This window comes from Tursiops truncatus, chromosome 2 (genome assembly GCF_011762595.2).
Source record: "Tursiops truncatus isolate mTurTru1 chromosome 2, mTurTru1.mat.Y, whole genome shotgun sequence".
Lineage (NCBI taxonomy): Eukaryota > Metazoa > Chordata > Mammalia > Artiodactyla > Delphinidae > Tursiops > Tursiops truncatus.
This window is the reverse complement of record NC_047035.1, coordinates 25,979,341-26,050,256: the sequence shown is the minus strand read 5'-3', so window position 1 is coordinate 26,050,256 and position 70,916 is coordinate 25,979,341. Positions and strand designations below refer to the sequence as shown.

Genomic DNA, 70,916 nt, shown 5'->3' with positions numbered 1-70,916 from the left:
ACAACGAAACTGCAACAGCCCAGGCCAGTTAAAGGGGCAGAGCTCAGCATCAGTCCCTGGCCCTCAAGGGTGAGTCGTTTATAGCAGAGTCACACCATGCTTTCCACTGACCCAGAGCTTCCCTGGCTGGCTCTCCTGCCCCCCTATCACGCTGACGGAAATCCCCCCAGAGTGACAGAGCTGTGCTGGCCATCACATTTAAGAAGGCCCCTTCTCAGAAAGAAAGTGGGGAGAAATGTGCCCCCACAGGGCGGCAGCACTTCCCTGGGGAGGACGGAACCATGGGATTTTTTTTTCCTCTCTTTAGCATCCTTTGACAGTGACTGGCACATAGCAGACCCTCACTAAGTGGAGTTAAATGCAATTTTAAAGGTTTCTACACTGACTCCATATTGTTTTGGGACTCATTGGGGGCCGAGATCCTCTCAATACTTGGAGGGCCATCCGCAATTCTGCCTCCCTGCCCCGGGCCCTCTCTCCCATGACCCTTCCCACCTCTCCCAGAACCTTGACCTCCCCCCCACACCCCCACCCCCGCCCCACCTCCACCCTGCCCCATGCTTATCATGTAAGTCAAGAGGAGGTAAGAGGCTCTTAGCCCAGTCAGAGCCCTGCTGTGGTGCAGAGTCAGATATATGGGGTGTTCGAGGTGGCCAGCGCCCACGGAGTCTTGACTTGTAAACAGGTACTGCGGTCGACATCTGGGGTCTCTCAAATCCTAGTCTCCTCTTTTTCTTCAGAACGTCAAAAACCTGACCTGAGTCGGATTAACTGCTCTCTGGCCTCTGAACAGGATGGTTGTGTGTGCAAATGTGTGGGTGACTGTGGGCGTGCTTGGCAGAGGGAGGGAGGATGTGGGACAATGTTCACGTGTGCGCATGCGCTGGCAGGGCCCGAACGCAAGGTTTCAGCTTCAGGTTATTCAGGGCCTGGATTCGGTTGCTGGAAGCAGGTATTGGGTTGGCCAAAAGGTTCGTCCAGTTTTTGGGTTTTTTTTTTTAGGTTTTATTTTTTGTCGTACGCGGGCCTCTCACCGCTGCGGCCTCTCCCGTTGTGGAGCACAGGCTCCAGACGAGCAGGCCCAATGGCCATGGCCCACGGGCCCAGCCGCTCTGCGGCATGTGGGATCTTCCCGGACCGGGGCACGAACCCGCGCCCCCTGCATCGGCGGACTCCCAACCACCGCGCCACCAGGGAAGCCCGGTTTGTCCAGTTTTTTCGGTAAGATGACTCTAGTGGCACTTAATTGTCTTTAACTTCATTCAAAACAGTTTCGTTAGTTTGTATGTGAGAGCTGTCATATCAGTCTGCATTTAAAAAAAGACTCATCAAAATTGGTGAATTTTTGTGTAGCCATTTTAATATGGAAGGAAAAAAAGCAACATTTTCGGCATATTATGCTTTATTGTTTCAAGAAAGGTAAAAACACAACCAAAATGCCAAAAAGATTTGTGCAGTGTATGGAGAGGTGCTGTGACTGATCGAACGTGTCAAAAGGGGTTTGCGAAGTTTCGTGCTGGACATTTCTCACTGGACGATGCTCCACAGTCGGGCAGACCAGTTGAAGTTGATAGCGATCAAATCGAGACATTAATTGAGAACAATCAACGTTACACCACGTGGGAGATACGCCGACATACTCAACATATCCAAATCAAGCATTGAAAATCATTTGCACCAGCTTGGATACGTCAATCGCTTTGATGTTTGGGTTCCACATAAGCGGAAAAAGCCTTCTTGACCGTATTTCCGCATGCGATTCTCTAATTAAACATAATGAAAACGTTCCGTTTTTAAAACAAATTGTTACGAGAGATGAAAAGTGGATACTGTACAATAATATGGAATGGAAGAGATGGTGGGGCAAGCGAAATGAACCACCACCAACCACACCAAAGCCCGGTCTTCATCCAAAGAAGGTGATGCTGTGTATATGGTGGGATTGGAAGGGAGTCCTCCATTATGAGCTCCTTCCAGAAAACCAAACGATTAATTCCAACAAGTACTGCTCCCAGTTAGACCAACTGAAAGCAGCACTCGACGAAAATCGTCCAGAATTAGTCAACAGAAAACGCATAATCTTCCATCAGGATACTGCAAGACCGCATATCTCTTTGATGACCAGGCAAAAGCTGTTACAGCTTGGCTGGGAAGTTCTGATTCATCCGCCGTATTCACCAGACATTGCACCTTCGGATTTCCATTTATTTCGGTCTTTACAAAATTCTCTTAATGGAAAAAATTTCAATTCCCTGGAAGACTGTAAAAGGCACCTGGAACAGCTCTTTGCTCAAAAAGAAAAGTTTTGGGAAGATGGAATTATGAAGTTGCCTGAAAAATGGCAGAAGATAGTGGAACAAAAGGCTGAATACGTTGTTCGATAAAGTTCTTGGTGAAAATGAAAAATGTGTCTTTTATTTTTACTTAAAAACCGAAGGTACTTTTTGGCCAACCCCATACCTCAGCTAGAGGCCTCTTTCATCCCAGCGGCGTGGGCCTGGGCATTTCCTTTTGCACTAGAAACGGGTGCTGCCATTAGTCATGCCAGTGGCTGGACAGTGGGGAGGCCGGGCTGGAGAGCCAAGGCTCCCTCCGAGCTGGGACAGGGCCACACAGTCAGACTTTCGTCAGGGACAGAAAAGAATGGCCCATGGCAGGCATACAAGGCTCCTGGACCATAGCCACTGGACAGGAGGGTCACATTGCTGGACGTCAAGGTTGACGCACACAGCCTGGCATGGGCCCCAGGACCTGAGTAGACCTTTACGATCACCTTGGAAGAGGTCGAGGGGCAGGGAAATTTGCATCATGGGAGTTCCCAAAGGCTCTGTCCTAAGAGATCTGATCTGAAATCCGGGGCTAGCCATGGAAGACCTTGGGCTGGTCATGAGTCCAGTCCCCACTGGGTGCTAGTTTCCAGTGCAGGGTCCATGACAAACTCTTGTTCCTGCAGCCAGGAACCAGAGACACTGAGAATGCCAGTTGCAGGAAGACCCTGGGACAATCCTTCAGGGTGGCCAAGATGAACTGGGAGTTCCAGAATAAGCAGCAGAAGGTACAGCAGAGAAAAGGATGAGGATTCACACTGAGAACACACTTTGGGGGACGTGTCCCAGGCACCTTGCCAAGTGCTGCGTCATATACCAGCTCGGGGATCTTCAAAGCAAAGCCCAAGGGCACTGGGGCACTAGACGATTCAATGGACAGATGAGCAAACCGAGGCTCAGAAAGAGGAGATGATTTTCCTGACATCACACAGCCATTAAGAGCAGAGCCAGCATTCAAGCAAGGTCAAGAATGAGGTACAGAATGTCCAGCCATCAATAGACTCGTTAAATAAATAATGGTTTATTTATGGAATACTAAGCAGCCATTGACATTTCTTGGTAGAAGAAATTTAATGACCCGGAAAGATGTTCAAGATATACAGTTGAGTGGAAAAAAAAAAACAGGTTACAAAACAGCATGTGCAAATGGGTTGTTAAAAAATAAAATACAGAGGTGCGATTTCCAAGAAAAAAAATCAAAATATTAGCAGAGACTATCTCTGGATAACAGGAGTAGGTGTGATTTCTATTCTATGTCTTCATCCATTGTTTCTTACAAGGATCATTTTGTAACAAGGACAAACCTGACAGAAGGAGCCCAGGTTGTGTTTGGGGGCGGGGTGGGGGGGGAAGGGAGGGGCTGGATTCCAGGGCTGAACGGACCGGAGGGTGTGGTAGGAAGCAACACCCTCCTCAGAACACTTGGACTTCTTCTGGATCGGGCAGCAGGCAGAGTTGGGTGCCTGCCTCTGCTAGGGGAAGCCCGGCCTGGCTCTGTGTGCACCCGTGATTGAGTTCCACCCCTTTGGGCCTGTACTCGCAGGGCAGGTGGGCGTGGGGAGAGGGCAGCGTTGGACTGGGTTTATCCTGAGTGTGCGTCGTGGGGAGAGCCGGGGAGAGTTGCTTAAATGCATGCCTTTTTGCCAAGTCTTCAGTTTAGGGGCGACAGGGGGCTCGCTCAAAAGTCACGAGTGGCCGTGTGAGCTCAGTCCTCTGGAACCGTGGCTCTCAAACTTCTGAGACCCAACAAGCAGCCTGAAAACATTTACAAATATTTTATAATACTTTAATAACCTGAAAGTAAATTTGTTGATAATATAACCTACCTACAGGCATAATAGATATTGTCAGTCAATCTGATGCCCTAACTGTATTAGAAAGGAAAGAAATCGTTTCTAATAAAACAACAAGTATTTCAATATGTAAATGCTCAGGCAAGACTATACAGTACTAGACAGCATCCCCTCACCTCCACCACCGCCACCAAAGGCACACACAGATTTCCAAAACTCTCCTTAGGGGAGATTCAAGCCAGAGGACCACTGGTTAGAGTAATCATCCCTGGTGTATAGTGAATGCTTTCTCAGAGCCAGGCTCGCTCTCTCTCTCTCTCTCTCTCTCTCTCTCTCTCTCTCTCTATATATATATATATATATATATATGTATATATATATATATATATATATATAGTCATCTAATCTTCACAACACTATGAGGTAGATGCTCTTATAAGCCCCATTTTACAGATGAGAAACAGAGGCCCAGAGAGGTTGAGTTACTTGCCTAAGGTTGCACAGCAAGTGAGCCGGGGAGCTGGGATTTGAACCCAGGCAAACTGGCTTTCCTGGGGGAGGAGGCTCAGCCTGAGGGAACTGGGTCAAATCTGAGGAGCATGGCCCCAGGCCCTCTGAGCTGCAGTGTTTCTCAACCTCAGCACAATTCATATTATGGGCTAGATAACTCTTTGTTGCGGGGGCTGTCCTGGGCAGAGTGAGAAGTTTAGCGGCATCCCTGGCTTCCACCTATCAGATGCCATTACACCCCCTGCATCGGCAACGACCAAAATGTCGCCAGACATAGTTAGAGAGCTACTGGCTTAGAGAATCAAGGTAGAATCTAGAGAAGGCACAACCTGAGCCAGGTCTGCAGATACGGGAGAATTTCTGGAGCTAGAGAAAAGCGGGGCAATGCCCTAGGGGAGGGATGGGAATGACATGGGTATGGCAGGAGTGGGTGGTTCTATGGAGGACATGGGAAAGGGGGTCTGGGTGGCCATGTGCACAGAGATAAAGAGAAAAATTGAGGGACTTCCCTGGTGGCGCAGCGGTTGGGAGTCCACCTGCAGATGCAGGGGATGCGGGTTCGTGCCCTGGTCCAGGAAGATCCCACATGCCGCAGAGCATCTGGGCCCGTGAGCCAGGGCCGCTGAGCTTGCGTCCGGAGCCTGTGCTCCGCGGCGGGAGGGGCCACAGCGGTGAGAGGCCCGCGTACCACAAAAAAAAAAAAATTTTTTTAAAAAGAGAAAAATTGAGATCATGTGGCCAGAAGGAGGGGCAGCTGCCTTCCTTCCTGGTTCCTCTCCTGACCTCACATCCTGCCCTGAGAGAGGACCCCTGATGAAGACAGCACCGGTTGGTTGAGATTTTGGTTGAGAATCCCACATTGATCAGAATTTACTTGGCTTTTCCAAGCCCACTGCACCCCCCTCTAAAGGTTTGCATGACTTTCCGACCCTCAGATGAATCACTCCCACACGTGGAGATCCATCTCCCTGTTTTGTAACCTCCCCTCATTCTTAGCCAGTATCCCAGCCACACCTTCTTGGGCCCTGAGAGCCATTTGCAGTCTCCTCGGCAGGCAGGCGGAGAAGGGGTGGGGGACTCCTGGCCTGTAACCCTGAGAAGGGCGAGGAGCAGGGGAGACAAATGCCCTGGGCTGATCAGTGAGGAGCCCCCTGCAAAACCTCCTTCACCTCTTGGCTCTCAGCTGAGTCCCTCTGCGGGGAGAAGCGATTCTCAGACAACCCTTTGGCCACTACACTTGGCTCTGGACTGGAATAATTAGACCTGGAGCCAGGAATGATGTCATGCCTCTGCGGGAGACTAGAGGACGACTTTGAGCAAGGCACTCACTGTGGCCTCAGCTCTCTTCTTTGTCTAGTGAACTAGGGTGGACTTGGTAATTTTTAACACTCTTGCACTGACATTCTGATTTGAAGATGAAAGCCTAGGCAAGTCCCCCTTGGAAGGGTGTGGCAGCCATGGCTTTGCATACCCAACTCACTTCCCCTCCTTCTTCCTCTAGTTTCCCTGAGAGCCTCTCTCCTTCCCCAGGTGGTACTGATGCGGCTGTCAATATGATGCCCTACCTTATTCCAAGAGTGTAAGGGTGGGCGAGCGTCCCAGGCAGAGGACACTCCCTATGTTGACTGGTTCATTAATGGACATGCTCCTGTGTGAGCCAGTTAAGACTCTTCCCTGCGATATGGAAGACAGAAATGACGTTTAAAGGGACTTATTAGGCTAGAAAGGTGTGAGTCTAAGGCTACCAGCTGTCATCTTCCTGACACAAGAAGAAAGCCAATCTATAGAATAAAGCCAGGATACAGAGCACAACAAAGCTGAGAGCCCAAGAGACAGATAAAGCCTTGATGATATTGTTTGAATCCCTGGATCAAACTGTGCCTGACAGTGATGCCCAGTTGTGAGTTCATTCTCTTTTTGCTTAAGCTGGTTTAATGTGGGTTTCTGTAACTTACAACTGAACCAGTCCTAACTAATACAGCCCTTCAGCAGTAGGGCTATGCGAGGGGGTATTGAGTATATGGAGAGGTAGAATCTGCCAGCTTATACCTCCAGCCCAAGGCAACAAACCTCAGAACCGCCCCACATTTATCTCTCCTGCCATGTGCTTTGACGGTCCCTTAGCCTCAGCCTTACGGAGGGGCACTCTTCTAACCTAACTTATGACCCAGTGCCATCGTGCATGTTTTTCAAGCCCAAAGCTTGGTAGCAGCTTTGAAAAAGGATGTCCTTGCCCCAAGTCACATAGCACCAGGAAGACAGGCAAGTGGAATCTGTAATGCACAGCTTTGCTATGGACTGAACTGTTTCCTCTCAAAATTCGTATGCTGAAGCCCTAACCCCCAATATGACTATATGTGGAGACAAGGCTTTTAGGAAGCAATTAAGATTAAATGAGATGATACGGGTGGGGTTCTGACCAATAGACTTGGTGTCCTTTTAAGAAGAGGAAAAGATGAATCTCTCTGCAAGCACGGGCTCCAAGGAAAGGCCACATGAGCACAAAGCTAGCAGGCAGCCGTCTGCTCACAAGGAAGAGGGCCCTCACCAGAACCTGACCGTGCTGGAGCCCTAATCTCAGACTTGCAGCCTCCAGAACAGTGAGAAGATAAATGTCTACTGTTTAAGCCACTCAGTCTATGGTATTTTGTTATGACAGCCAGAGCTGACTGAGGCACACTCCTCTCCACCCCCACCAGAAGGCCCCATGTGGTGGTGAAGACATAATTCTTAGCCAAGAGCTCTCAGCAGTTACCACATGCCAGGCTGTTCTAAGCGCTTTCCATACTTTAACTCACTGAGTCCTCATAACAATACTGTGACATAGGCAACATTACAGGTTTCCCCTGATATCTGAAAGCAGAGAGTTCCTATGAAAGCTTTTGTAAGCTGAAATGGCATAAGCAAAGGATTTACCTTAGGAGATGAAGCACAGATGCTCAGACACAGTTCAAAGCTATGGTAACTTGATGCTGAGATGCTGACTGTAATTCCTGGGAAGGAGCCTGGTGCGCCACCCTCACTGCTTGGGGCGCACGCTGCCTCTATAATGCTTGCTGCAAAACTAACGCTGAACTCTATCTTCACGTTACGTCTTTTTTTCATAAAAGCAAAAATCCTCTTTGGATTTCAGTTAGCAAAAACAGGTACTAATGTAGGTCTTTTGTAAAAGCGAGGTGGCGTAGAGCAAACTTTCAAAAAGTGGGAGATACCTGTATGACCATTATACAGATGAGGCAGCTGAGGCACAGAGAGGTTTGGGAAACAAGGTCACACGGTAATACTGTAAAACTGGCTTCTAACCCGGCAATCTAAATCCAGCACTCCTCAACCCTGAGAAACTAAGGAAGGAGAGAAAGGCAAGACTGCCCACGACCACCTGAGAGAATCAGCAGAAATGGAAGGCCCTGCATTCAGACACGGGACAGTGCTGTGTGGGAGAACAAACTTGGTTCCCAGCTCGGCATAGTCCACGGGACGTGCCCTGCCGCTGCGTGCCCTCCAGGAAGGCGCCATAAGGTCCATTCTCCATTCCGTAGCCCTGTGACCTAGCCTAAGTCATGTGAAAAATAGGAGGTAGACAACAGGATGCTCAAAGCCCTTCCCATTCATTCTGTGGCTCTAGAAGTACACAGGCACAGCCCCTCTGCATGGGGGCTGCTGCCAGAGAAACTGTATGGAATCAGATCACCCAGCATGTCCCCACTGGGGTCTGTTCATTCTGGCTCAGGGCCTGGCACGGATTCCAACTCACCCCTGAGGGGAGCAGAATCTGCTTTGCCCCCAAACATCCCCAAGCACTAGAGCTGAGGGCTTACCCCAGGCCCACTCCCTCTGAGACCTTTCTGGAAGCCTCATCCAACCCTAGTGGACAAGTGCCACGACATAATGACCTGGCCAGGCCCCCAAAAATCCTTGTGTGATGGGGCATTGAATACTTCCAAGAGTCATCTCCTTGTCTCCAGTGGTCCCCAGTGCCTGGGACCCTGGTCTGGTGTAAAATGGTGGGTTGCAACCCCTTGTAGGAATGGACTCAGACCCCACCCCCGTGTTCAGATGCCCTGTGGGATGCTGGAACCAGGGACTCGGCCCATAAAGGGCCTCTGGGGTCTCCTTGTAATGGCGCCCAAGACCCACCAGGTGTCACTGTGTAACCAGCGCGATGAAGGGTGATGGCGGGAGGATTTTCTCCACCACCGACCCTAGGGATTGGGGAAGCAAAGGCAGGAGGCCCGGGTGGAGCAGAGTGGTGGCCCTGTCCTCCGGCCTGCAGGCCAGCGGAAGCACCCCCTTCGAAGACACATGTCGTGATCCGTGAGCCTGGGGACAGCAGAGGTCTCCGTCCAAGGCCTGAAATGAGATAAGGCGGAGGTGGGAGAGCAATTTCTGATCTGTCTGCCAGGCCACGTTTCCCCATCCCAGCAAGCCCGCCCTGGGACTGGGTGCCCTCCCACCCGCTCCAGGAGCTCCCCTCAGCTTCCTGGGGCCCTGCCTGGGGCTAGTTCAGCCCCCACCCACAGGGGCCAGTGAGCCATGTAGACTGCGTGCACCTCTTCAGGGCCAGAGAGCAGAGCCCCTGATCTCACCCCCAAGCAAAGCTGGTTCAAAGTCAGGCAGGGCTGGGAAGACTCAGACTGGTCACTTCCAGCCTAACCAGAGCCCCAAAGGCTTGTCACCCAGAAGCCAGCAGGCCCCGACACTGGCTTCCGTCCCATCCTCCTCCGGCCATGGAGGGAGGCGGGAGGAAATATGTTTTCTTGTCCTCACCTATTCCAGCCTCTAAATCCTGAGGCTCCGCACACTGGAGGCCCTGGGTATTGCAGTGGAAGGACTTGGAGCATTTTAATTTCCTCAGGCTCCACCCACCTGAGGACAGCTGTGGGCTCACTCGGCAGCTCCCAGAGGTCGAGTTACACTTCTGGCACTTCTGGTTCTCCAGGTGGGCCTCAAGGGAGGGAATGTCAAAATGAAGAGGGGCGGGCGTCCCCCGCAGGCCTGGGGCTCAGCCCCTCCAGCTCCAAGCCCTTCTGTCTCTGACAGCCACGCAGAGACCACCACCTAGCTCTTCCCTGGAAAGGAAAATCAAAGCGGTTGAGGGGGGGAAGAGAGCAGTAGCTCTGTGAGTGACTCAAAGCCCCATGGGTGAGATGGAAAAGGAAGGCAGGGGATGGGAAGAGGCCCAGGAAAAGCAGGGGATGCAGGGGTGGAAGTGAGGAGCCGGCTGAGATAGGGGGTTGAGGGGTTTGGTCTGGGTAATGGCTACTGAAGGTATCACAGGTGTGGTGGGTGCATCGAACTAAAAAATTCTGTTAGCATAAATCACCCACTGTCCTTCCTTTATGCATCAAAGCACAAATACAAACTGATCACCCACTGGAGGCTGCACTGTGCCAGGCAATATAAGGGAGACACCAGATGCATCCTGCTCCCAAAGGCGTTACGGTCTAGGTCTAGGCAGGAAGACAAGACTTAAGAACGAGAACACTTGTGTGTGTGTGCATAGCACGCAACACTGGCTGAGCGAGCTTGTGATAACTGTACAGGTGTTGAGGCCCCAGCTATTAAATATTTGCTCACGGCTGCTCCCTGATCATTCCTAGCATAAAAAATACAACAAACATACAAGACTCCCAGAAGCCCTGCCTTATTTCCAGTGTCTGCTCAAGATTTTGCACCTATATGTGTCTGCGCGTGTGTGTGTATGTGTGTTTGCGTGTGTGAGACCAGGCATATCAGTAGCATCTGTAGCTTTGTGCTTGGGAGTCCTAGATGAAGGAGTTTCTAAGAGTTGTTGCATGTCAGAGCAGCAAAGGAACGCAGGGGTCCCATAGGCCTCTCGCTATACAGAAGGGGAGGAGAAAAGTCCAAGGGGCTAAATCATATGCCTCGGGCCACTCAGCAGTGAACAAGGTAATAAAATTGGCCATGAAGCTTATCTCATGTAAGGCTGACACGTGGGCTCACTGGAGGGCAGAGGTGGAAGCGGTGTTGGAAGTGGACTACGGGAACGCTTGTTTCCTCTACGGCCTATGACAACAGAGGGGAAGGTGGGGACACGTGGTGTCGCTGTGCCAACCTGGGACATGACAGTCACGGGGAGACGATGAAGGAAAGTGGTTAAGGGCCGGGCTCTGGAGACAAACTTCTGTGGCTGGAATCCTGGCCCTATTACTTACTAGATGCTTCTTAACATCTCTGCACCTCCATTTCCTTATCTGGAAAATAGCCCGCCCATGCCCCCGATTCCAGCCGTGGGACAAAGCCGGCACCCCTCAACCTGCCTTATTTTCACCAGGAGGAGGCTAGAGCTTCTATCTGTTTTGTCAGGTTTGGGAATTACAGGGTAAATCAATGAAAAAGGAAGCTCATGAGCTGGGAAGCCCAGAGGGTAAACTCTGGGTCCCAGCAGCGGTCTCCGGCCGAGGTGGGCTTGCTGGAATCCCGCTGGCCAGGAGCGTTAGGCAGCAGACTGATGCAGCTCCTTTTAACTTTTATCATTTGCTTTACTCTCTTCATTTCCACCCCTGCCCTGCATCGTCATATGTCAAAATCAGCAGGAACCATGGAGCCGGCCTTGTCTTCATTTTAGGACAGAGGACCCTGCGCTCAGACGAGAATATTTTTCCTGTGGCTGGTGGGAGCCTCGCCAAGCCTGCCGAATCCAGGCTGGCCACAGCTCAACCCTCTAGGCCGGTACCAGGCCTTCCTTAGCAACCGCCTCTGAATCACGGCAGACAGCACTCGCTCGTGGGATCTGGCCCCCAGGGTGGGTCCCTGTCAAGAAGCCACACTTGAGCCTGAGCCGGGCAGAGCTGGCGAGAGGAAGCGCGTGGGCTCCGCGCTGGCACGGGGCCGCCTGCCCCTCCACCCCTGCAAGAACCCGTGACAAACAACCTTGCCTAGTGCCCGAGCGCCTGCCAAGCCCTGTCGCAGTAAAACCCTGGCAGACTCCGCAAGGAGTCCAATTTCAGCCCAGCGGGTGGGGGGAACCGAGGCAGCAGGAGCCCAATGTGACCAAGCTCACACACGGTGCTGGCAACCAGAGGCGGGGCATCCAGGGCTTCAGGCTGACCCCCGAGCCATCGGGCCACTCCAGGCAAGGCTCTGGGCCTAGCACAGAGCAGGAAAGAACATCGCCTGGATTCCTGCCGGCAGCGGAGCCCAGAGAAAGACCCAGCGCGTTCCATCCAGGGGTCCTCACTGCGGTCCCCTCTCTCCTGGGGTAAAAGAGCCACTGGGGACCCCCAGGAGCTCCCTGGGGCATCAGGTCCAGGCCAGGAATCCAGCTCTAGAGCCTTCCAGCTCCCAGCTGAGTGCCTGGAACAGCAGACATCAAAACCCTGGCAGGCAGAGGGAGAAGGGAAGATTAGATCATTACAGCAGAATGAAGGCAACCAAGAAACCCAGGGAGGGGAGGAGGGACAGGGGCCAAGAATGTGTTCAGGGCAACCTGAAAACGCCTTCAGATTAAAGCTGGCCCAGACACTGGCGGCTTCCCCACTGCCCGAGTTACTGGCCGAGGAAGACCTGCTGCGTCTCCGCCCTTCTGGGGGCCCAGAGCTGGTCCACACACGTGTGTGGCATCGGCACCTAAGTGTCACAAGGGCATTGGGAACAGTAAGCAAGTTCGGTGCTCTGTGTGCAGACGCACATTTGGGCATAAAACACACATGTGCAGGTATACACGGTAGTGGGCGCGTGTGTTTGTGTGCAGTCTACAAACATGTTTTCACCAAGCTCAACGAGAAGCAATCAGTCATCTTCGTGGAATCTTAGCAACCGCCATCCCCAGAAAAGGCTCCTGCCAGCTGGAGCCGAGATGAGTCAGCAGAGGCGGCTGGGGTGGGGGAAAGAGGCGAGCTCTCACCCTGGAGCCGGCCTCTCCCTTCTCCCGGCCTGGCTGCCTCGCCTGGGTCACTGCTTTGGCACCGACGTCCGAGAACACATTCCTGGAACTGGCCAGCACAGGCCGCTCAAGGGTTTTTCCCTCCTCCTCCCTTTCCTCTCTCCTCCCCACACCCGCCCTTCAATTTTTCCTTCTTGCTGCAAAACCAAAACACTGCACTCACGAGTTCAGGAGCTGGGGCCAGATGGCAGGAGCCAGCGGTGGAGGGGTTGGGACATAGGAGCTGCCCAGGCCCAAGGAGGCCAGGGGCTGAGGACACCTCCCCAGGGCCCTGCTGGGGACTGCTGAATTCGGCTTAAGTCCTACTGGTGCTAAAGTGTCATTGCCTGGGGCTCCAGGGAACAGGATTTCAAGGTGGCTCCCAGGGAAATGGACTGTGTGTGCCTCTGCCCCATAGCAGAGCCTGAGGTTGTTACCACGGATGACGGGGCGGGCTGGAGGCTGAGCAGAGGAAGAGAAAGGCACCATGATTAATCAGGGCTCTGTTGCCTGAGCGCAGGTTCATTTTATCTTCACAGCAACCCTGGGGGTGGTAGAATTATCTCCTTTTACAGGTGGGGAGATGGCGGTGTAGACAGATAAAGGGATTTGGCCCAAGGTCACGCAGCTATTAGCAATGGAGCTGGATGGAATTAAACCAGGCTGGAGCCGCCTTGAGGGTTTTTACCGATGGACCACACATCCTTTCTTCCTGGGCTGCACCTACCCTGCGCGTGCCAGGATCACTCCACCTACATAAAATAAATACAATAAAACCCAAAATGGCTAGTGCTGTCCCTTATCCCTCTCCCCTCCCTAGCGAACAGATCTGGGTGAAAAGCCATCTGCAACCTCAGCAACAGTGGCGGCGGAGGCAGGGGCGGGAACAGCCTGGCCCAGCCTGAATCCCTGGCCTCTTTACTGGAGGCAGGAAATGAATAAAAGCTAAATGAGTCTGAAAATGCCAGGAGGCAGTGTTTATCCCCGTCTCCCTCCCCCTCCCCCTGGCAAGGACCGTGTATAGTTACAGTTTAATCTTGGAAATGCCAGACAGCTGTTCCCCGTTGCTAAGAGACTGGCCCACATTATGCAGATGTCAGGGACCTCAAATGTCTGCCGGAAATTAGAGATCATGTTGGAGGAGCAGAGGGGCCTTCTCTCTGCTGGGGAAGCGCAGCAGGAGACACCCACGCCCCCAGGGTGGGGGTGGTTTGTAGACGGCAGAAATAAGGGGCCCACCCCTTCCCGGGTCTTCCCCTCTGAGGATCTGGATCCTTCGCTGTGCCCACTCTGCTGCCCTGGCTCCCTCCTTCCTGCATATCCCACTCCACATCCATCCAGCCCCTCCACCTTGGACAACTGTACAGATGCCCATCTCCACCCTTCCCCTCCAGCTTTCCTCCTGGAGCATCCTTCTTCCCTCCAGTGTCCTCTGTCTGTTGTGCAATCTTCCCTGCCACCGGGATGCAGCTGAGCTGGCTGGGACTGAGCTGGGAGGAGAGACGGGCCCCACTCAAGGAGGAGGGGATCCCAATCCCTGAGCCCCCCTCAGCTGGAGCTGAAAATGGGTGCACATGCGCGCGCGCACGCACCCTCCGTGACATCCTCCCTCACCGCCCCCACGGAAACCTAAGGGAAGGCCATTGCCATGGTAACCACAGGCTACAAGAGCTGCTGCATCCCTGGTCCCTGGGGAAGGGGAGCTGCCATCTGGGCAGAGGGCGGGGGAGGAGGAGGGGAAGCCCTTTTCCAAACCCGCACCGTAACATGGACCCTGACTGAAAGTGACAGGGGAATCTATCAGGGCCCTGGAGTGGGAGGGGGCAGGCACAGATCCTCACTCAGGTTGGAGAGGGCCTCAGAGAGGCTGCTGGGTGGTGCCAAGGGAGCAATGGCACCCGCAGGGTCTGAGGGATGACCGTCGGGCATTGTGGAGGTGGGAGATGGGATGGGGCCTGGGTGCAGAGTGGGCGCTGAGTGCCTGCTGTTCCCCTGAGAGCCCACTGGGTACCTTGAGGGCAGAAACTTTATCGCACTGCCCTTGCATCCAGGCGGTATCTGCTCTCCCTGCTGCCAGTTGAGTGACCTTGGCTTCCTCCAGTCTCATAAAATAAAGCCAGGCATACTTTATGTGTCATGGAAGGTGGCTGTGAAGATAAGAATGGCGCGCACGTGCGTGTGTGTGTGTGTGTGTGTGTGTGTGTGCCCATAGATCAAAGCCCTTTAGAGAAAGGTTCCTAGAAGCCCCATGAAAGCAGGGCTATATTACCACCCAACCAGCCTTCCCTGGAGATGCTGGTGACGCTGGTGGGAAGGCGATGCTATTTACACAGCTTTCCTTCCACATGGCCAGATCTTCCTCCCTGCAAGTGGACACTACCCTCAAAGAGTGCCTCACTGACTTTGTGCCCTGGCTCCTCTAGCCAGCTCCTCCCCTTGCATGTTCCTACAGCAATGGTGATGTGAGATGGGGAAACTGAGGAACAGAGACTTCCAAGACCTGCCCGAATCATCACAGACCATTAGCTCCTCCATGGCCCCTCAGAGCTGCCCACCCTGTACCCGTGTCCTCCAGCCTCAGCCCCTGCCCTGGATTTAAACCCCAGGAGGACCATGACCTCTGTCCCCACCAGTCAGATGTCCCAGGTCCCTCCCCAGCGTGAGCTGGGCAAGTAACCAGACCTCCTTAGCTCTCCTTTCCCCTTCTGGAAAATATAATAGTATGGACGTCTTAGGGTTGCTGTGAGGATTGGATGAGATAAAACATGTAACCTGGGCTTCCCTGGTGGCGCAGCTGTTAAGAATCCGCCTGCCAATGCAGGGGACACAGGTTCGTACCCTCGTCAGGGAAGATCCCACATGCCACGAAGCAACTACGCCCGTGCGCCACAGCTACTGAGCCTGCGCTCTAGAGCCCGTGAGGCTCAACTACTGAAGCCTCTATGTCTAGAGCCCGTGCTCCACAACAAGAGAAGCCCACGCACCGCAGGGAAGAGTAGCCCCTGCTCGCCGCAACTAGAGAAGGCCCACACGCAGCAACAAAGACCCAACTCAGCCAAAGATTAATTAATTTTTTTTTTAAGTATATAAAAAAACACGTAACCTGCTGAGTTCCGGCTAAGATGGCGGTACATTTCCGTTCTTTTATTAAAGTGGAGCCAGTCGCTGGGCGCTGCCTCCTAAGGTGTCAGGTTTCAGCAGTGAGAGAAGGGGGAACTCCTTGGGCTGCACGCACACCTGCTCTCCCCTCAGCACAGCAACCGATTTCTGCCTCTTTGGAAGGTTCTAGACGGGTTGTCCAGGACAGAGCACCTGGGAGAACTCTGGGGACAGGCACCAGCCATAGAGACCTGGGAGGTTCTTTGGGACCTCAGAGAAGATGCTGCCCCAGAAAAAGAGTGGATGGTGGAGGATGGTGTGCCGTCGCCCCGCCCTCCCCCCCTTTCAGGCCGTGGAAACTGCTGAAACTGCTGAGCCAGGAAGGATTTGGTGCCGAGCAGGAGCCACCGAGACCGAGCATGGCTGGCTCCCAGTTCATTCAGCCACTCGCGGCGCTCTGAGGCCTTCACTTGGCAGGAGGGAGGACGGAGCAGCTGCTCAATCTCATCTTTGTTCATCTCTCTCCCCTCGGCCTCTCCCCATCCTTTCATTTCCTTCCCCCCAGCTTTCTCTCTCCCTCATTCACTTTCTCGCCCTTTCTCTGTTCCCTCCCCCTTTCATCCTTCCCTTGAAGCCGATTTCTTGCTTTCTCATCCTTTCTTCTTCCTCCGAGCTCAGAATCACACTTGGCAGGCAGTCCTCCCTCCCACCTCCCTCCCTCCCCTGTGTCCTTCCCTCCACCCTCTCCTCCAGCAGCTTCTCTTCCCTCCCCCTCTCCATTTCCTCCCTCCTCCTCCTTCCCTCCTGCTTCTCCTTTCTCTCCCCTCTTATCCTCCACCTTCTCTTCTCTATCTCTTCTTCACTTAAAGGAGACACTCTGAGTCCCCAGACAGACAAAGCCAGGTCAAGGTCATCCATCATGCCCTCCCCAGCCCTGATCTGGGGGATTGGGGTCCAGAGACCAAGGTCAGAGCTGAGCAGAAAATCAGAGTAGGCTGGAGAGAGTCTGTCTCGGCGTCCCGACAACCCCTAGGGCACCTGGAACCCTCTCCCTACCTGGGGTTCCTATGCCAGGCCACCTGCTTCTTCCAAACGCCCCACCTGGCTCCCAGCTCCCTGCTGCGTATGCTGCCAGTGGAGCAGGGAATGTCTGAATCCTGACCTTCCCTGGCTCTGCTTACCTCCTTACTCTCTGCCCTGGTGAGTACAGGTGAGAAGGCAAGAAAGAAATCAGAAGGGGTAATAACCTGCTTCGAACTGGAAGGAAACTGGGGGAGGGTTGTTCCGTATATGAGGGGCACGTTGCACTAGGAAAAGCGTGAGGCTTTGAGACCAGACAGGCTGAGCGTGAATGTTGACCCTACTTCTTAGTAGCCAATCACTCTGCACCTCAGTGTCCACGTCTGTACAATGGGGATAGTAAAAGGGCACCTCCCTCCCAGGGCAGTGGTGAGAACCAAGGAGAGAACGCAGAGGAAGCGCTTGGCACTCGATGGCTGCTCCTACCTAAGCGCCAGTTTTCTCTCCTTAGAGAAAGAAGGCTGCGTGCAGGAGATGGGTTTGTTCTGGGTGTTGATGGATGGATAATAATAGTAATCATACTTCTATTTTGGTTGACACCAGGTGCTATGCTAAGCACTTTGAATGCATTGTCTCCTTTAAATCCCCAGCAACCTTATGAGGCAGTTCTTTTTTTTTTTAATCTCTGTGGCTGGAAGTTGAGGCTCAGCAAGGCTAGGCAATTTGCCCCAAGTCACACAGCAAGGTGGAGAAGCAAAATTCTTAACTCCTCTGCTATCATTTGGGGTGGGGGGTGTGGCATAGCAGAGTGACAGCTGGTAAGACCAAGCCAACCTGCAAACCAGGCACGAGCAGGGAATAGAGAGGGCCTGGGTGTGCTTAGGGGGAAATTCTGAGGCCACCGCAAGCCCACTGCTCCCCCTTGGGTCCGACTCCGAGCCTTCCTGGTTCCTGGGTCAGTGCTCGGCCAGCGCCAGAATTCTTGCTGTTGAACCAGGTGGGGAAGGGAGGGGTGGGTTCGGGTTCCCATCTCTGGAGCACCACGTCCCGGACACTCCCCCTCCTTCCCACGCACACCCCCTGCAATGCTGATAATCCCTGAGGTTCCGTCCAGCCCCTTGTATGGCAAAAATGATCTCTCTTGTGTTTTTGCCACCCTGTGTTGTATAACGGGGATAATCGGCTCCTTCTCTGGGGAATCAGGGCAGGCTCTGTGGGGCTACTGCCTGAGATTACAAATGGGCGTGGGGAAAGAGGGCAGTGGCCGCGGGACCGCGGGCGGCAGGTGATTTACGGGAAAGAGCCGGTGGTGAAACCTTAAAACAGTTCCTGGTGATAAGAGGGGAGCCTGGAGGACATCAGCCAAACAGGTGTAGTTGCCCCACCTCGGTACCCAGCCCCCCCACCCCTCCCCCCCACCCCTCCCCCCCACCCCAGCTCAGATTACACCACGCCTGGCTTTCGAATAGAACTCCGCAGTTTCCATGGCAACTCACCCACGTGGTCTCCGCCTTAGAGGCTGACGGCGGGGGGGGGGGGGGGGGAGCTGTGAAGGGCAGCTGACAGGAGGCAAGAGGCTCTCCTGGAGGGTGAGGGCAGAGTCCCCGCCTCCCAGGCCCTGCTGCCCCACCGACCTTCACCCTTCGTTATGGGGCCCCCGGCTGAGGCCCCACAAAGACCCCAAGGAGAGAGGAGAGGGAGCTCCAGGACAAAGAGGCGGCAAGATCACTTCCCCCAAATGTGTCCTTGACCTGAGCCTTCCTGTGCCACTGCCACGGGCCCTGGGACAGCATCTCGTCATCGTCTGGCCTCTGTTCTCCTTAAGGAGCGGTCAGGAGAGAGCCTGAGTAGGAACGTGCCTTCTGTTGTGTCTCATCGTCCCTTCCTGTGAAACGGGGTCGGCGTCCTGTTCTGGCGCTGGGCTTTGAATTCTTGCTCCGCTTCTCTGAGCTGCGTGACCTTGGGAGAGGGGCTTGACCTCTCTGAGCCTGTGTCCTCTTTACAGTGGGGATGGGCACATCCACTTCTCCGTGTTGTCAGAGGGGAGCACATGAGACAACATTTGGGAAAGTACTATGTGAAAAAAGAAACATGTAAAAGAGAGAGCAGCAGAGAAGCTCCAGGTGAAATAGGAGGGCACTCAGAGCCCACCCTTTGCCTCTCTCTGTGGCCAGGGGCCCAGCTGTACTACAAAGAACCTGCAGTTCAGAAACCCTTGTATTAAAGCCCTGATTTTTTTTAAGCCCTCACCTTCCTGTACTGACTGTGTCTTGATTGATCTTCCCAGGACTTGACCCTTTACCAAGAGCATCTCCTTCTGGCCAAAAATCTAGCGTAGAACCAAGTGCCCCGCGAACGTGCCTCGCTGCCCTGCCTCCGTCATTCTGATGCATTGGGCCGGTGAGGCTTTCCCTGGAGAGGACAGCAGCACATCCTTCTCTGGGTGTTTCCGCCCTTTCTCCCGTCCTGTCTTTAGACTAAGAGGCTCCCTTGTGGTCTCTGGCTGGCAATTTCTCTCCAGCCCTGCTTGTGGGGACTCACTGGGGCCTGGTCCCCTGAGAGACAGCCAAAACCCTGGGAAGCCGAGCTTGGCAGGGAATGCCAAGGACAGGGCGAGGAAGAAAGAGGCCAGAACGCCTGCCACACTCCCTACCCCAGCAAAAGGGGCTTGAACTTGGCCATTTGTGTCTCTCTTCCCCCCAGTCTCCAGGCACTGGCTCAAGAGGAGCCCCACAGGCTACGTGCAGTCCGCCACCCCTGGAGCCAGCATGTCCCTTCCCTTCTCCCAAGAGGCCCTGGGTTTCCCTGAGCTGCTTCCTCGTGCCCTGGGACCCTGAGTGGGCTGCCTGCCTCCCTCCCTGGGCCTCTCTCCCTCATCCATCAAGTGGGGGGTGATCTCCGAGGGCCCCCTTGGCTCTAAAACACTGACTCGGCAACTCTCTGCAGCTGGCAGAAGCGCCTGGCCTGCAGCCTCCCGCCCCACAGCCCAGCCCCCTCCTTTCCTTTGTCACCTCATTCGGCAGTGCCCCCGAATCCCGGAGAGGGTGGCTTTCATTGTTTTTTCTTTATTTTTATCAAAGGGTATTTTTTGTCAAAAATTGTGTCTCCCCTGAGACAGTGCAGCCTCTGAGCAGGCTCCCCTTGTTTCCATGGTGACAGCAGCTGGCTCACATGTGTGGTTGCTGTAGCAACAAGGCTGGTGGTTCTCCTCCCCTCCTCCCCTCCCGTCTCCCTTTCCCTGCCTTCCTCGTCACCTCCTTCTCCTTCACACCACAAATATTAGCGAGAGAAAATTGAAAACTTCACACCACCTGGGAGGCAAGAAAGAGCAATGGAAGTTCCCCACCCCTGCCCGGCACCTTGGGAGCCGACTGGGTCCTGGCCGCTGGCTGGGCCATCGCCATGGCTGGGCCCACGGGGCGCATCTGCAGGGGCCCTTCCTTCCCCATGCTGCGATGTAGCTGCTCTGATCCCCAGCGGCGTGGGGTACGAGCAGCCTTGAGCGCTCTAGACAAGGAGCCAGGCGAATCCTGCCTCGGACGGGGTAGGGGCCTGTGTTCTCCCCGCCCAGGACAGACCCTACCCCAGACGTGTGTCCGGCACCTCACGTTACATACAAAGCCTCTTCCTGCCACAGAGTAGACGTGTGAAAGAAAAGGAAGGCTTCTGGGGAGGAAATCAATGGCAGGAGAGATGCAGGCAGAGGAGAGAGGGAGCATACAGGAGAATTCTGCCTTGCTTGTCAGTAGATGTTATATAGGTTATGTGTAATTTTTCCCACTGACATGTAAGCCTTTAAAGGGTGGGAGCCCTACCTGACTTGTCACTGATGAATCCTCAGTGTCTGGGGGGAGAGAGAAAAAATAATATACACCAAAATGTTCATAGTGACTTTTCTAGGTGGTGATCTTATTAGAGCCTTTTTGCTTCTTTTCTTCAGCCGTGTATTAAATGTATAAAAAGAATAAACAACAGGTTTATTTGTTTGATCTTGGAGAAAAAAAGGAAGGGAACTTGAAAGAGGCCAGAGACTGGAGCAAGTCGGAGGCTCTTCTCCCTAAAGGCTGGAGCAGGTGGTGGCATGACTACCTGACCCGGCCTCTCGCGTCACGCGCTGGGGCCAAGAGAGGTGAGGCGATGCTCCACTGTGGCCTAAAAGAGGCGCCAGGGATCTTAAGTTAGAGCAGGAGAGAAAGGCTGTCAGCCCAGGGAAGGGCAGGCGGGGTGAGACTCTGACATCTGCGTGTATCGAGGTGACAGCAGTGGGGCTCTGAGGCCCAGGACACAGTAGCAGCCCAGGCAGGCCTCACCCCGCTGTATGTACTTCAGCCCAAGGTGGGCTCTGGCACGCCCTCCCCATGCCCCCATCCCGGCCCTGTCTCTCAGGCCTCAGGCAGGGAATTTGGCTCCACTGTGCTAGAGCACGTGTGAAAGCTGCCTGCGGGCTGACGGCGCCAAAGGGGCAAGGCCCAGATCTCCGTCTCCAGTCTCCTGAGAGGTAGGGCGGGGAAGGCCTTCTCAAGGTCAAAGAAAGTGTCACGCAGATTCTCGTCCTCAGCCACGGGCACCTGTCTCTGTCTCCTTCCCCCCACCTGCAGTCAACACACTGGGAGCGGACCCAGGCGTGCCTCAGAAATCCGAGCACCCTGGGGGGCGGGCGGTGGAGGGATACAGGGGCCTGAGAGATCATGCGAATGTTCTCACCGTCCCCCCATTCGATGGACAGACAGACGACAGGGGAGGCGAGGGCTGGCCTCGGCTCATCCCTGTCAGCTAATCCTGCCAGGCTTAAAGGCAGAGAGAGGGACAGGAGGAGAACAAAGAGGAGAGGCAGAGGAGGGAGGGAAAGCAGGAGAAAGAGGACACCCGCTCTCCCTGCCACCCCGCCAGCCACCGGGGAGAGAGCCCTGCCTTGCTCCGCTGTGCTCCTCGGTGAGGCCACCAAGAACAGACTGGGAGGCGCTGAAGGTCAGGGATGGGTGGGGGGCCACGACATGCGGGAGGGTCAGGATTTTTTGTGATGGGGGGGGGGTTGCATTCCGTGCTTGGTAATTTAAAAAGCTGAAAATTCAGGTTTGTACTTTTCAGGTCACAGAACCTTCATAGCAAGAAAACCACCACATCACAAGGCTCTGATTTGCCTGGTACTACCCAGTCTGAGCCAAGGCTCTGAAGCAATGCTATCTTTCTGCTGTCTCTTCACCAAAGCCAAGTAAAAGTGCCTCTAGGGTACCGTCCAGCTTCCCTTCTCTATGGTGTGGGAGGACCAAGGGTCAGAAGGCCTGGCAGTGAGTCGTGTCCACTATAAAGTCTCAGAGAAATTGCCTCTACAACACCCCGGATGAGAGCTTCCTCCACCCTCTGCTTGAATGCCTCCTGTGACGGGGATCTCATCTTCTTATAGATACGTCCTCTCCCTAATCCTGGGTTTCAGTTTTCTCTCGCTAATATTTATGCTACCCTTTTCATTTAAAAAGAAAAAACAAAATAAAAAGCCGTGCTTTCTATTCCGTTATCTTTACAGAGACGATCAATGACAAATAGCATCTGGGTCTATCTGTCATCCATGAAGGCTAAACTAGCCCTCACCCCAAGCAGGTTTTCCTGATTCTAGCCAAACTTTTAAAACTCCCTACTTTCCCTTCACCCCACCCTCTGAAACACTGTTTTGCCCTTGGCCCTTTCTGCAAGCCTGAGCCCCATGCGGAGGGCAGCAGGCTGGGTTCTATTCTTGCCATCTCAGACGCTCCTTTATTCTTGCCCTTGGTTCTGCGTCCTTCCTCCAGCTTTGAATGTGTCCTTCTCCGGCCTGAGGTCATCTGCCAGCTCTGTGATAATGCACTTCATCTCTTAGGCTCCTCCCCTTCTCCTTCTCATCAGGCCCTTTCACGGTTACACAGTCAGAATTTTGTTTTCAAGGGCCTCCCAGACCAGCTCAACATTCTTCTTTTAAGGCTCACCTAGAGGATCATGCCTGTCTTTTCCTTCTGTGTTTGGGATGTTACCTGACCAAGTTAGGTATGCTAGTGTCCTCCTCTCAGTTTCTTTGAAGTGGGAGATTGTATTTGTTTCCCAAGGCTGCAGTAACAAATTACCACAGACTGGGCGCCTTAAAACCACAGACATTTATTCTCTCAAGGTCTGGGGGCTAGAAGTCTGACATCAAGGTGCCGGCAGGACCGTGCTTCCTCTGAAGGAGCTAGGGGAGGATCCTTCCTTGCCTCTTCCAGCTTCTGATGTTAGCCAGCAATCCCTGGCGTTCCTTGGCTTGTAGGCTGACTACTCCGACTGCTGCATCCATCACCACATAGCTTTCCCTGGAGGTCTCTCTGTGCCCGTGTCCGTATTTCCTTCTTCTTATAAGGATACTAGTCTTTGTTTTGTTTTTTGTTTTTTTGCGGTACGCAGGCCTCTCACTGTTGTGGCCTCTCCCGTTGTGGAGCACAGGCTCCGGACGCGCAGGCTCAGCGGCCATGGATCACGGGCCCAGCCGCTCCGCGGCATGTGGGATCCTCCCGGACCGGGGCACAAACCCGTGTCCCCTGCATCGGCAGGCGGACTCTCAACCACTGCGCCACCAGGGAAGCCCAAGGATACTAGTCTTTGGACTTAGGGTCCACACTACTACTCCAGTATGGCCTCACCTTGATTATACCTGCAAAGACCCTATTTCTAAATAAGGTCACATTTGCAGGCTCCTGGTACATGTGACTCTTGGGCGGGGGACACTGTTTGACCCAGTGGGCGCCCTCACCCTCATCTTTCACTTCTCTCTCTCCCCTACGCCCACCACCCTCAAAAGCTTTCCAGTCAGCCCGGCTCTTCCTTCTTCACATCCTGCCAGTCTGCCCCATTTCACCATCCTGACAGATGGGCCCTTTCCATTCAGCGCCGACTCCGGGGCCAGTCTGAGTCCTGGCTTCCCTGTTTCAATATGGGAACTTGAGAATGTTACTTCACCCCTCCGGGCCTCACTTGCCTGGCCTGCAAAGTGGGGATAATAGAACCTACTTTATAGGATTGTTGCGGTGATCAAGTGCATTCCTCTTTGCAAAGAGGAGAGCGATGCCTGGCACGGACAAGGCCGCAGAGTGCGAGGTACCATTTCAGGCCTTCGTCATTTCAAACATGGATCACTGCGGCGGCTCCCGAGCCAACTGCTTTCCAGCTCCAGCCTGTCTTCGAAACACAAATCCTACCACGTCACTCCGTGTCATCTACATGTGTTCCCCTGCCTTCAAGTCAGGTCCAAAAATTTGCAGTGAACACAGGACCTTTGCCAAAGTGGCTCTGACCTACTTGTGCCCCCCCCATCTCATCGCTCGCAGTCCTGTGCGTGTACACGCGTGTACACACACACACACACACACAAAGCCACACTGTGACCTAAACGTAGCTCTTGGGAAGCCCCAGGCGCTTTCCTGCCTCTCGGCCTTTGTACCACTGCTCTTCCCCCCAGACGTCTGCTCCGTGTCCCTCGAGATAGATTAAGCTGGGTCCACCGTCTCCAGGACGCTGCCCCCTGCCCCCAGAGCCTGCGTCTGGGCTCTGTCATCTGGGGCCCTGCCCTTGTGTCTGCCCCTCACAGCTGTGAGCTGCTCCAGGACCAGGACTGTGTCCTTTCTCTGCATCTTTGGAACATTCCCTGGGACACAGCCGGTGTGGATGTGAACGAAGCGCACGTAAGGAAACGATACCTTATCGTCCAGACCCTGCAGGACTCCTCTGATCTGCCTTCCTCGGGCTCCCATTTGACCTGACATCCGCCGGTCTTCACCAGGTCCCTGGGACCCTCTGTCTCCTGCCAGCCCCCAGGCTTCCTCCTCCCCAACTTCCTGCCGTTCTGCGGCCTTTCCTGGCATTCTGGGCCTCTCCAAACAGCCTGCTAGAGACTCCGCCCCTCCGGTTTCAGCTGAACTCCGTTCCTTTCTTCCCTCACTTGGGCCACTCGTGGGGTATCTGTCCTTCTCTCCAGGCTGCTGTTTGCCCCTGTAATCGGACTGTTTGCATGCACGTGCTGTCTGGGGACTCGTTCGTGGGAAAGACTTTCCTAGCGCAGTTGTGCGGGGTCGGGTGCCGGCAGGAGAAGGCCCAGGAGCCCCTGGTTGGGGGAGGGCGGCGCTGGGAGGCAACAGAGGGTGTAAACACTCACCCCCCGGGGTGTGTGTGGGGGCTCGCACTCAACACCCGCCACCCCAGGGCACCACCCCAGGGCACCTGGGCCCCCCGGGGCGCCTTGCTGGCAGAGGAGGAGGTGGTGGAGGAGGAAGCGTTTCTCCTGGGGTGTTGCCCATGGGAAAGAGCCTCATGGGGCTGCTGCGGGGCCGGACTGCAGGCAGAGGGAAGAAGGGCCGCGGGGTGCCCTGGGCTGCGGAGGAGCAAAGGTCCCCTTCTGGAAGGGAGGCTGCTCTGCGTGACAGAATTGCCCCTAGCCCCAGGCCCCAGTCAACAGAGCCTCGCCTGACCCCTTTCTTCCTTTGGGTGTGGGGCGGCCTGGGGGGCGCGCAGGAGCAGGGCTGCCTGCGTGCAGTCAGCTGGTGGTCTCACAGGGATCTTAAACTCACTGTCTTCCCCCTACCTCCCAGCCCCAGAGCCTCAGGGCTTCTCTTCTGGATACAAGGCAGCCCCATGCCCGCAGCACCTAACTGCCCGAGCCAGAGGCCGGGAATTTCTCTGGAGGCCTCTCTCCCCACCATGCACGTTGAGCCAGTCACCAAGAATGGTCATTTGTACCCCAGAGCACTGCCCCGCGGCGGCCCCCAGGCCCTCGGCCACACCAGACTGTGACACTGGACGGCTCTGATGGTCCCTTCACTCGCCCCTGCGTTCCCTCTCTCCCAAATCACAGTGGGACCACCCAGGCTGGAGGCCAAGGTGAATATACAATAAATGGCTTGTTGATCTCGCAAGACAGCATAGGACACAATCATATGACCCATGTCTCCAGGTTTCCTGACCACCCTACCCTCTCCACTAGCAGCCCAAGTGGATTTGCTCATTCACATCTGATCTTGTCTCTGTTCTGTTCAAATCTTCCACAGATTTCCTCTGATCTCAGAAAAAAAAAAAGGTCCAGACGTGTAACTTGAAGGTCTCCTGGGGCAAGATGGCGCTGCAGGGGAGGACAGCTGGGGGCCTTTTCCACCCAGACCTACTCCAGACCCTTCCTGATGGGATTCACTTTCTTCTCTTGACTCTTAAGCAACACCCCTCCCTTAGAATTTCCCCAATTCCCAAGCTGCTGGAAGTGAGCCCCCATCTCTGGAAGTTTCCCTGAGTAAGTTTATCTCTAAGCCTTCCTTCTACCCTGCTTGGGAAGGTATTGACGGGTGGGCACTGCCTCCTTCTGCCCTAACCAGCTGGAAGGCCGACCGTGCAAAACACCTGGGCCCAACCGAGGGACCGCAAGTCTCTCAGCCCAGAGCCCCAAGGGCAGCACCGAGCTCTCCCTTCTCGCTCCAGCCCCCAGTCTCCCCTCCATTTTGTATCCGAGGCCCATTTCCACTTTGATGGACTGGTAACCGTTTCCTAGCTGCCCCAAGCTCTTCTCTGCATTATTGATGGGCTCCAGTCCCTTTACTACTGACACAGGCTGATCTCCTGCTCCATTCAGAGGGTGAGAAAGCCAAGGCCCTGGTGAAAAAGTGCCCCTTCTTTGCCCCTCCCACCATCTCTTTTCTTCTCTGCCCTTTTCTTAAGTCAAGAGGGTCAAGAAGAGGGTCTGTGATGGCCACACACACCTCCAGGGTCACTGGGGCCCTTCAGCCGTTTGCCGCTTCTCATCCAGACCTGCTGCCCGCTCTGTGGGCCTGGCTCTACGGAAGGTTTTGGGAGAGCTAAGGGGTGAGCTAGGAAAATCCTTCCTGCACAGTGGATTTGGGTTTCTCCCATCCTGTTCACAGCCCTGGGCTCTGCCTTTCAAGTGAAGCAGGTCCCTTGGGGACCACTGGACCTAAGGAGACAGGAGAACAGGTCTTCTTGGTCATGTTCCTGCCCCCATGGCTTTGCTCTCCTCCACCCTCACCCCCAGGGCTGGTGACAGGCCACCTTGGGCCGCTCCCACCACTGGGCTGTGTTCACCCCACTCCCAGTAGCTCTTCTCTTGTCCAGTCTTCCCTATTCCATCCCCAGGCCCGCCTCCCCAGCCCCAGCTGCGCACTGGGGGCACCAGGCAGGTGTGGTGGGGAGAGAGGCCCTCCCCCTGAAGCAAGGAGGCAGGAGCTGGGCCACCTCCTCCAAGGCTCCACAGCTGCCTTCCCTGGTGACCCCACATGGCTTCCCTGGAGGACGCAGACAGACGACAGGGTCTAGAGGGGCCCTACCGTGGCAGGTGGGGGCAACGGGTTAAAACCACCCGATCACCGTGCTCTGAGCCCTCACCTAGTCATCATATTTACTCTTTAAACAACTCTTTGAAGCAGGGAAACAAGCTGAGAGATGTTAATGTGACCAAAGTCACCCAGCCAGCAAGGCCCAGATTCTCTGACTCTAAATCACCGCTTCGAGCCAACTCCTGGCAAAGGAGGTCTTTTTCTAAGCATCCTCCATGCCCGCCCAAATCCGCCCTCGCCACCTTTCCAAGGGCCGGTTCAGCAGAGCCTGGGGAGGCCACGCCCAGCTGACGGGGGATGCGGCAGTTCCGCCTGCCCCAGAAGGACCCAACTGCTAATCAGAAGCACTGGTATCCAGGCAACCAACCTCCCCGGCTTCAGATAAGCAGAAACAGCTGGGAGCTGCCCAGGCTGGGAAGCTGTCAGTGGGGAGGGAGATGGGGGAGCCAGCCAGCCAGGCGGCCTTATTTTGAGCCTGCTATTCTCACCTTCCCTCCCAGGCCACGGTTTGAGAGAGGGCCTTTCCCCCAAGCTTGCCCTTGCCACTGCTGCGGGGGAGGGGTCTCCTGGGGCTCTACCCAGCCCTGAGCCCAGCACAATTTGGGGGAAGGGGGTGGGGGGTGGGGGGGACTGCTGACCCTCCCTCTTTCTGTGAGGAAGGGAGGGAAGAAAAGTTAGTCACAGGCGGCCGAAGTACAGGGGCTCTGGGGTCACCTAATGCACAGCACTGGTTGAGGTTCACTTTTCAGGGCCTCTAGGCCTCATTGAGAGGATTTCCTCTTCCCCCACATCAGGCCAGCAGGAAGCATCAGTTCAGCTGTATCCTCACCCCACCTGTGATGGCAGCAGTAATTGGCAGTGGGTGGCACGCCTACGGGCAATGTGGACTACCAGGCCATCTGGGCTTGGCTCAGTCTCAACTCTGCTGGTTACCAGCCTGGCCACACCCCTCTGAGCCTCAGTTTTCTCCTCTGTGAAATGGGGATGAACACGCACGCGCGCGCGCGCGCGCACCCCCACCCACCCACCCACACACACACACCCCACCCCCCCCCCCCCCCCCCCGCAGGCTGGAGGTGGGAAATAAGTGAAAGTACATGAAATGCCCAGCACAGCGTATGGAGCTGTCGGTGCCAGTAGGGCTTTCTTCCCATCCTCGTGTTTGGGCCTGCCCCGCCCAGCCTGGGCCAGCTCTCCCGCACAGGTTCTGTCCTCTCCCCAGCTATTTCTGTCTCCTGTTCTAAAGGTCAGGGCCCTTCCCGGGATTTGGCTGCTGCCGCCTCTTCTCTTCCTCTAAGCGGTGTCAGTCCCATGCTCCAGGGACAGTGGTCACCCCAGGTGGTTCCCCCTCCCTCACCTTTACCCAGGACTGGCCTGGGCATGCCTAACCCACTTTACACACAGTTTTCCAAGGCTGCCGCTCAGCCTGGAGCATAGCCACTTTTGACTGACTCACTGACCGCAGCCAATGCTCTTGTCGCTCCTTCAGCTCCGGGACTACCAGGGCTCACTGCTGACCACAGGGACTCTTCCCCTGAGTTCCGCCTCCAGGTGATGCCAGGCCCTCCCCAAGGGCTGATGGGCTTTCCCTATGAGGCGGCTTAGGAAAGGACAGGAAGAGACGGCACGCCCACCCCAGTCAGAAATCATCACGGTAAACTGCAGGATCACACGCCGCTCCCCTTCCCACGCTGCCCCCTCTCCTCTGCTGGCGGGAGGCGTGTCATCTGGAAGCCCCCCTCCACCCTGCCCCCGCCTCAGGCAGCCAACAGGTGCTTCTCATCCCCAGCATCTTGCAGACCAGCACCCCTGCGCTGGGGGAGGCGGGAGAGGAGCCGGTGGTTGAGTGATCCGCCCTTGTAACCAGAGCTTCAGCAGCCGGGCGGTGACTAAGGAAGGCTGCGGGGAGGGATGTGGCTTCCTGCCAAGTGCTGCTAAAAAGCCTCCGGGAGACTCATGCTCGCCAGTCCCCGCAAGCACCCCATGGGATGTGACCGACCCCCCAACCGTAGGCTCGCAGCTTCCCCGTGTCAGTAGTGCTTCACATCGCCATTTCATGCAGCCCTGACGACAGGCCCCCCTCAGAGAGAGGACCGGTTGTCATTCCCATTTTACAGAGAATGCGACTGAGGTCCGAGTTCCCCCAGTGTCCAGTCCCACTGCGCCTGTTCTTCATTTTCACAGACGAGGTCCTTCAAGGGATCACAGTGCGTCCTGACCGAGAGGCAGGGGTCCGGGGCTGACGCTCCCCACCCCCACCCTAGGTATGACCTCACCTGAGGGCCCAGGAGGAAAGGTGAGAGGATGGGGCTGCCCAAGGCCTGCACTGGGACAGGGATGCTGACAAGCACAAAGGGGAGCTTATCAGGGGTGGTGGAGAAGGAGAAGGGGTTGCCTGGTGGCCCAAACCCAAGAAATGCAGAAAAGAGAAAGAGGCAGCCTCTGGACCTGGGGGAGGGGGTTGCGGGGGTGGAGCAGCGGCCACCTCTTCCTCCAGCCTGGCCCCAGCCCATTTCTCCTATTCTTTCTGGCCCCTCGAATCTCCTCCCCCTCCCCTCCATTTATCCCACTCCGGCTGCAGAGTTTCCTGGAGAGGAACAGAGAGAGACACAAAACCAAGATAAATAGAACTGAAGGGGGCTCGGGGAGGAGCATTCCAGAGCTAAAAATAACAGGGTCAGCTGGCTAGAAGTGCTAGGAGGCCTCTGGGCTGACCCACCCCTGCAGGGCGGCCCCTGCCAGCCCCCTACCCATCCCTTAGCTCTCAACTGGGTCTCCAAATCTGAGAAGTCAGGAATGCTAATCTGCTGTCTCCACACTGGCCCCCAGGTGTAGGGCTACAGCCAAGGCAGGCGGGGAGCTCATGGCAGCTAGGCCCTCCCCCTCCATGGTGGCCACTGGAAAGTCTGGGCAGCTCCAGTGGGGCCACAGCTCAGCAGCTGACCCTCCGTCCTGCCTTTTCTATTGTCGTCGTCATCATCATCATTTTGATAACAGAGGAGTTTGCAGTCCTATCAGCAAAGGACAGCTCCTTCAGACCAGGACGGACCTTGTTCTTCCTATAAGCACAACACCCCCGCCCCCTAGAGTGGCACCAGATGCCAACTCTCTCCCCTCCAGCAGCTCAGAGGGATCCACTGCAGCAGCTGAGACCAGTCCTGGAGCAATCACACCTGCCAGAGTTCAGAGCATTCTGGAAGTGTCAGCCCGCTCCGCCGAGGCTGGGACCAGGCAGCCTGTCTTAGCCTGTGTGGGTCCGGGTCCCTGAGGACTCCCCGGGTACAGTTCTGTCCGTCTAGGGGCAGCTGCGTCTCTGCTGAGAAGAGGTCGGGGAGCTGGGGTTGGCCTGATAGCTTAGGCAGGAGAGCCCTTTCCTCATATCCATGATGCCCCTGGAGTGTCCCTGCAGGAGTCTGGACGGTGAGTGGGCGAGTTTCAGGCAACCATGCCTGGCTGCAGTAGCCCCACAGACGTGAGGACGCCCTTTCCTGAAAAGCGGGGAGGGCTTGGACCGGGCTGCACAGCATCAGCCCAGCCCACTGCTCCACCCACGCTGGGGTTTGCTCTTCTCCTGGCCATGGGCAGAGAGGAAACAGAGACTCTTAAATCCAGAGCAAGCAGGGCCGGCTTAGCTGTGACTTAGCCCCGTGGTCTTTAGCCAGCCGGCAGAGGGGTTTTTGAGCGGCTGTGGGAGGTGGCTGCTGTCCTCCTGAGATGCAGGGAGGCTACAGAAAAAAAGGAGTGTTCACAATCGCAGAAACTCAGTCTCCTTTCTGACTGGCTCCTGGGTTGGGGATACCCCAGCATCCTGTCAGCCTCTGCTTGAATACATCCAGTGATGGGAGGCTCACCCAGTGATGGGAGGCCCCTGTGAAAAAGCTCCGGTTATTAGCAATCTCTTCCTTGTCGTGTTGAGCTAGACTCTCCATCCCTGTGCCTCTCACCATCGGGTTCTGCCCTCCGGAGCCACAAAGCTGCTTCCCTTAAGCAGGAAGGCCCTTCAGAGGTAGAGCACTGTCTCTCCAACAACTGGGTCGAGGCACGCTTTCAAATGCGAGAACTGGGGAAAGAATTAGATGATTCAAAATCATGCTGCAGTGTTGATAATAACACTTCCCAACTCTGCTCGTGACCCCGTGTCTCGCGCCATGCACACGGGGGCTCTTTAGGTAGCGGGGTGGAATCGTTTACTGCCCAGCCTGGGTAGACTCTGGAGGAAAGAGTCTCACGTGTCCAATAAATATTGGGTCTTTCTCTGACAGCAGCTGGACACGGCATTGTTTACCAGATTGATTGGATTCCTCAGGCCAGAGACCTGGGTGTCCTGGAGACTCATCTCATTCCCTCCCCACCCCCACCCTGAACACGTCCTCTCAGTTCCCCACCCCACCCTGTACCCCCTCTCCCCGCAGGTCTCATTTCTACCCACTTTTCTCCATCCTCATGGCCAGCACCCTAACCTAAGTTGCCTTTACCTCTCACCTCCTCACTCTCCACTTCCAGATCCACCCCCACCCCCCCCCCCCCAGTTCATTCTCTACCTAGAAGCCAAAGCATGGGTCAGAGCCCATCATTCACCTGGGTAAACCTAACAGTGGTTGTCAATGTGCCTCGATAAAAAACCGAACTCCTCACCATGGGCTATAAGGCCTTCAACACCAGGTTCTGCCCCACCGCCTTGACCATTGGCCTTCCATTGGAGCATGCCAAGTCTTTTCCTGCCACAGGGCCTTTTCACTTGCCAGTCCCTCTCCCTGGAACATCATTCCATTAGCTCTTCACAGGCCTGGCTCGTTTTAACCTTCAGAACTCAGCTCGACTGTTACCTTCTTGGAAAGACCTCCTGTGACTACCCTACTTTAATTACAGCCTCTGTTATAGGGCTTTTTTCATTTAATCTCTGTCACTTACAATGTATTTATTTGCATACTCATTCGTTTATATTATTGTTTGTCTACCACACAAGCATATAAGCTCCATGAGAACAGGAGCCCTGTTTGTCTTGCCCCCTGCTGGACCTGCTGCATCCCACATTGGGCCTGACACGCATGGGCACAGAGGGAATATGTGTTGGATGATAAATAACACCCTTGCCCTTGCCCAGTCTACAGGGATATTTGGAATCCAGCCCTCCTTGGAAACAGAGAGATGGACATGGAAACCACCCAAGGGCCTCCTGAACTCCACCAGAGGAGGATTGGCATTGAAGAAAAATTAGCCAGTTCTCCTGGGTATATCTGTTCACTCATTCACTTAGTAATTCCTTCAGCAAAAACTGAGCACTTCCTGGTAGCCAGAAACCATTCTAGGGACTGAAACTTTAGTGGTGAACCATACTGGCAAAGTCCCTGCTTCAAGGACCGTACACTCACACAATAAACCTTGGGTAATAACCAAGTAAACAACAAAACGATTACAGATGGTGGTAAGGGTACAGCAAAACCGGAAACTAGGTCTTGGGAGTAGAGTTTGAGGGAGGTAGTACGTTAGAGAAGGTGGTCAGGGGAGGTCTGAGGGCTGTGAACACAGGACAGGTCTGTTATGCACGAACTCCCCCTCACACACCCCCATTTTCTCACCAAATATCAAGATGCTATGGGTAGAAAGACAAGACTAGGCGGGAGGGAGCCAATGAAGTGTACCCTTGGCTGGCTGGGTCCCCATAAAAATGACACAGCTAGGTAGCTGTGTCCCTGGGAAGCTCTGTGTCCACTGAGCCCTTTAGAACCTCCCGGCAGCCTCAGACTCATGGGGCCTGTTGCATAAAGGAAAGTGGCAGAGATTCCTCCTGTAGAGCCCAAGGTCAGCACTGCCGGGTCCTCTGTGTTCCATACCCACCTGCCCGATCTGCTTACTTAAAACGAGGGGTGGCTGCAAACCGATGCCCTCATAGGTAGACCTGTCTTATGGTTCAGGAAACGGGGCTCCACCCTGACGCGGTTAGCAAAAGGAACTCTGCAGGGAGTAAAAACAGAACTGTAATTAAGTGTGTGATACCTGATTTGGACACTAACACGACCGAAACAAGACAAAACAAAATGCTGCCCATCCAGGTGACGAAGTTCAACCAGTTGCGGGGCCAGCACACTCTGTCTGGGCACCGGCTCCTTCAGGTTGCGTGCAACTAGGGGGCAGTCTGTATTTGAGTGGAGCCCCCTTGTATTTCTTGTTTCCCGTACTTTCTTATCTCTTCCCCTTTCGGCAAATGTGATCTAGTCCTCGGTGGGCTCTGGGGCGGGGGTAGAAGCTACACAAGAATGGTAGGAAGGCGTTCTCTTCCAGAACAGTTCATGTCCCTATTTTCTGTCTTGGGGAGCACAGTCCCGCCTACCTGCTGCCCTGGGAGATGTCCTGGACGCTTCCACTTCATCATCCTTTCACTCAAGCACCAGATACAGTCACTTCTTAAAGAGCTCTGATCTCCTCCCCACCTCCTGCTGGTGCCCTAGGTCAGGCCATTGTCCCTCTGCTGGATTGCTGTATAAACCTCCCCTTAACCTTGCATCCACCTAACCTAACCATCCCCTCACCTCCACCACCTCAACCCTCCTCCACGGGCCCTCCACAGGCACAGCCATCTTTCGAACACACATCTGGCCTCGCCCTTTCTCACCGAGGGCCCACAGGCCTCCGAGCGCCTGGCTTGTCCCCCTCCCCATTCCTGACCCCGCCTGTCTGGCTCCCGTGGCAGCCCCTCCTTCCACGCTGGATTAGATGAAGCATGAGCTTCCAGAGGTTCGCACAGCACCTCCCTGGACCCCATCTCCCCCGAGGAGGGCAGCACGGTGCCCAGAACATGGTGGCGACGCACCGGGCCAAGGCGACCTGTCAGATCTTTCCTCCTCAGCGAGCCGGGTAACCACGTGGAGGCAGCCGAGGCCCCGCGGAAGGAGCCAGCAAGCCAGGCCAGGCAGCAGCTGGCGTCGCCATGGAAACCGTGCGCAGCGCCACCCGGGGCCTGGCCTTTTCACTCTGCCTCTTTGGCCGGCTTCCTCAGCCACCCTGAAACCCATTCACCCAGGCGAGCCGGGGCCTCGCCCCTGCCCCCCACCGGCCCGCCCTTCTGTCCGCTCCGGCCGGCTCTTCCTCCCCCACCCCTTCCTCCCCCTCCTCTTCCTCCCCGCCACCCTCCCTTCGGCAGCCTTTGCCAAAGCGCTGGGAGGGGAGAGCTGGGCCAACGCAGGACTCAGATTTTCAATTCTAAGCAGATTTCCCCTGCACAGGCAGAGAGCCCTTTCATGCATTTTTTCCCCCTATTATCATAAACGCAGGAACTTGCATTAGGATGAATGAGCAGAAACTCCTGTCTTTGTCAGAGCCTTGGCAGAACGCCAGGCGTAGAATGACCTAAAACATTCAGAACTAAATGGAGCTGGAGAGGGGGTGGAGATCCCTCGCCAGTGAGAAATGCAATAGTGGGGGGCGGGGGGGGCCCTTGTTTCTAATTATAATGATAGTATTTGCTGTGTGCCCAGACACCCGGCTCGGCCTTTTGCACAGCTTCTTGTTTAATCTCCCCAAATTCCTATGTCCTATATATGCACGCCCCACCCTCACCCCCACCCATTTTTATAGATGTTGAAACAGAATCAAGGCCCTAGATCACACAGCAAATGACTGATGGAGTGGGATTTGAACCCTTCAGACTCTGGAGCCTGGACCACAGCTTCAAGGTCACCTTCCTGTGGGCTGATTCAGGGCACTGCCACCAGTTCCCATCACCCAGGCCCCCTAACCTCCCACCCCACCCCACCGCCCGCCCTCATTTCCATTTGTCAGTGTGATTTTGCAAAGCAGACGGATTCATCTGCTTGATGCCCCCAAATCAGATAAAGACGGGAGACCCCTGGGCGGGGGTGGGGTGTCTTCCAGACCCAGTCCAGGCACTTTTGTGCTGCCTGCAGGGCAGAGCCCTGGCTCTACCAACATTCACATCACATTGTCTCCAGAGCGCAGACTCTGAGATGGGGCAAGTGCTCAGTGAATGTTTATTGCGCGGGCATTGAAGGGCCCCCATATCCCGCCCCCCCCCCCCCCCCCCGGCAGATCCAGGTCCACCTTTCCCCACCCTCTTTGTGCCCTGGAGCCTGACCTCTAAGGACTGTGTCGGGGAACTCTTGCTCTCTGGCTTCTGCTTGGATTCAGCCAACGGGATGCTGCAGCCAGAGGGGAGAAGCAGGAGGAGAAAGAGGTGGGGGTCTTTATTCTCCGCTCACTTCCCTGCCGGGCCAGGGGTTGGCGGTGGCCGCTTTCCTCTGCTACAGGCCTCAGCTCCCGTCCCATCGTCCCCTCCTACAGCTCAGCTCGGTCACACTCCCTCGGGCCCACCCTGTTGTGAGCCCTGGCATGCTTTTTAGTTCTCCTTCCCTTGTCTACAATGTCAGAAATAGTGCTCTCAAGGAGCTGCCCTCCAGCATCCCGTTGGAGCCTGCAATCTTCAGTTTCCTGCAACGGCTCAGTCAAATACAAGCTCCTGCTCTGTGTCATGCCCTCTTGCAGGTGGCAGGAATGCAGCAGTGAACAAAGCAAACAAAAACCCCTTCCCTCCTAGAGCTGGCATAGAGTAAGACAGACAATAAGCAAACGAAATATACCATATCGGGAAGCAATAAGTGCTATGAATGAATGAACAAACGGGTAAAAACTCGACGCGTGCTATCACTTAGACATCACAACTAGACTTTAGAGATGATCTAGTCTAAACCCGTCACTTTGCAAATGAAGGAAAGGAGGCCCAGAGAGGATGCCCAAGGTCACACAATGAATTGTTGGTAAAAGCCGGCCTAGATTCCAGCTGTCCTTGACCCTGTCATGGCTGTGGCCAGAGGGGTGCAGTTCAGCCCATGGAAATGGGGGGTGATGCAAAAGGCTTTTCCCTTCTTGTTCTTTCCCTTCTTTAAGGACAATCTTCCAGAAGCAATAGTGGGGCAGCAGTGAGTTTCCTGGGAGGCTCGGGCAGCAGGGCAGCAAGGAAAGCGTCACCAGCAGGAGTAGTCGGGCGTGCCCCTGTTCCACGTTGGAGGCACCTTGCCACCCACCCGAGCAGAGGGCACTGTGGGCCCTGGAGCCCCCAGGATGCTGGAGCAGGGGTGAGTGCGTGGAGAGGCCTGTGGACCAGGGCACTGGGGGTGCAGAGTGGTGGGAGCTGGAGGAAGGGCTCGCCCTGTGGGCCTGGCTGTTTGGGAAGGGCATGTTCTTCTGTTGCTGACTAAACCCCAGCCCATGTGCAGGGCTTGGCTGGGAACCTGTAACTGCCCTGTCGACTGGGCCGTCCATTTCCCAAGCCCCACAATTCTTCCTGTTCCACCCACTCACCACCTTGGCATGCCCCCAGTGCCCCACTGGGTGGAGGGAAACAGAGGGAACCAAGTCTGAAGTCTGCAATATGCTGTGTACAACTCATGCATTACCTCAAAACGTGATCATCTTTGCAACTATCTATGAGGTGAGTTATTATCCCCATTTCACAGATGGAGAAACAAGCTCATCAGAGTTGTGTGACTTGCCCAGGGCCAGAGAGGGGGAGGATTCAAACCCAGACTTGCCTAACAGGAAAGTCTGGTTTCTTGCCCCACATGCCTCTCAGGCTCCTGCCAGCCCACCCTTCCAATTGGCCCAGAGCATGGGCTGCGGGCCAGGCCCCTCCCCGCTTTCCGCTGTCTCCTCGGCGTTGGCCGCCCCTGGGCCTGCAGCGTCTCGGGTCCATGCCCAGTGTAGCTTCTCTGCCATGTGGGCCTGCACCGGGATCTTGGCCCCAAGGCCAAGCTGGGGTTGCCATGGCAGTGCCCTACCCCTGGACTGCCTTGTGGGCCCCACAAGCCACTGGAATGTCTCAGAAATCCCACCATTCAGGCCAGCATCCAAACCAGCTCTCCCAGACAGCCACTCTCATTATGAGCAACAGGAAAATCTTTTCAGATCGTGTCCTGGTTTTCAGTTTGGAAAACAGATGGCCACCATTGCGAGGCCCCCATACGGCCTTTATTTCCCTTTTCCCTTCCATTCTGTCCTCTCTTTGTCTCTCTGCCCAAGAGCATGTGGTGGTTACAGACACAGACAGAGCCTGAGCTCAAATTTTAGCTTTCCCAGACATTTGACTTTGGACTCGTCCTTGGGTTTGATTTCCTTGTCCTTCACAGGGATGATAACGATCATATCTGCATCCTTGACTTTTACGTGAAATAAAGTGACTTACTGGATCAGAATCTGTCCCCTTCTCAGCAAGGCCTTCCCAACCCTCTCCTCTTAAAATTACAAGCCTGTCCCCACCCCATCACCCCTTCCCTCTTTCCCAGCACACATCACCGTCTTACACACTATTTCAGCTGTTTCCTTTGGTTGTCGACTGTTTTCCCTCCACTAGAATGTAAGCTCCATGAAGGCAGGGATTTTTTTAAAACTCTGTTTCCACGACTTGTCCCCTGTGATTAGAACAGTGTCTGGGGCACAAACACTCAAAAAATTTTTCTTGATCAAATGGATGAATGGGGAAGCGCCAGTGGCCCAGGTATACTGCTAGGCTGTGATTGTGAGGCACCTGGCATGGGGCCTGGCCCCTGGGTGGCTGGAGGTTGGCCGAAGCTATTGTCTGGTTCCTTTCACTTTGCTCTGCCCGCACCCACACCTCAGGCCTCCCAGTGTCACCCTTCAGAAGCTCTGCTGGGAGCCCGCAGAGGGAAGCCTTGGCTGGGACAGACAGCATCGTGACCCAGGAGCCGGCCACTCCAGCTTCTGACCCATCCCACAGGACAGCCCCCAGCTGCCAGGCCCTCCCTCTCCTCCTTTCACCCACGCGGGAGGTTGAGTCAGGACAGAAGACTGGAACAGTGGCCTCAGGCCACCCTCTCACTGCTCAGTCACCCAGCTCTGCCCGGGGCTGCCGCAAGAAGGAGCCCCAGGCACAGGGCAGGCTGAGAGCTGTGCAGGCAGTTCCACGCAGGGGACCTGGGGACAAGGAGCTGCCCTTCCTGACTGGGGTCCCTCTGCAGGCAGCTGGCGGGCTGTGCGCTCCCCGGGGCCACCTCCTCCACAGGGCCACTTTCACTTTCTATTCTCTCCACCAAAGCAGGAGCGGCCAGGCCCGGGGCAGCAGCATCAGCTCGTGGAGATGGAGCGAGGGCTGGGGGGTCAGAAAGACTGGCCCCGGGGGAGAAAGGGGGCTCAGCCGCTTCCTGTGCCCGTACTCCTGAGAGTAAATCCCAACTAAGGATTCCTCCTCCGTCAGGGATACTTTCCAGAGCACCATCGAGATCATGATCTTACTGGATCCACACTCTGGGGCAGGGGGGATGGAGAAGACAGGAGTGAAAAATCAAAAGCAGGGAATGTCCTCCAGGCTCAGAGGTGACCGAAGCCACAGAACCAGGACACGAAGAACACCTTGTACCGTTTCCATTTTGCCACATTTCCTCACTTTAACCGGAGGTCCACCTTTGAACTCGTTTCCCGGCTCGATCCCTGTCCACCTAGGAGGAAACTGAGGCATGTTGGCCTGGCAGGACCTGGAGTGGAAACGGGGCTGGCGCCTCCCAGATGCGCCTGAGGGAAAGGAATTCTCCACTTCTGGATTCCCCAGCAGAGCCAAATGTGTCTCAAGAGAGAAAGTGACCTCTGGAAGCGGGGGCCACCCAGAGCATCAGTAACTCTAGAAGAGAAATTGTGTTCATTCTCATTTTCTAGACAGTAAATAACTGGCCTAAAGGTGCACAGCTAGCAACCGAGGGGGGGGAATTCTCAGCCAGGTCTGGACTACTCCAAAGCCTTCCTGCTGGTCTCGGGGCGGTAGCTACCCCTGTAGCCCGCATCCGTAGGCCCTGCTCAGGGACACTCCCGCAGGCCCTGTTCCTTTACCTGACGGAGTCTCTCCAAGCCTGCCCTTTGAGGTCTTGTGTTCCCTTTCGGGCCTGCCCCTCATCTGCGCACTCATGGATTAAACGTTACTAAGTACCACTTGTCCCGGACACTGTTCTAGGGACTGGGGACACAGCGGGGTCACACAAAACAGAAACAGCCTTTGCTGTCAGGAAGCTTTTATGGGGACTTCCCTGGTGGCTTAGTGGTTAGGATTCCGGGTTGTCATTGTGGTGGCCCCCGTTCAGTCTCTGGTTGGGGAGGATCCCGCAAACCACGCAGTGCAGCCAAAAGAGAAAAACAAAAAAATCTATAGAAGAAGGCTTTATGGAGGGAGGAGTAGACAGACAAAAAATATGTAAACAGACAGAAAGATAAATGCAGGTAGCAGTAAATGCCATGAAGGCAATAAAGCAGAGGAAGTCATGGAGAACGAGGGGCAGTAGGACGGTCAGGGTCAGTCTCTCTGAGGAGGTGAGGGACATTTACGCAGAGATTAGGGGAGCCAGGCAAAGATGGGGGTGGGGACGAAAGCTCTAAGCCCAAAGTAGGGCTGCCTGCCCAGGACAGCCCCTGTTCACACATGTTGTCCTGGTGTCATTTTTAATAGTGAAATTTAATTTCATTGTCAAGAGTGACACGTTTGGAAGATGTTCCTCATGAGGGGTTGAATTTAGTCTCAGTGCGGCGGGAAGCCATTGGAGGAAATCATGTGATTGATGTCTTGAAAAGATCTCACTGGGGCAAATTAGGGGGGCAATAGGGCAGAAGAGCCAGGCCAGGGGCGGCTGCGGCCACCCAGGCGTACGGTCATGTGCCCTCGCGCTAGATTCCAGTGGGGGGTCTTAGGGAGCAGAGAAGGAGCCCAGGGATCACCCCCGCTTCCCCCAGCCAGCCCTGGCCATTTCTGAGACGACCCTCAGCGCCAGGGACCTCTCCTCACCTTTCCATCATCTGTGCCGGCGGAGCCCAGCCAGCCCCTGCCTCCCTCCCACCTGCATCCAGCCCCTCCCAGGCCCGGCAAGGCTAGCCCCCCACCAGCCAGGCCCACCCCACCTCCCTGCAGGAAGCCGGCTGGCAGCCCTGCTGCTTGACCTTGAGTTGTAGGTCTGGCATTTCCAAAGTCAAAGTGAGTCACTTCCTCCCTGGGGCCTCCCCCTGAGCGGGCAGCTGGCGGCCGCTCCCTGCCCCCTCGCTGGCCAGGGCTGGCGCTGGCACAATGCGCTCTGCATGCTAGATGCTCCCACCCGAACCTCCGCCCCAGGCTCATTTGTCACCCGCTGCTGACTCAGCACTTCTGGGGAAGGCTTTCCTTTTGCCTTAGAGAAGGAGGCCCTGAAATAAGGCGGCTCCGGCTCTCCCTTCCCTTCCCTCTAGGACATGTGTGCGCGGGGGTGTCTGTGCCTCTGTGTGCCCGTGTATGTGAGTCTGAGTGTCACTGGGTCTGTGTGTGTCTCTGATGTGTGCCAACATGAGTGTGCATTTCTGGGTCTGTGTGTGTCTTCTAGGTGTGTGTTTGTGTGTATGTGTGTGTATCCTACAGGTCCTTGTATATGTCTGTGGGTGTGTGTCGGACTCGTGTGTGTGTGTGTGTGTGTGTGTGTGTGTGTGTGTGTGTGTGTGTCCGTCTGTCTGTCTGTCTGGGTGAGTGTGGGGAGGGGGCTTCCCCATCACATTGCGGGCCTTTCCCCTCCTCTCTCCTTCAGGCCCAGCATCCTCCCCTCAGACCTCACCCTGACTCCTGAAATGACCCTCACCTTACCTCCCCTGGTCCCCTCAGCCCCATCTGTTGCCTGCACCCTCTAGCTTCTGTCCTCTAAACACAGGAACTCAGGGATTACAAGCATGAGCTCTGGAATCAGACAGATCTAGGTTTCAGCCTTGGCTCTGCACTTGTCGGCTGCGTGACCTTGACTGAGATTCTTACCTTTTCTGAGCCTCAGTTTCCTCACTTATAAAGTAGAAGTGATCATATCTCCCTAAAAGAGATAAATAGTCTCGTGATGGAGCCTGGCATACGGCATGCTGCAAAGGGTACCTGCTATTTCTTCCTAAAGCAACTGGCCCAGTGTCAGGCACACAGCCAGGGTCTAATGAACAGTAGTCAAGAACAAAAGCACAGAGAGGCAGTCTCCTTGGCCACTGGGGAAGGGAAGGGTGTGGGAGACGGTGACCTGGATTGGGAGCTGGGCAGGAGCTGTGTGCATGACAGCTAAAGCAAGGAAAGACAAGTGGTGACCTGATTTAGTGCTGCCGGGGGCAGCCAAGGAAGCAAGGGAGGAAATCGCAGGCCAGGGCCTTGGAGCTGCCCTGCCCTGATCTTCCCCAAACTGAGTGCTACTTGACACCCAGCGCCAGCAAGCCTCCAAGGGGAGCAGCAGAACCCCTCCCCACACCCCACCCCCAGAGCAGCCCTCCTCTTGTGTCCCTGGGAGACCGCTCACATGCATTTGTTTAGATCTTCTTAACAACCCTGTGAAGGAGATTCTTGCATCCCCATTTTGCAGCTGGGAAAACTGAGACTCTAGGAGGTTAAGTTCCAAGATCACAGTGCTGACCTGTGGCAGAGAGAACCCTGGCATTCCAATTCCCAGTCCAGTACTCCCTGGATGTCTACACCATCTGCCCTCTTCCCGCACACACAGATATACACCAGCTCACACTTCGAGGGCCCTCCCTCCCCACCCTCAAGCACCCAGCTACGCTGGTACCACGCTCTCCCTAGCACTAGCTCCTGCAGCAAATTCCTCCCAGGGCCAGCCAGTTCCTGCTCCCCTTTGTTAAAGGTAGACTTTCTTCAGAAAGGTGAGTATTTATTGTCTCAAGGCCTGCAGTGTGGATCCTCTCTCCATCTTATTGCTGTGTCCAGCAGGAAAAAGGAAAACCAGTTTGGGATCGGGACACTGGGCCTGCTTCCGGTGGCAGGGGAGCCCGGGGCAGGCAGCCCCACACTTCAGAGTTGCTGCCTAGGCTTGGTCCTGGAATCAGAGGGTAAGAGGTGGAACCAGCTGGTGGGCAACCCAGGGATCCAGGCAGTGAGAGTAGTGAAAGAGTGGGGGCTTGGAGGGCAAGGGACCCCAGTTCATGCCTCTGGGGTCATGAACTCACAGTTAACTAGCTGCGTGGTCTCGAGCAAGTCACTACCCCTCTCTGGGCCTGAGTGCTCACAGCTGTGAAATGAGGGAGGTTGCTCTCAGGTTCCTTCCAGCTCACACACAGCCCCAGAGGCTACTAGACCTCCGTCATGGCTAGGTCAATGCTATCAGATGCTACCAAAGACGTAGATACCAGGAGACACGACCACCACCACACTCTGCCCCTGCACTGCCTCCTACTTTCCCTGGGAAAGCAGCAGACAACGGGCCATGTGGGCAGAAGGAGACAGCATTAGGGGTCTGGGTACCTGGAGATGGGACTTACAAAAAGCCCAAAGGAGAAACGAGCACCAGAGAGCTTCTTTTGCTCCTGACTGGCCCTTCCTGCTCCAGGGAATCCAGCACCAAGATGGAGACGGGACGCCAGTTCTCTGCTCAGCTCAGGCCTGCATCTGTAGGTGAGGCCAGGAGTCATTTCCGCTTTGGGGGCCTGTGACTCGTGGGGAGAAAAGGGATGATAAGCATCTCCAGCCTTCCTGATTCACAGGGTTATCCGAGCATGAGGCAGGTCCCCTTGCAAAGCAGACATGCCCATTTCTGTCCAGACACAGTTCGGGCGGGCAGTGGGCGGCTGCAGCCTGTCCTTACATGGGGCTGAAGGGGCCCAGCCACCCAGTGACTCACTCACTTACCCAGCCAGCTAAAACCCAGGCCCCACCCTTCCCTTCTTCTGCTATCCACAAAAGCCCCTTAACATAGCAGTCTCGTCACATGGAGACTAAGGTAGGGAAAGGTTGGCAGATGACAACCAAAGGCAAAATAACCAAGAAGTCATGTGATCACTTACCCAACTCAGGATCCACCTACCTCTGAGCTTCCTGGTGTGTGATTTTATTAACCAACCCCTTACTATTTAAGTTGTTTGAGTTAAGTATTTTATTTTTGCCATATTCTTGCAGCCCAGAGCAGCCCACTCACCACTGCCCCCGCCCAGTACGAACCTGGTGGGCCTCCTGGGAGTGTTATCCTTATCTCAGACACTCTGCTAGTAACAGGGCTCCTTGCCTATCCTAGAGGTGCCTGAGATTCCGGGGGGGATCAGAGGAACAGATGTGGTAGCCTGATGAAGGTGGTGACTTTTAGGACTGCAGGTCTGGCCGAGGGTGTATTAGGAAGTAGAACATGGAGAGAGGACCTCAGCAGGAAAATTGACACATTCCAGCTGTCAGGGGTTGAAGACCCTGCAGAGTGAAGAACTGACATCCCCAGAGCAATTGTGGCTTGAGACCCACTAGTGGATCATGAAATCAGTTTCGTGGATTGCACCCAGAATTTTTTTAAAAAAGAATAGAAAGGAAAAACATAAGCGTGGGTTACATATGGGAAAAAGGAAAGTATAGTTTCCGTACAGCTTGTTTCAGTGTATATAAACACTCATCTGAGTAACGGGTTGAGATGCGAAATGCATTTCTCACCGAGGGTGTTGGTTTTGAAAGTTTGGAAGCCACTGCTCTGGAAACAAAGGCGTGGAGCCCATAGGGCGCCCTTTGTGTGTATGAGGGGCAGGGGTCTCTTTGTCCTGACGTTTGGGTCCAGCCTCCCCAGGTGTCTGGGGGGGGAGCAGTTGACCCCCACTTTCCTGAGCATAGAAGGAGCCATCCCCTTTGCACCACCCTGTGCTCTTTTTGCTGCTTTCCTTAGCAGGAGGGGAGGGGTAGGGCTTTTACTCAGATTCTCCATCTCCAGAATGTTTTCACGTTTCCCAAGGAACTCCACTGGGCAAGTTGGTCAAGATCTTTGGATACAAGGTCATTTCAGAGCCTTCTCAGCGGCAAGCGCCAGCCTATCCCCTTCCTTGTCCTGAGAACCCGTTGAGAGGCAGAGGCCAGCCACCGAGGAGGTCAGGAGGTCTGGCCCCTCGGGAAGTCTTTCCTCAGATGCCCTCCCCTCCCACGTCCATAATTTGGCAGAATCTTGAACGTAGTGGGGCGGGACAGAGAAAAAACTAGAAAGCTCAACTTCTGCCACCAGGGCCGGAAGCCCCACTGTGGCCCCAGCTGGTGGTTAGCCCCTGTTTGTCATTTTGCAAATCTGGTCTACCCACCTCCAGTGAAAACTCCCAGCCTCACCCCAGGAAGCCATGACTAATTACAAAACACATTTTCTCTCTTTCTCGTTCTGCTCACTTCCCTGCCCACAGTGCCTCCCCGCACTAGCCCCAGCTCCCTCGCTAGAGGAGGGTTGAATGAACTCTTGGCCTGGCCCCTCCTCGCCAGACTGCACCCTCTGGGGTTCTTTCCTCCCACTCGGCTCTCCTTTCACTTTCTAGTCACTCTCACTCTCCCTTGGCTTCTTCCCCTGGAGCCCTGGCCCTCTCTATACGCGGGGGTCACTGCTGAAGCCCTGAGCTGCACCCAATTAGTCAGGTTTTGATTCCACGCCAGTCAACAAATATTTATCCAACGCATTCTGTTCCAGTCTTCAAGTAAGCAATGATGGCGACCTGGGCAAGGTTCCTGCACACACAGCTTCTAGAAGCCTGGTGATACGGAGACACAATCAAATGATTAGAAACAGTGCACTACAGCTTGATCCATGGCGCTAGTGAGGCCATGGAGAGGGACAGCTAAGCCATCCTGGGGCAGCCCGGGAGGGCTCCCTGGAGGGGAAGACGTCTGCACTGAGGCCTGAAGGGCTTGGAGTTGGCCGTTAGCCAGAGGAAGAAAGGGAGGAGTCGTTCCAGGCCAAGGGAACAGCCTGTGAACGGTGGCCTGTTGGTGAGGCTGGCTGGAGTCCACCGAGTAGGGGGTAGTGAGAGGAGCTGGGGTCCCCAAAGGCAGGAAGGAGGCAGATCTAAAAGGACCTTGAGGGCTTCCCTGGTGGCGCAGTGGTTGAGAGTCCGCCTGCCGATGCAGGGGACACGGGTTCGTGCCCCGGTCCGGGAAGATCCCACATGCCGCGGAGTGGCTGGGCCCATGAGCCATGGCCGCTGAGCCTGCACGTCCGGAGCCTGTGCTCCACAACGGGAGAGGCCACAACAGTGAGAGGCCTGCGTACCGCAAAATAAATAAATGAATAAATAAGTATAAATAAAAGGACCTTGAAAGCTTGCTAAGCTATCTGGATTCGGTCCTGAGGGTGATGGGGAGTCACTGAAGGGTCTTAAGCCAGAGTGACATAATTGCACAGACAGCGTTAGAGGGCAAGACTGGACACGGAGAGGTGGGTCAGGATCGGGTAGCTGCAATGAGAGGAAGCAGATGGACGTGAGCCATACTGAGGACGCAGGGTTGATTGGGTACTGGAGGTTGGGGAAAAAAAGCAGGCAGGGGTGACCCACAGTTCCTGCATAAATGGCGGTCCTCTCTGTTCCCTACAGGAGGAAGAGGTTGGTGGCGGGGAGGGTATGGGGGGCTGGATGACAAGGTTCTGGACAGTTTGAATTCCACGTGCCTGCGGGACACTAAGCCATTGGCTACAGTGCTCTGTGCCCCCGAACGGGGGCCTGGGGCAGAGTTCTAGACTGGCCACCACCTATGTGCAGTGGTAATGGAAGGCAAGGTGAGGTGCAGTGTGAGAAGACGTGAAGGTGTGAGGGCCTACAGTAGAGAAGCCACTGGCAGAGGATGACATGACACCAGCAAAGCACAGGAGAAGGAGAGGCAGGAGGACAGCTCAGGGTGGGTCGGGGCAAACCCGATGCTTCAGGAGTGGGATGCGGTCCGGGTGTGGCGCGCTGCTGAGAGGGCGGGAAGAGGAGACCAGCAAAGCTCCCGTGAGATGGAGGGCCATTTTCGTAGTGAGAGCAGTTTCGGTGATGGTGGCAGAGGAGAGGGACAGAGAGCAGTTTGGTTTTGAGGTTGCGGAATGGCAGGTAGGGAAGGGAGCGTCCTGAGGCTAGGCCAGCTCAGCAAGGCCTGACAGGCCCCAAATATCCTCTTAACCTTCCAGTAAAGCGTCATTAAAATGTCTTTACGTTTCTTAAGAGATTATTTCTTATTTTGTGCCCAAACCTGCGACCCCTGGAGGCCACATGGAACTTGACAGGTCCTTGTCCCCCCTCCCCCCATTTCCAGAGCCGGTCCAGAAAGGATTTACGAGTATCACTCAGTCTCTCCTGTTCCCCAGGTTAAACACTCCCATTTCTCTGCATTCTTCTTTCTCTATTCTCAGGCCTGTTTCTGCCACGGGTTGCTCTCTTCTCGCCACAGTCCAGCTTGTTTGCTCTTAGAATCGTGCCCAGATCCGAACACCGCCCACCTGGGTATGTTCTGTCAGCATGCAGGGTGGGACCGTCACCTCCCTCTCTCTAGACGCCATTTTCCGCAAAGCTGCCTCTCCCAGCGTGCACTACCCTCCATCACAGATCTAACTCTAAGACTGGAAAAGAAGCGGAGATTCTTTGAGACCTAGACTAGAGTTCAATGTCTTAATTTGATAGGTACAGAAACTGAGTACCGCTAAGGCCACAGAGGTAGGAATTGGTGGGTGAACAATCAGAACCACCGGCCCATGCGGTGGGCACGGCCAGCCATGGCCCAGGGTAAGAATGTAGCCTTGGTTGTGGTGGCGGCAGCAGCAGCGACTGCGTGTGGCCCGGCAGCCCTCAGGAGCTGTCAGTGGCAGCATATACTGGTAGAAACATTTTGGGGGGGTATCAAAAATAATTCAATCCAAAAAAAATACAGGGCTGTTTATAGATAAATTTTTAAGGTTGTTGTACCAGTGATGGCTAATTATTCCATAATATATTTTCTCCTCTTCTTCTTTTAGCAATAGAACCCCCCAACTTTTAGTGGGGCACATCCTACTCAGTATAAAGGTTACATTTCCAGCGAGGTGTGGCCACGTGATCAAGCTCTGGCCAGTGGGTGTGGGCAAAAGTGATGTGCAGTTTGTGGGTTATGTGCTTGGAGGGAAGGGATCTTCCATTTTCCCTCTCCTCCACTTCCGACGGCTGGCATCTGGACCCGGAAGGTATGGTGTTGAGTCTTCTATCAGCCACATAGGCAAGGGCTTCAAGATAAAGGGAATTTGCCTCCCTGACAAAGCAGAGCCACCCTGTCCGCCACAAACTGCTTAAACACCTACTGAAACTGGAGAGATAACTTCTGGCTCATTTAAGCACCTGTTACTGTGCGTCTTTGTGAAAGAACTGCATCCTAACTAATACAGATGTTCATTTCAACAATGTTTATAAGTTTTTTTTTAATGGAAATGCCTGAATGTCCATCAGAGAGAAAGTAAGTAAGGGAGCCATGGTAACTCCACACAATTAAGTACATGAAGTCATTAAACAAAGAATGAAATAGATGTATGTATAGGAACTGTGTTCCTGGTAAAATATTAAAATGAAAAATGCAAGTGACAGGACAATGTAGAAGATGCTATGGCTTGCTGGGTTTCCGGGGCAAGTCACTTCCTCCCTCTCCTGTAGAAGCTACAGGGGACACATTCTGCCTTGCCTTGGGTGGTGTGGTTTGAGGATGGATGTGCTGTGGCAGCCTTTTTGTTCCACGAGGGAAGATCCTAGAGTTGGTGAAGGGGGGAGGGGAGCAAATACTGAGTGGAGCCTAAAGAGAAAGTCCACCTATCAAAGGACAAAAAAGAGTCAGAGAACCAGGTCTCTGAGGATACTGAGTGGCTGGATCAAGCCTGAATGGAAGTCAGCTTTGGATCTGGAATTGTGCGGTTACTGAGACTTCAAACTCCATTTGTTTATTGGTTTAAGTCAATTTTAGCTAGGTTTTCTTTTGCTTTATAAAGATGACTCATAGGATATTTATTATAGTTTATTAGTAAACAAAATATTTTTAAATCTCAGTTTCCTTAAAAACAGATTAAAGAGGTGATGGTACTTCTAACCATGAAATTCTACGCAGCCAAAATTTAAAAAAAAAACAACAAAACAACTCTGTATGTGTTGATATAAAAAGATATACCCAAGATATTTCATTAAGTGAAAAAAAGTGAAGATTATGTAAAGTGTGCTACCATTTGTGTGAGAAAAAAATAACGTGTAAATGAATATGGTTCTAAAAATGTCTGAAATATCTCTTGGAGGATCCTCAAGAAATTGGTAACAACAAGAACCTAAACAGCTAGGAAACTGAGAAGAGAAGGATGTTTATTTTTCACTGTCTATCCTCCTTTACTCTTTGAATTTTATACCGTGTGTATGTAATACCTGTTCAGAAAATAAAGTTTTAAAAAATTTAAAAAGAAGAAGACTCCTAAGTGATAGAGTGAGCACACGGGAATTTTATAATTGTCACATGTACCTGCAAGTGCGTGCAAGTGTCTAGATGTTCCTAAAAGTCTGGAATGATGTGCACCAAACTGTTAATAGCGGTTACCCCGAGGAAGAGGAGTTGGAACGTGTGTGTGGAGGGGCAGGGGTGTGCAGGCAGCAGGGGATAGCTTATCAACTGGACACTCACCCCGCACTAACATTTCTTGCCAGGCGCTGTTCTACACTTTACACGCATCCATTCACTTAATCCCCATCCCAAGAGCTGATGAAGAGCACCTCCATCACCTCTACTTAATAGATGGGGAAAGAGGCGGAAAGGAGCAGCTAGAGAGGGCAGAGCTGGGATTTGAGCGGAGACAGTTTGGCCTCGGGTGGCCTGTCCTTACACATGGCATTATCCCACCTTTCTGACCCCCTGGGCGGGGCTGCTGGGTCCCAGCCATGCACTGGCACGGGAAAACCCCTTTGTCACGGAACCCTTCACAAAACCACCTGGAGGGCTCCAGGGAATACCACCTGAGTCTCCCACTTTCCCCAGCGCTTAGCTGACAGACGCCACCCCCCTCGCCTTCCCCACCTGGAAAACAGGAAACTGGAAGTTGACAAGCCCCGTGGGACTGCATTTTGTTTCAGCTTTGTTTGCATTCCCCATTTGTCCATACATTGGGAAATGTATAAAGAATTGACAATACCCAGTGCAGATGAGGTTATGAGGAAGAAGGTGCTTTGGTGGGACTGCAAGTGCTTTGAGGGAGACAACTGGATAAAATCCATCCCATTTAGGAAAGGACGTACCCTTAGAACTAGCCATTCCACTTTTAGGAAGGTATCCTACAGAAACATTGAACAAGTATGCTGACTGCAGCATTCCCATAAATTGTAACAGGCTGTGGAATTCTAGGCAGCTGTCAAAAGGAATCGAGTAACTCTGACTTAAGAACAGGCACAGAAAATGTCTGTGGGAGAGTGTTTTATTTTATTTTTTTTTAAAGAAGCCAATTTTTTTTAATTTTAAAGATTGATTTATTTATTTATTGGCTGTGTTGGGTCTTCGTTGCTGCTCGTGGGCTTTCTCTAGTTGAGGCGAGCGGGGTCTACTCTTTGTTGCGGTGCGCGGGCTTCTCATTGCAGTGGCTTCTCTTGTTGCGGAGCACGGGCTCTAGGGCGTGCGGGCTTCAGTAGTTGTGGCTCATGGGCTTAGTTGCACCACGGCATGTGGAATCTTCCCGGACCAGGGCTCGAACCCGTGTCCCCTGCACTGGCAGGCAGATTCTTAACCACTGCGCCACCAGGGAAGTCCTGTGGTATAGTGTTTTAAAAATGAGTTGCAAAATAGTATGTAGACAATAATCCAAGTTTTAAAAAAGCAATAAAACAATGTGTATAGAAAACATGTATATCTATAGAAAATGGTCTGAAAGCGTATATGCCAAAATGACGACAGTAGGAAGCAGAATTCGGGAGGAAATGGGAGGTGAAATAGAACTTTTCATTTTTCATCTGTGTGCTTCAATATCGTCCACATTTTTGTAAGAATATCTTAGCTTTGTAATTAAACTTTTAAAAAATTTGTAGTTAATAGATGAACTTTTCATGGCCCAAGCATCAGTTTGCCAACTGTCCCCTCTCCCTCATCGCCCCCTCCCTTCCACATGCTGTCTCATCTCCTTCTCCCATTTACTATCTTTGGACCTGAGACTCCTGAGCTGGCTGCAAGGCTCCAGAGCCCCTCCAAACCACACACACTAATCCCTGCCTAATCCCGGCTCCCCAGCAGCTCAGACCGGCTGCTGTCTGCTCCTGTGGGAAGTGGGCAGGAGTCCCCTTGCTTTATGCCCATCATGAAAAAGGAAGCAGCTGTGGCCCTTTGGATGCTCAGAACTCCAGGACATGTCAGCCTCTAGAGAGGGGACCCGGCCTCTCCCCGGAGAGCATATTCCTTCCTCTCCTTCCTGAGCTCATCCATTGCAGTCAAAGCATTTTCTAAGAATTGGGCGAGACTCCAGAGATGGTCTTGTCCAAAGGTCTTACTTTGCAGGTGAGAACACTGCATCCAGGCCAAGCCTTTACCATCTGCTTCTTTCCAGATGCCATCCCTTAATTTCAGAGTCTGAACGCTCACTCTTGTTAACTGTTCAGTAAAGGATTTCCATCAGACATAGTGCCGTCTGTATCAGTGCTTCTTAGCCGTGATAGCACAGAGGGATCACCTGGGGAGATTTGCAAACTACTCACACCTGGGCCCTACCCCTTGTGGTTCTGATTTGTTTTAACTGGAGGGCGGCCTGAGCACTGGGATTTTGTTACTCCCTAGGTGTTCCCAGCAGGCAGCCACGGTTGAGAACCACTAGTCAATACGGTATGTTGTGATGTGTGCGTGTGTACATGGGCTGTGTGCATATATAACCCATGCATGGAAACCTATACACACACACAACATGCAAAGATGGATTTCCCAACACACAAAGTAACACATACTGCTGAGGTCACCAGCAAAGCAAGACACCCAAAAAAGTGAGAAAAAAATTTTTAGAATGTGATATTTAAAAATGAGAAGGTCAGCATGGGGAAAATCAGAATCTTCACTGGGTTTCTTTACTTGTTTTCGGATGGGGTTTTTCTTGTACTACACGCAGGGGAAGAAGGCCCACAACGCTTTCCAGACGGGGCCCCAGTCTGGCTCCACACATCCACAAAGAGGGCTGGTTGCCCACAGTCATGCAGCAGGTTTTCTGGTTGAAGTGTCCAGTCCCTCTGTATGCAGCAAACCCTCACCTGGTTACTCCAGGCCAAAGTCCTCAAAGGCAGAGTCCTGGCATGGGGCTGGGGGCCAGAGGGGCCTAAGAAAGCCATGTTCCCAGTCCTCCAGGAGCTCCAGGCCCTGCCCCCACCCCACAGGAATGATGTGACCAAGGAACTGAGCCCCTATACCTGCAGGTGGCCCCAAGGATTGGGGGCTGTGACCTCAGGGTGAGGGGTACACACGTATGAGACGTAAGCACGTAGGCCTGCCTGAAGTAGAGGAGAACTGGCCGACTTCAAGGTCGTTTCCAAATCTCAGTTTGATGAGTCAAGCATACAGAGTGAATCCAAAGGAAGTCCTATGGGGAAGTGATTGGTTGGTTTTCATCTGGGCAATAAGGGAAGGATTCCCGGAGGAGGTAAAAATTTGAACTGTGCCTTGAAGGATGAGCAGGATTTAACAGGGAAAGGAGAGAAAGAAGACAGAGCGGCCCCCACTCCTTCACTCCTCCCGCTTCCCCTCCTTGACCTCAGAGAACCAGGCTCTGCCCCAGGAGCCCTCTGCAGCCTTGAGGACAGAGAGCTCTCAGGGTGGCCTGGGAAGGAGGCAGAGGGTGCCCCCTCACTCCCCTCTTGGAGTATATATCAGCCCCACAAGTGAGCATCCCTCTCTGGACCTGCTGGGCTCAGTCCTGACTCCTCTGACCTGGCTTTGAGGTGCCTAGCCTTCTTCAAACCCCTGCCTCCATCCCTCAATGCATCACAGCTCCAAGTCAAAGCTGGGGGGAAACGCCCTGAGGCCTTCCCTGTAGGCCCTTGGCGCCAAGATCTCAACCTGGAATTGCCTCAGAAGGACCTGGAGAGCTTACAGATATCAGAAGCCAGGACCCCACCCTCACACCTGCAGAGTCTGACCATCTCAGGTGGGTCCTATGTTTTGTGAAGGTTCTTCCAAGGATGCAGATGGCCAGCCAGGATTGAGAAGCAGGGTCAGTGCCCCAAGGTAGGGGAGAGAGGAAGGCAGGCAAGACAGAAGGAGGGGGCGGGGAGGGACAGCTGCCCAGGGGAAAAGTGCAGAGGCGCTGGGACAGGTGGAGGACAAGGCCCAGCAGAGAGGGGATTCTACAGAAAACAAGCGTTCAGTGAGTGGCACTGAATCCTGCCTCTGTTCCCTGGGCTCTCGAGGTGGGGGAGGGGGGCTAGGGACAGCTGTTCACCACCAACCGGGACAGAAAGACACAAAGGCTCCCAAAGAGGGCCTCCTGTTGTCTATGGTCAGTGCTTCCCTGAGAGCAAAGACTTTATCTCATCTGTTCACTGCTGTCTCACCAGCACCTGGCACATAGTAGATGCTGCTGAACGTGATGACTGAATGAACTTTAAATGCCAGCCCGTTTCCTCTACCAGGACTGTCAGGTTTTCTCAGTCTGTGAGTTTCTCATATGGAACAGGGGTTAAGATAGTGCTGCTTGGGAAGAAGGCCTAAATAGACATTTTTTAAAGAAAAGATGCAGATGGCCAACTGGCACATGAAAAGATGCTCAACATCGCTAATTATTAGAGAAACGCAAATCAAAACCACAATGAGGTATCACCTCACACCAGTCAGAAAGGCTATCTTCAAAAAGTCTACAAATAATAAATGCTGATGAGGATGTGGAGAAAAGGGAACCCTCTTGCACTGTTGGTGGGAATGTAAATTGCTGCAGCCACTATGGAGAGCAGTATGGAGGTCACTTAAAAAACTAAAAATAGACTTACTATATGATCCAGCAATCCCACTCCTGGGCATATACCCAGAAAAGACAAAAACTCTAATTCAAAAAGATAAATGCACCCCAATAGTCATAGCAGCACTATTTACAACAGCCAAGATATGGAAACAACCCAAGTGCCCATCAACAGATGATTGGCTTAAGAAGATGTGGTATGTATACAGTGAAATATTACTCTGCCATAAAAAAGAATGAAATATTGCCATTTGCAGCAACATGGATGGACCTAGAGAATATAATGCTTAGTAAAATAAGTCAGACGGAGAAAGACAAATATGTGATATCACTCATATATGGAATCTAAAAAATAGTACAAATGAATCTATATACAAAATAGAAACAGACTCACAGACAGAGAAAACAAATTCATGGTTACCAAAGGGGAGAGGGAGGGGGAGGGACAAATTAGGAGTATGGGATTAACAGATATAAATTGCTATATATAAAATAGATAAGCAACAGGATTTACTGTGTAGCACAGGGAATTATACCCAATATCTTGTAAAAACCTATAATGGCATACAATCTGCAAAAAAATCACTATGCTGTACACCTGAAACTAACACAATATTGTAAATCAACTGTACTTCAGTATTTTCTTTAAAAAGAATCTACTTAAGATACACACGCACACAAAATAGTGGTGCTGGGGAGAACTTTGGGAAGGTGGGGCAGAGAAGGATACTTGGCTTGGGCTCCTTTCCGTCCTCTCACCAACCCCACTTCCTTGGGGTTTTGGAATCTGGATGTAAGGGAGCGGGCTGCAGGTGGCTGCCCACAGCTGCCCTTCCAAACCAGAAGGTTGGAGGAGGAGGAGGGAATGGGGCGGGGGGAAGAGTGAGCAGAGAAGAGGAGTGAGCTAGGAGCTTGAGGTAGCTGCCTGCAGACTGAAAGGTGCCTGATCTGTCCACAGAAAGGCGTGAGGCCAGGGAAGGCACCACGTGGTCTCTGCGCTCCCGGCATCTTACTCCAGAGCCTTAGTAGAGAGGACCCAAAGCCTGTCACTCTGTATCTCACCCCAGGAACATCCGCTCAGGCCTGGAAACACTTTTCCCACAGGTGGCGGGAGCACAGGGCAGCCTGGTCCCAGCCTTAGCGAGTCTGATTTCCCACACATCCTGACCTCCAGAACTCAGCCTCCAACCAGGGCCCATGCATCCCTAACACACACACACACACACACACACACACACACACCAACAACCATCCCAGTCAAACTCTCATCCTGCCCATTGGGTCCCGGCTGTCTCGAGGGATGAGGACAACGCAGGGTTAGTGAGTGGCTTTGTCAGGTGCATTCCTCAAGGCCCACGAGGAAGCTGTCGTGGAGGAGGCACTGGAACAGATAGCCTCTGGCCCCAGCTCCTCTCTGGGGTTGGGGCAGGGTGCTGGTGAGGAGAGCTGGCTGCATGCTGGGCTGTGTGATGCCCTGACACGTGGCCAAGGCCACTGTTACGTGGTCACAGAAGCTGGAGTTGTGAAGTCCCCTCATTTCACAAGCAGAAAACCAGGCCCCACAGTTCTGAGCACAGAACTGGGACTTAAGACCAGCTGCCTACCTTCTGGAGAAGGGCTCCTGTACCAGCCCACCTCAGGGCCTTTCACTGAGCCCTGGGGAGTACCAGTTACCTGACCTGGCACATGTGTTTCTAGAACAGTCTTCTGGAACACCGTATGAATCCATCAACAGGTCTCCCTGTGCCCCTACCTAGCCTAATAACTTAGGACTGGGTCATAGCTCTCCCTTCCCTCCCCAAGGTCTTTGCATCAATATCACTGAGCTGCTTGATTAAAATGCAGATTCCTGAACCCCATCTCGACTTTTCAAATCAGGATGTCTGAGGCTGGAGCCCAGGCATCTGCTTTCTTATCTAGTACCCCTTCCCCAGACCCTCTACAGCTACCTACAACCAGCCCACAAATCTGGCTGATGTGCCTCTAAAATGCAGGTCCAGACCCGTCCTCCAGAGATTTTACTTAAGTTTGGGGGAGGTTGGGCCTGGGAATCTGTATTCTTTGCAAGCATTCCCCGCTGACTCTTGGAAAACACTGCTTCACCATTTGGGGTGAGGTTCCTAATGAACCCCTTGGAGGGGTCGTCAGATTGGCCTGGGCAGTAGTAGCTAATGACCGTGTGTAGGAAGACCTTCCTGGCATGGGGTCTAGAGGTTTTTACAAATCCCTCCAAGAGGTCCCTGACCCCTAATAAGTTAAGGTCAAGGAGTCTTGGTTCTAGAATGATGGATGAAGAAGAGGGAGCCCAGAGGGGCTGTCCCTTTGGGTCACCTATGGCTAGAGGCCTGGGTTTGAATCACCCCCTTAACCAATGGATACCCAAGTCCCGCCTGAAGGCTGAGTCCCATTGTCATGGCATCCAACCCAGCCACCCTGCCTGTCTCCCTCTCTCCACACCTCCTCCTTCTCCTCCTGCCGTCCCCTTCCCAGCCCCACTCCTCCCCCCCCACCATCCGTCTCCTTAGGATGTAGCCATGTGAGGGATGCAGATTTCAGAGGCAAACCATGATCCTGCTGCCGCCGCTCTGAGCTCTGGGTTTGGGCGCGCTGGCCCTCTTTCCAGGTTGGGAGCTGTATGTGAGTCTGTATGGGGGTGGGGTGGGAGGGAGGCGCGGCTGTCATACTGGAGACTCTGACCCCATTAGGCTAGCCCTTTCCTGCTGAGAGCCAGGCGCTGTATCTCCCAGCACACTCTCACCACTCCAGCTGCCACACTCCCTACAGGAGTGGCTCCCAGAGCAGGGTGAGGGATGTGTGGAGAGGAAGTGGGGAAGGAAAGGAGAGCATCACTCTCCATTTGAGTAGCACCAGGCAATTTTTCCCCCGGGGGTCTCTATCCCACTAAGAGTTGATAAAGGTATGACGCTCTTTCTATCACCTGTGGGTGCCTGCTTTGGAAAGCTGGGTGTGCTTGGGGGCTCAACTATAAGAGTGTGTGTGTGTGTGTGTGTGTGTGTGTGTGTGTACAAATGCAGGTGTGAATGTGGCTTGGGTGTGCTCACAGGAGCCCATGGTACAGCCTCTGGAGAATGCAGTACCTGTGTGCACAGGAAGTAGATTGAGTCTGTGACAGGTGAGTTTGTATTTAAAGTCTATTTAAGCTGTATTTGTGGTCCTAAGTAGGGCACATAATGTAGCAGTCCCTCTGGCCAGGAGTTCTTTTTATTTTTAAGAAGATGTTGGGGTTAGGAGTTTATTAATTTATTTTTGCTGTGTTGGGTCTTCGTTTCTGTGCGAGGGCTTTCTCCAGTTGTGGCAAGCGGGGGCCACTCTTCATCGCGGTGCGCGGGCCTCTCACCATCGCGGCCTCTCTTGTTGCGGAGCACAGGCTCCAGACGCGCAGGCTCAGTAGTTGTGGCTCACGGGCCTAGTTGCTCCGCGGCATGTGGGATCTTCCCAGACCAGGGCTCGAACCCGTGTCCCCTGCATTAGCAGGCAGACTCTCAACCACTGCGCCACCCGCGAAGCCCCCAGGAGTTCATTTTAAAGCCATCTTTAATGAGCGCTATGGCCTCTCATTCCGGGGTACCTGAGCCCACTCCTCACCACATCTGAAGCAAGGGTCTTTGTCCCTCAGGAAGAACAGGCTGGGACCCTGCCCTTCACATTTCATGACACCAGGAACCCCAGGCCTGTCTGAACACTGGGAGGTGATTTCTAGTCACCTGCAGCCCCTCTCACCTGTGTTGCACGCCTGGGTGTGTGTCTGGTCTGTCGCTGAGCTCAAGGCTGGCCCTGGGGCAGTGAGGAGGGGAGGGGGCAGGCCGGAGGTAGAGCTGACCAGAAGTTGCCCAGGGCCTGAAGTCCCTAAAGCATCCGGTGGGCAGTGGTCTGCAGCCCAGCTGGCCCATCTAACTTGTCACTGAGATGCTGGTGTTCCAAGGCTATCTTCCATGGTGTTCACATTCCAAATGAGAGGCAAGACAGCCGAGAGTGGAATTTCAGGTAGTGGAGTGCAGTGGTTATGAACCTGCACTCACGAAGTTCAAATTCTCCACCTTGACCTTGGGCAAGTCGTTTAACCTCCTTGTGCCTCTGTGTCCTCATATGTAAAATGGGGAAAGAGTAGCACCCGCCTCGCAGGGTTATGGTAAAGGATTAAATGAGTACCTGCCACCTGATGCATACGAGCGCAAGCGTGAGTAGCATTATAATTTGCGGTATTTCTAGGAGAGATCTGTTTAGAAGTGGAAATGTCCTTCAGTGCCTCTCAAACCATCTCCACAGGTGCTTTCCACATCTCATGAAAGGCCAACCCAGCTGCCTGGCCAGGAGGAACTTTCAGAGACCAGGTGGCTGGTGTGTCTAATCTGGATTAGGCCATCGGGGCCTTTGAAATGTGAATGAGGATTGTGTTTTGACTCTGGTCAGTTCCAGGGGAAGCAATTGGAAGCACTGTTTCCCCTGGGAGGAGGGCAGAAAAGCCCTGAGGTTTGGGGGTCTGACGAGGAAAGCTGGGGGAGGGGCCCCTGGTCATCAAACCACTACAAGGAGAACTGGAGAAACCTGTGATATCACCAAGTCCAATCCTCCCATTGTACAGATGGAGAAATTTACTCTCTGGTATTTATATCCTCTGGGACTGCATTTCCCTATCTCCCGAGCAGAGGTGTAACTCCATTCTGCCCAACTGCTGGGCATGTGTAGGAGGCAGAGAAGATGAGATGGTGGAGCCCCTGGGAGCAGTGCGTTCTGCCGTAGACGTCACCCTGGCTGGGCCCAGGGCTAGTCAGGCGGAGCTGGGGGGTGGGGCTCGCGGTTGGGGTCAAGTCCCTGGCCCCTACCTCCGCCTGACCCTTCCCTAATGGGACCTGGCAGTCCAGGCCGGTCCAGTAGGAGTATGGCAAAGATGAGATGAGTGGCAATGGCCCCTCAGAGGGCCCCTCGCGGCAGGTTTGCAGCACCAGCCCCTGTTCTGTGCCCTCTTTTGGATCATTTTTGTGCTGCCCTAATTTCTAAGAACTTAGAAACTCCTTCAGCAACCAAACTCATCATGGGAATGAAAACTCAATTCAATCCTCCACTAAAAGCATGTCCTCCATTGAAACACTTTGCACAGATATTGGATTCCAACAAGTCCAGTTTTGAATCCCCATCCCACCACTTACGGGTGGAACAACATTGAACAAACCTTGTCCCTTAGAGCTTCAGTTTCCCCATCTGTAAAGCAGGGAGAGTCATCTCTGCTTTGCAGATTATTGAGAAGATAAAATTAATTCAGTCATTCATTCAACAAATTTTTACTGAGCACCTACAATGTGCCAGGCATTGATGATACAGCTCTGAATATAAGAGAGACAGGGCACGTGCTCATGGGGCCTTCAGACAGGTATGAACCAACAGTGACCCCAGAATCTATGTTAGATTGTGTTGAGTGCTGTGGAGGAAAAGTACTCATGAGGAAGTACTGGGAGCTCCGTTCTGAAGGATAACTAGGTGTGATCTAGTTCACTGAATCTAAAATACTATTATTTTAGATAACACCAAGAAAGAAAAACTCTAGTAATTAACTATGACTCAGAGCATTCTTACCCTTAGAAATGTTATTTTGTGCTTACTGAAAGAACTCTTTTAGGCTTTCCTTCAGCCCCAGAGGAGTTTCCTATCTCCCACCCAATTTAAAACAAAGAAGGTCTGTAATGGCAGGGATCAGAATAGGGTAAAATCCAAGAGAAATCCACCTTGCCCTGCAGCAAGCTCGCCTGGTATAAAATCTCCAGGCAGATAGGCTCCCAGACGGTGGTTCAGTGGAAAGGGGAGACAGGACAAAAGGGCGTGTGAACCAGGCAGAGAGAACGGTGGGAAGGTTGGGGAAGGGGTCCTGGCAGAGGGCTCACTGCTGGGCTAAGCTTCAGGTCAAGTAGAAAAGTGGCCAGAGGGAAAAGAGCCAAATGCTAGACCAGTTGATCTTTACACACCGTAGACTGTAAAATGCATACTGTTGTCAGAGATTGAAAAGATGTATCTTCCGCAGAAGCACAGAGCACCCCAGTTCCCAGATCTTGGTTTCTAAATGCCTTTCTCCACTGAAAGAAACCAGCACTTTGGGGAAACACCCAATTCCAGGGCTGACTCAGGCAAAGAATAAAATGACCCTGGAACATTTTGTTGTGCCAGGAATTGATGATGTGCTTAAAGAAAAAATAATACTGAGGACATGTCAGTAAGCATGGAGCCTTAAAGGGGTTTCTCCTGGACAAATCCGGCATAATTTGAGCACTGAAATAAATAATGAGTTATAGAATATAACCCAAAGATCAAAATAGGAATCCATGAGTCCATCCTAAAATAAATAAATTAATGAACATACAAATGATTAGGGAAGAAAAGAACATTCTTCCTTAACAAAGAATGCTAAGGAAGAAATGTAGAAGAAATGATGGAATTAGAAAATCACCATTTACCAATCATTACTCATCATAATATCAATTGTTTTAGGCAAGAATCATAAATGGATACTACAACCAGCAGGGGATACGACAGAAGATATTTACACAGTACACAGAGCAGAATTTTTTTTTTTTTTTTTTTGCTATAAACGACTTTAGTAGGACATTTGGAGACGCTTGAATAAGGTCAGAAAATAGAGTTGGATAGAGTTGTATAAATACTAATTTTCTGATTTTGATAAATGTACTGTGGTTATTGTATGAGAATGTCCTTCTTTTTAAGAAATCTGCACCAAAGTATTTAGGGATAAAGGGACATGTCTGTCACCGATTCTCAAACCCCTCAGAAAAAAAAAGGACTGTAAGTGTACATACACATAAAGAGCGATGCACACACGCACAACAAAGAGAGAGAAAGAAAAGACATTGATACAAGGGTAGTACGGTGGTAAATGTTTAACAGCATTTCCTGCGGAAAAGGCCCTGATTACCAGTTTCTATGCTGTAGATGCTCTGCCTCCACAGCCATTTTCAAGCCACCAACGTGAGGTCACTGCACGGGGAGTTGGGAAGAGACACACAGAAATGGCTCTAGCATCTAACACACCAGTACAAACGTAAACATGCTGAAAAGCCAACATTTGGGGAAACTGAGTGAAGGGAATACGGGAATTATTTATACTGTTTTTTGCAACTTTTATGTAGCCCCAAATTATTTCAGAGTAAAAAGCTGGTCTTTTTTCGTGTGTCTCTTACAGTTGATAAAACTGGGGAAAGATAATAGATGAGCATCCAGGTAGAGGCACCTGCTTGTGCAAAAGCCCTGAGGCTGGAGAAACACAGTTCATTTGAAAACAGGAACAAAAGCCAAAGAAAACCTGGTGACCGGGGGCAAAGTGAGCTGAGAGGTGGGCAGGGTTCAGGACACGGGGATCTTGTAGGCCATACTGAGGGTTTGGGTCCTGGTGACAACAGCAGGGAGGAGCCATCTAAGGGCTTGTAGCAGGGGTGGGGGGAATGTGGCCTTATTTGCGTTTATCACTCTGGCCCCTGGCTGACCCTCAATAAACGGTGGCCATTAATACTGCCTGGTCTGTTGGACTCTTTGCTGTCACTTCCCTTAGGGACCTGTTTGCTCAATTGGAGTTGACAGCAGGCGGCCCCAAACTCACTTCTGCCAAGTTGACTTCCAAAGGTCCAGGCCCAGCCCCGCCTTCTCCCCTCGCCCCACTCAGCCCCGGTCTCTGTGCGCACAGACCTGCCCTCTTCTCCATCAGTTTCCTTCTGGGAGTCCCAGAGCCTACTGGGGCCTGGAGAGGTTTGAGTTCAAGGTGGAATGAATGGACTGTTTGATGGGGATCTCCCAGGGCAACCTCCAGGCTTCATACAGTTTGAGTGGCTGTGGGCTTCCTTTTTTCCAGATGAATCACTGCTCTGTGTGTCTGACTGCGTGTGCCCCCCCCACCCCGCGACGTGCCCTGCAGTAACGGGAGTGGACTGGATCTGTACACAGAGGAGCTCCTCCTGTGACTTGCCTTAACTGTGCCAAGTATCCTGCTAGGCATTCCTGTGCACTCCTCATCCAACCCTTACAGCAACCCATGAGGGCACGCACCATGAGGTGCATTAAACTGAGGCTTTAAAGGTTTACTGGAGTGCTCAAGTTCACACAGTTGACCCAAAAATTCAACCAGGCCCTCTGGCCCCCGAAGCCTCCACTTCTGCCCACAGCACCACCCTGCCTCTTCTGGTGGCTCTTGGGCAACAGTGTCATGGGCGTTCGGGCCACGTAGACGGGGGACCTGACGTAGCTGAGGGCCCTGCTGTGCCAGGAAGGGGTTAACTGGGATGCCCTCAGCAAGCTCTGGTTTGGTGAGGCCGGTTGCCACAGCAACAGCAAGGCTGGGGGTAGGGGGAGGCCAGCACAGCAGGCTCTTCTGAATCACTGGGTGTATAGCCCATATGTTTATTCTGTGGTGAACCCCTTCCAGGGTCCTCTGAGACTGCACGTGGCCACCAGGAGCGGCTGTGCAGGGCAAGGGTGAGGGCAGGGGTTCCCTGAATCGGCAAAGCCAGGACGCCCTGGCCCTGCTGCAGCCCCTCACCCAGGGTGCTCTCACCAGCACACCCTGGGAGCCTTTCCCACCAGGAAGACCCAGGGCTTGTGCTTTCAGCTTCCAGATCCCCAGACTAGGTGGAAACCAGGAAGAACACAGATTTGGGACCAGAAGGAGTTAATCGATCATTCATTTATTCATTCTTTTACCAGATACTTAGTTCTTGCCCATAACAGACCAGTCACTGTGCTAGATGCCGTGACCTGAGTTTCAGCTGGAAGCCAGATGGGCTCCGCAGATGCACTCATGGGCCGGAAGGCCCCACCACATGCTCTCTGTGTCACTTCAGGCAAGTCTCTTTCTTTTTCTGAGCTTGTCTGCAAAATAGGGTCCATTTTGCGAAATGGTGTTGTGTGGATGAGACGATATATTTGAAGCATTTACCAGCACATAGTAGGACTAAATACGCAGTTATGACATAAAGGCCTGCAGGCCGATCCTCTTTCCCTCCAGCCTCAGGAGGAGCCAGGTGATGATAAGATTCACCAGTGAGGAGCCCCAGACTCTGGACCCTGAGGGTCACCATGAGGCAAAATCTCCACACTGACCCAGGTAGAAAGCCAGGTTCTTCCCTCACTGGGCGTGTGACCTGGGCTTCAGTTTGCCCATGTGCGATGCAGAAAGGATCCTCCAACACTTACAGGAGGGAATATACCTGAGCTGACGGGCAGCATCACAGTGAGCGCCTGACCATTCCGTTCTACCATCTGAGCCACACCCAGGTCAGAGGAGCCCAAGGCTGCTACCCCCAGGCATGATAAGACCTCACTCCTATAAGCGATATCATGAGATACTTGTCTTTCTCTGTCTGACTTACTTCACTCAGTATGACCATCTCTAGGTCCATCCATGTTGCTGCAAATGCATTATTTCATTCTTTTTTAGTGGCTGAGTAATATTCCATTGTATATATGTACCACATCTTCTTTATCCATTCCTCTGTTGATGGACACTTAGGTTGCGTCCATGTCCTGGCTATTGTAAATAGTGCTGCAGTGAACACTGGGGTGTATGATATGTGAATTCTAAAAAAAAGCTACATACAAATGAACTTATCTACAAAACAGAAAGAGTTATAGATGTAGGAAATAAACTTATGGTTACCAGGGGGTAAGGGGGGGAGGAATAAATTGGAAGATTGGGATTGACATATACACCCTACTATATATAAAATATATAACTAATAAGGACCTACTGTATAGCACAGGGAACTCTCCTCAATCCTCTGTAATGGCCTATATGGGAAAGAAATCTAAAAGAGTGGATATATGTGCATGTATAACAGATTCACTTTGCTGTACACCTGAAACTAACACAACATTGTCAATCAACTATTCCCCAATAAAAATTAAAAAAAAAGACCCCACTCCTGGTCTCACACTCCAACCTGGATCTTTGCCTACAACGGACCTCAGCAGCTATCTGTTGATTTGATTCAAGCTTGATTTTCTAAGCCGAGCTACCCTAGCCAAGGAGAAACACCCCTCCCAATGCCAGTCCAAGACTCTTCCCTCCCTGTTCCCTAATTAATTTGTTCCCCGTCAGCCCTGAGCTTGACTACGTGACCTCCCCACCCCACCCCACCCCAGGCCTGTTTTCATGGAAGGACCCCTGAAGTCCTCAAGGTCAACCCTGGAGCCACCCTCTGCAGCCTCAGCAAGAGCAGGCCTGGTGGGGGACAGGAAGCTCAGCTGGGCTGATTACAGATAAGCCCCAAACCAAACCCATACTTAGGGAATCAGCAAAGAAGAAAAACATTTCAGAATTTTGCATTTTGTATTTCAAAACATACAAAACTTCAAAATAGTCATCATGGGAGAATTGAAAACGTTAAAGGGCTTCCTCACACTTATTTTGTGGCTTAGTATTGATTTCTTTTGTACTGCTCAGGGAGGTGGAGATGGCCTAATCTTCTCGGAGCTTGGTGCCTCTGGAAGTTTTAATCACGGCCCGGGAAATGGAAATGCAGCACACAGTCTGTGGACTCCCCTCAAGTCCATCCCTGGAGACAGAGAGGGAAGACGTCTTTCTCTTGCTTCACTCTGACACCAAAGGAGGTGAGATTAAGCTTGGTAGGAGGTGCTGCTGAGACATCCAGGATTTGCTTCTCTCTCCACTCTTGAATTTTCTTCTCCTCGGCTGGGTGTCAGGGGACATATTTACAACAGGACAGGGCTTACAGAGCGGATCATAGCTGTCATTTGTTGGTGAATTCTTCCTAGAAGTTCGATGGGTTGGGAGGAAGCTGGAATGGGGGTCTGCAAGGTTGGCAGAGGAACTGCAGAGATGAAAAATCTCCAGGTCAGCCTGGCCCCTGAGCGGGAAAATCTTGAACAAAGGCTCAAGGCAAAACGTAAAAGAGAAGGACAGACAGACAGACATGCCTAGCAAACATGTCCTCCTGTGAGGAAGTCGGAAAACACTTGCACAGCAGAAGGAAAGGATGAGGGTGGGGAGAGAGGAGAAGGGAGCCCAGGGAAAGTCTGAGGATTTTTTTTTCTTTCCTTCTTCCTTACTTCCTTTCTTTTTTAACAGATTTTTTTTAAAGAGCATTTTTAGGTTCACAGCAAAATTGAGCAGAAAGTACACAGGGTTCTTATATGCTCCTGTGCCCACTCACACACAGCCTCCTCCCAACCATCAACATCCCGACCAGAATGGTACACTTGTTACAATCAATGAACCTACACTGACAGATCATTATCACCCAAAGTCCACAGTTCACACTAGGGTTCACTCTTATGTTGTACATTCTATGTATTTGGACAAGTATGCACCACTGTAGTATCACACAGGAGAGATTCACTGCTCTGAAAATCCCCTGTGCCCCACCTATCCCTCTCTCCCTCCCAACTAACCCTTGGCAACCACTGATCTTTTTACCATCTCCATAGTTTTGCCTTTTCCAAAATGTCATAGAGCTAAAATCATACAGTAGCCTTTTCAGATTGGCTTCTTTCACTTAGTAATATGCATTTAAGATTCCTCCAGGGCTTCCCTGGTGGTGCAGTGGTTGAGAATCTGCCTGCCAATGCAGGAGATACGGGTTCGAGTCCTGGTCCAGGAAGATCCCACATACCGCGGAGCCACTAAGCCCGTGCGCCACAACTACTGAGCCTGCACTCTACAGCCCATGAGCCACAACTACTGGGCCCACCTGCCACAACTAATGAAGCCCATGAGCTTAGAGCCCGTGCTCTGGAACGAGAAGCCACTGCAGTAAGAAGCCCGCACACCGCAACAAAGAGTAGCCCCCACTCGCCACAACTAGAGAAAAGCCTGCGTGCAGCAACGAAGACCCAACGTGGCCAAAAATTATGTAAATAAATCTATTAAAAAGAAAAAAAAAAGGTGAATGCAAGAAATCCTACCTTAAAAAAAAAAAAAGATTCCTCTGGGTCTTTTCAGGGCTTGAAAGCTCATTTCTTTTTTTAGTGCTGAATGATATTCCATTGTCTGGACGTCCGACAGTTTATTTATCCATTCACCTATTGAAAGACATCTTGGTTGCTTCCAAGTTTTGGCAGTTATGAATAAAGCTGCTATAAGCATCTGTGTGCAGGTTTTTGTGTAGACATAAGTTTCAACTCCTTTGGGTAAATACTAAGGAGCGTGATGGCTGAATCGTGTGGGAAGAGTATGTTTAGTTTTATTAAAAAAACACCAAAGTGGCTGTACCATTTTGATTCCCAACAGCAATGAATGAGAGTTCCTGTTGCTCCACATTCTCACCAGCATTTGGTGGTGTCAGCGTTCTGGATTTGCCAACTGTATGTTTTCGTTAGCGAGGTGTCTGTTTAGGTCTTTGGCCCATTTTTTATAAATCAACTTATTATTGAGTTTTAAGAGTTCTTTGTATATTTTGGAGGCCAGTCCTTCCTGAGATCTGTCTTTTGCAAGTGTTTTCTCATCTGTGGTTTGTCTTCTCATTCTCTTGAACCTTGGCTTTTGAGTTGATGGTTCCGGCGCTTGACTGAGCCGGCTATGGTATAAGGTTAGCCATTTCCACCTAATTCAGGACTCCTCTAGTGGACAGTCTTTGCTCCGTGCACATAGGAGGCTGCTGGCAGAGACCTTATCAGATCTGTACTGTGGTCTGCTGGCCTCTCCCTGACCTGCCCAATCTGGAGTTCTCTCTACTCCTTCCCAGGGGCTGCTCCACACAAACTCCTGGGCACAACTAACTCTGTCTCAGCACCCGCTTCAGACCTAACTGACCTAGCCCTGGGGAGGAAAGAAGTCGGAGTGATGGGACAGATGAGTACTGAGGGGAGTCAGGGAAGGCCCCACTGATAATGTCAGGCTGAAATCTGGAGCCGAGACAGTGCCCAGCAGCCAAGGGGTCCGGAGAAGGGGGCAGCAGGTATAAAGGCTCTTGCCTATGTGACTGAGGCAGGGGTGCCTGCCTGAGGAGTGGGAGGAGATGAGGACAAAGGTTCAAAGATTGGGATGGGAGCACATCCTCCAGGCCACAGTCAAAGGTTGGATTTATTCCAGATGCAGTGAGTAGCCATCAGAGGGTTTTCAGCCTAGAAGTGACACGATCTGATTTGCATTTTTTAAATCTCACACTGGCTGCTGGGTGGAGAATGGATTACAAGAGGAGAAGCAGGGAGAGGAGTTGGGCATTTTATTGCTTTGGTTCATGTAAGTATCCCAGCGCAACAACTTCTCCCCTGCAAAGACAATCATGCCGGTCATTTGCACAGAATCCCATGCACACTCACTGCAAACACTCACACACCTCACAGTCACTCACACTCATAAAGACCCACTGACTCTCCTGGACACATGTGAACATGCATGCATCCGTGTTCCCCCATGTGCACAGAGGCACACAGTCTCATGCACACAGGCTCTCCCATACACGGCACCAGCAGGTATTTTCATGCAGGTACAAGCACATGCACTCCCATTTATACACACACGTCCTCACACGTGAGATACTTTCATGCACACACACACACACACACATAGGGCTACACAGACACACCATTCCCCATTTTCCAAAGAGAAGCAGGTCTGAGCAGGGGAGGTAGCTGGGGAAAGGTGTTAGGGTTTTTACAAGAGAGGTGTTAATTGCGAATAGTCACTGGAGAAACAAAATGCCCAAAGGAATGCCTGCTTCACCCTAAATTGCACCTGACTGTTGGGTCAGCCAGTTACTAGCCAGACTGCATTAAAGCCTTCATTCATCAGGTTGCCTCAGTCCCCAGTTCTATAGTTCCTCCTCATTCAGGCACTGCCACCCCCCTGCGCACCCACGCCCAGCATCCATCAGCTCTCACGACACTCTTGAGGACTCACAGTGAGGCAGGCCTGGGACCTGAGACCCTTTGCTGCAGGGCCGCGAAGCTTGCACCTGGACACACCTCCCCTCGAGCTACAAAACACAAAGAAACTATATGGGACTAAAAATAACTGCGGGCCTGCGCAGTTGGGGCAAATTCTGGACCCAAAAGATACAAAAAGACCAAAAAAAAAACCCAACTGCCATTTCTGAAGAGCCAGGAGCAAAAACGGGGTGTCCGGAGCAAAAGCAGGGTACTGAGCATGCCCCGTGCACTTAACACCACCTAAGGGGTGAGAAAAACACCTAAGCCACCCCTCCGGCCTGACCCCTGGATACACTCCTACCCCATATAAGGAAAGAGCTTGCCCACCTCAGCAAGCAAGCAAGCAAGGGAACCTGCTGTTTGTTCTCGTTCCCCGCTGCTGCAGCAGGGCCCACCGCCCCCCACCCCGCTCCCAAAGCCTTGCCTGAGTTTCTCTTCTGGCCTCTGGTTAATTTCTATTGATTGGGGAAGGCCAAGACCCCGGGTCGGTATCAACAGGCCATGGGGGGAGGGCGTCTGCCCCTAAATCCCTGGGAAGTGCTACAGCTAGTGGGAGGAGGAGAAATGGGAGATTTCCTTTACAGCCTCACCTGCTAAGGCGGGTGGAGGGCAGAGGACAGGCTAGGAGGAGGTGGGACGGTAGCAGGGGCAAGGACTGCTTTAGGAAAACCTGGACTCCTCAGAAAGGCCTTTTCAAGGCCCTGGAGGACCTGCCCCACCCCTCCCTTACCGCTGGCTTCTCCCATCACTTCTTCCCTTCTGGCTTGGAGCCCCAGCTCCAGTGACCTGGCAGCAACCAGGAGCTCCTCAAACACACACCTTCAGATCTTTGCACATGCTGCCCCTGCTGCCGCCTGGACCAGCTTCCTTATCCCTCCAGACTTGCCTTAGGAGCCACTTTCTCAGGAAAGTCATCTCTGAGTGTGCCACCGTGTCGCTCCAATCAGATGTTCCCCCTGCCCCCGTGCTCAGCTCCATCTCAGGGCTCCCTGTGCTGCCCAGCACCCACTGGGTTCTACTTGTCCATCTCCCCTTCAGGGCAGAGAGCATACATGTGCCCAGCACATGAGGTGCTCAATAAATTTTTTTTTTTTTTTTTGGCGGTACGTGGGCCTGTCACTGTTGTGGCCGCTCCCGTTGCGGAGCACAGGCTCCGGACGCGCAGGCTCAGCGGCCATGGCTCACGGGCCCAGCTGCTCCACGGCATGTGGGATCTTCCTGGACCGGGGCACGAATCCGCGTCCCCTGCATCGGCAGGCGGACTCTCAACCACTGCGCTACCAGGGAAGGCCTCAATAAATATTTTTTAACTAAATGAGTACATGAAGGTTACTCCCAGGTGCCACTGAAACTAGAAAGAAAGTGATTTCTGAAAAGGATTCCTTGTTCCCTTTTGTTTCTTTGTTACTCCAGGGGCCACTTGGCAACCACTAAGGCTCCAGTTCACCCCATAGGGTGCCTGAGGCCGTGATTTATCTTCTACTTATTCTGTCTTCAACCAACTCTGGTATGTGTTGCTGGAATAATGTCAGGTCCCCTGAGTTGGGGCAGGAGATAATGGGGGAGATTTGGAAAGGTGGGTGACACGTGGTGGAGAAATTCAAGTTAATAATTCCCTATAACTTACTATGGGGAGGAGGTGGTGCACCTGTGAGAGAGAGAGAGAGAGAGAGTGTGTGTGTGTGTGTGTGTGTGTGGCATCTGTGGGCAGGAGGATAAGGTTGGCATTTGAGGATTGAAAAGAGCAAGAGAAGGTCCCAGGAGGAAGAAGACCTTAAACAATCTAGATAGGGCTGCAGCAGTTTGCTGATAAAGGAAAGGGCTGGCTGGGCCATCCTCGCCGCTGTGAAGTCTGTGCTGAGCCAGGACAGCGGGCTCAGTGACTCAGGGCCTGGGCGGTGCTGGCGGGAATGGATCCTGCTGGTCAAGCAGGATCCTGGTCTTTCTGACCCCAGCAGAATCCTACTTCTCTTCCCAAAGAGCAGAGAAATAGGAAAACTGATAGCTCTCATTTAGTGAGTGTCTACTACAGAGAAGGCAAGTCCATTCTACTGCCACTTCCTGGTCCACAACGTGACAGCCATCACGAATCAATCATGAGCGCACCCATCACCTCTGGGCCAGGACGGGGAGTCAGACTTCTGCACACAGTGCTGCAAGGAGCCATTTCTGATCGGTTGGAACTGGCACGTAAGGTGGACCCTTTTGCCATCACCGGTCTCCTAAGTGCCAAGTGCTTAATAAATCTCTCATGCAGTTCTCCTGACAGATCCAGGAGATGAAAATTAACTTTTATTTCCCAGATGAAGAAAAAAGACGGGCCAGCCTGGTTGAGGAACTTGACCAGGTTCACACAGATAGTAAAAGTTGGGCTGAAAATTCAGACCCTAGTAGGTCTGTCTCCAAGTTCATGCTCTTGCCACTTTACCAGGCTGCCTGCCTCCCCTGGGCATCGGTGCCACCATGTTGTGGGCATTGGTGGGGGCTCTGTTGCCTCCCAGTCTCCAAAGTTCCTGTATCATTTGAGATTCCAACAGGAAAGAGGTGTTAGCCTCCAACAGGGCAGTTGAGGAGTCTTTCACCCTCTTACCAAGGGTGGGCAGTGCCAAGGGCAACCACAAAGAACAGTGAAGACCCTGATGGGACAGGGAGGGAGCTGACCGGAAGCTGGAGAGAGCCATAGCTGCAAAGGGAAGTAGAAAGGGGAGCAAATACCCCAGCCTCTGTCCTCTCACCCTCCAAACAGTCCCACTGGACAAATCCCATCGCAAGCAGAAGGCGTGAGACTTCAGCTGATGTGGCCCCCACACCGGTCAGCCTCCTGGACTTCAGAGTCGGAGCGGGAGTCTGGGGGGAGGATAGAAGGATGGAGCTCTAGATGAGCAAACTGAGAAAATCACCCATGTTCTTGTGCCGTTTGGGGGTCGAGGGTGGGAATTTCCCTTGCTGGGAAGTTTTTATGGGCTAATAGTGTTAAGTCCCAGTCCAAGGGCAGGAGAAGACCGATGTCTCCACTCAGGTGGTCAGGCAGAGAGAGAAAATTCTCCCTTCCTCCACCTTTTGGTTCTATTTGGGCCCTCAACTGATTGGATGAAGCCCACCCACATTGGGAAGGACAGTCTGCTTTATTCAGTCTACAGATTCGGATGCTAAGCTTATCCAGAAACAGCCTCACAGAAATACAACTATCGGGGCATCGTGTGGCCCGGTCAGGTTGACACATAAAATTAACCATCATCACACCGTGGATGGCAGAGGGGTGACGCCAGCAAAGGCATCCTAAGCAGATTGCCCTGCGGTGTGACCCTGGCAATGATGCTGACTACCTAGCAGCCCTTAGATCTGCCTGAGCTGGATCTCCAGCCTTCCTGCTGATGCTGTGAGCATCCCCAAATCCTTCCAACAAATCTTTCCTCTGCTTAAAAGTGTCAGAGTCCACTTCAGTTTGTTCCCAATAAGAACCCTGATTGGCACAAGGGCCAGGGCAGAGTGATGATGTATATAGTGGTGAGTGGTCCCCTGGCAGGTGCACCAGGAATGCATCAGACAAAGATGCATCTAAGGACGTCATCTAAGGATGTCAGGGAGGCTCCCAGGTCCTCAGAGGCTCCCAGTTCCATCTAAGGACGTCAGGGAGGTCCTCAGAGGCTCCCAGTTCCCCTTGTGAACCTGGTGGCTCTGCCATTCATAAAATTAGGCAAGCTTGCTCTGAGGTCATTCCTGTTTTCAGCTGAGCTGCCTCCGGGACACCCCAGGGTAGTGAATCCTACTGTGTGTGTCCCATTCCCAGACATGGTTTGCTCTTGGAGGCTGAAGACGGACAGACTGCCCCGGCCCCAAGACAAGACCCTGCCACAACCCACGTGTGGCTGCCCTGAAGTTGACGGTCCTGCAACAGACACCTCTCCCCGGAGGAATCCTCGAAGGGAAGGGCCCCACCTGCCCGCTGGGCAGGCACCCAGTCCCTCAGCAGCCACCCTCTGCCAGAGGCCTGCAGGTGAGGTGTGTTTATCTTGACTGAACTGCCTTGGGAAGTAGTCAGCTGCGTGACCGCCTCCATCCCCACCCAGGATTCGAGTGTCTCTCCGGATGTTCCATATTTGCTCAGGGAATTAGAAGAAAAGCAAAGTGGAAACCACACCTGAGGTAACTGGGCCACAGAGCGGGCAGGAGGGCCAGGGGCAGGGCAGCCTGAGGACTGGCCAGAGGGACCAAGTGGGGTCCGGAGACCCAGGGGGCTCTGGCCTCTCCCTCTGCACCCGGGGCTCCGGCCCGCAGGGCTTGCACACACGTCAGCACCAGGGTCTGACCGGCCAGCAGGACTGATGCCCTGCGCTCAGGGCCCAGGGTCCGTGGGGTCAGCAGGCTGCAATGAGAGC

General features: G+C 53.1%; 1 long non-coding RNA gene across 2 annotated transcripts; it reads right to left on the bottom strand.

Annotated features, from left to right (window-relative positions):
• Positions 1–28,017: 28,017 nt before the first annotated feature.
• LOC109547522 (uncharacterized) lies at positions 28,018–42,493 on the bottom strand. 2 transcript variants are annotated; one of them, XR_004525020.2, is made up of 3 exons: positions 42,236–42,493; positions 32,804–32,920; positions 28,018–31,025 (listed from the first exon to the last, which is right to left on the bottom strand). It is a non-coding gene; the product is annotated as an uncharacterized lncRNA (long non-coding RNA). The 2 variants fall into 2 exon arrangements; XR_004525019.2 differs by having other exon boundaries at positions 42,219–42,492.
• Between the last annotated feature and the right edge of the window lie 28,423 nt (positions 42,494–70,916).